Source organism: Apodemus sylvaticus, chromosome 8 (assembly GCF_947179515.1).
Source record: "Apodemus sylvaticus chromosome 8, mApoSyl1.1, whole genome shotgun sequence".
In the NCBI taxonomy this organism is placed as follows: domain Eukaryota; kingdom Metazoa; phylum Chordata; class Mammalia; order Rodentia; family Muridae; genus Apodemus; species Apodemus sylvaticus.
In genome coordinates, this window is record NC_067479.1 from 101,822,813 (window position 1) to 101,894,901 (window position 72,089).

Genomic DNA, 72,089 nt, shown 5'->3' on the forward strand with positions numbered 1-72,089 from the left:
ATTCTTTGTTTACATTTCAAATGATTTCCCCTTTCCTAGTCCCCCCCTCTTCATAAATCCCATAAGCCTCCTTCCCTCTGCCCATTCCCCAATCAACTCCCTCCCACTTCTCTGTCCTGGTAATCTGCATCAAGCTTTTCCAGGACCAGGGACCTCTCCTTCCTTCTGCTTGGGAATCATTTGATATGCGAATTGTGTCTCGAGTATTCAGAGCCTCTGGGCTAATATCCACTTATCAGTGACTACATTTCATGTGTGTTCTTTTGTGATTGGGTTACCTCACTTAGGATATTTTCCAGATCCAACCATTTGCCTAAGAATTTAATGAATTCATTGTTTTTAATTGCTGAGTAGTATTCTATTGTGTAAATATACCACATTTTCTATATCCATTCCTCCATTGAGGGACATCTGGGTTCTTTCCAGCTTCTGGCTGGAAAAAATAAATAAAGCTGCTATGAACATAGTGGAACATGTGTCCTTATTGCATGCTGGGGAATCCTCTGGGTATATATGCTCAGGAGTGGTATAACAGGGTCCTCTGGAAATGTCATGTCCAGTTTTCTGAGGAACCGCCAGACTGATTTCCAAAGTGATTGTACCATCTTACAACCCCACCAGCAGTCGAGGAGTGTTCCTCTTTCTCCACATCCTGGCCAACACCTGCTGTCTCCTGAGCTTTTAATCTTAGCCATTCTGACTGGTATGAGGTGAAATCTCAGGGTCGTTTTGATTTGCATGTCCCTAATGACTAATGATGTTGAACAATCATTAAAGTGATTCTCAGCCATTCAAAATTCTGCAGGTGAAAATTCTTTGCTTAGCTCTGTACCCCATTTTTAAAAGGGTTATTTTGCTCTCTGGAGTCTAACATCTTGAGTTCTTTGCATATATTGGATACTAGCCCTCTGTTGGATGTAGGGTTGATGAAGATCTTTTCTCAATTTGTTGGTTGCCATTTTGTCTGATTGACAGTGTCCTTTGCCTTACAGAAACGTTGTAATTTTATGAGGTCCCATTTGTCAGTTCTTGATCTTAGAGCATAAGCTATTGGTATTTCTGTTTAGGAAAATTTCCCCTGTGCCCATGTACTCAAGCTCTTCCCACTTTTTTTTCTATTAGTTTCAGTGTGTCTGGTTTTATGTGGAGGTCCTTGATCCACTTAGAGTTGGACTCAATTCCTCTAATGTTCTAATGGGCATCTAATATGTACCTAAATGGAACCAGTCTGAGGTGAATCTTCCTCCAAACAGCACATGTGTGGTCATTTTACAGAGATTAGATGGCTGAACTTATTCTGCATGTTACAGGTGACAAAGAAAGAGGCAAGAATATGGTTCTCTAACTTTAATGATCCAATAGCCTACAGACATTATTACAACCTGTATCAGAAACTCAGTATAATCTCTATCCCTAATGTGTGAGTATATAACATGTTTCCACAAGAACCTGTAGGCTGGAGAAAGCTGGTACACAGGATGGAGATATTGAGGACAGGAAAGCAACACTGAGTTAGAGAAGTGAAGACATCTGATTTGCATGAACATATACCAATGAGAAAGGAACCTCTGTCTGAAGTGGGCAGTAGTTGTATGTTGTGAATTTCCACAGGAACATGAGGAGTGTGAACGTGGATTGATTATCCAGCTTTGTTTAGCTCAATTTATTTGGGAAGTGAACCCAGAGGTTGCTTTAGAGCATGAGAAAATTTTAGACCCCATCCTTAAAATGTGTGCACGCGTAAGAGTATAACTTCTGGTTCATGACCCCAAGCTCTCTTTGTCCATTAATTTCTCACTCTGAAATATTTTTTCCTATTCAACTTTTATTTCCTACTGTGGCCTGTGCTATGCCTGTCATATGTAAATCTGGTCATGTCCCAAGAGATGAAGGGGGAGGGCATACATTTTACCTCTTCTGTATGGTGATGTGAGACTTAGATAATTAATTCTCTCACTTTGAAATCAGACAATATGTGCGTAAATCTGTCTGCCCATAATGTTCCTCTGAACTAAAGAGCAGTAGAGGGAAATATTGAGTTTTTTTCTAGAAGGCACTATTTCCCTTACTTCTTCTCTTGCTTTTTAATGAATGTCAAAGCTCATTTAGCTCATGCTCCAAACATGTGTACTCTCGGTCCTTCCTCTTTACCAATTTTGTCTCTGTCTCTCTGACTTTTTCTTATCTCTTTCTGTTGTGTGTGTCTCTTTCACTGTGTCAGTCTCTGATTCTTCCTCTCCTCCTTCTGTCTCTTGCAGCCCTCTCTTCATCCCTCTTCCTCCACCTTTCTCTGTATGTGGTGCATATGTCCTATCATATATTAATATGAGAGTATGGCTCATTCTGAGGGTATAGACATTTGTTATAGAGTCAGAATGTTTGAAAATGCAGCAGTTCCTACCACCCATGTCTCTGTTTTCCTCAAGTTTTTCCTCGTGGGAGGGAGAATTGAACGGTTCTGCTTCGTAAGAATATCCTAAATCTAGTTTTATTTTAGAAGAAAACACTCAGAGAAACTAATATGTGTGTGCTCGTGCATGTGCATGTTTGTGTGTGTGTGCCCATGTATATATTTGTGTTTGTGATATGCAGACATGTGTGAGCACACACATGCACACATGTACCCACACATTATCACAAAGCATATATCAGCCGGTGCAAAGAGAGAGGATGGTAGAGAGTTGTTTTGTACTTTTAAGTTTGAGAAACTAGTAAACTTTCCACATGGAGATATTGTATGTCCAGATTGCTAAATGTGGATCATGGGAGAGAAGTCTGAGTTGCTGCTGTGTATTTGTAAATTGCTAGTGCATATGTGCTAATTAAGCTAAAGAAATGATATTGAAAGAGGACACAGGAGGAGAGGAAGACCCAGGATAGAGAAGTTTGTGTTGCTGCTTTGTATTTGTTAGGTTTTAGTGAATAGGTACTAATCAAGCCAAAGAAATAGCAGAAATTCTCCACTGGGTGAGGACACAGGAAAAGATGAAGACCTAGGATAGAGAAGGGCACCTCTTTTACCTCAAGTAGAAAGTGATAGGAGAGAAGAATAAAATGAAGATGCCCAAGAAATAAACAAATCAAGGAAAACAAAGGGAGTGTTGTGAGAGACACAAAGATAGAAGGGGAAACTCTTATGCCATACAATAGACACCACCAGCCTTATTAAAGCAGGATGGACATGATTGACTTGTGGTTTGCTCAGACACAGATAGCTGTAATTCCCTCATCTATAGAATGATTGGAAATCCAAGGCAGTGAGAAAGAATGCTATTCATTTGATGTAGCCACAACAAAATCATTGTTACCATTACTAAGTTTATTTTTAATCACTGGTAGATGCAGAAGCCCTCATGTATGTGTTGAAAGCTTAATTGTGAAGAGGAGATAATTGCAACATTAATAGATGTGTTATTTGATGGGGTAAATTTTCTTTGCTTGTCCCTTATAGAAACTAGAATGAACACAATAATACAGAAGTTTTTCATAGAATGTCCTTTGTGGGAAAAGGAAAAATTCTTAGAGTAGAATGGAGCATTTTGGCTTTAGATATTTCTTACTTTCAAATGGGATGAAAGGTAAGACAGACTATTAATGTAGCAAACATTTAGTTTGAGGAGAAGGTAGGGATATTTGTTTTGATGATTTACATTTTTATTTATGGAAGATCATAAAAATTTTACTTAGTAGCATGGCGGTGGAGAAGGAAGGAGAAGGGAAATCAGAGATGAAAAAATATTTTGCATGTACCATGCCCTTCTGAATTACGCTTCAAATCTTGCTCATTTAGTATATTCATTGGCTTATTCTACTTGAAAATGACTTACTGAACATGTCTGGGAAAGAGTAATTACTCTGTTTATGGTTCTAGCCTTTGGATGTAGTTTTGAAGTTAGAAAGGAATCCTGTTTTTAAGCTTTTTTAGTCTTTGATGATTACTTTTACTTTCTAAAAGTCCTCTTTTCACAGGATAAAGCTAAATCAGTAGAGATTGTTGGGACTTCTGGGTAAGATGGCAGGTTAGACATGATATCTGGGGTCAGATCCTATCAGGGAATGAACAAAAGAAAAAATCAGAAAGAAGCCCAGGAGGAGTTGTCTCTTGAAAGAAGCCATAAAGACAGCATCCTAGTTGCAACCCACTGCTCATGCCACATTGGGTTCAGCTGCAGGTGGCAGGAAAGTATATTCTTTGGTTCTGGGTTTGTGAGAGCTGGATAGAGATGGTGTAGACTCATAAACCCAAATACCAGCTCTGGTATGTTCATAGACAGTGCTAAACATAGCAGCTGCCTGTGAGGACAGAAGTAGAGATGGATGTGAGAGCTGGAAGGTGACACATTCTCAGTCTCTCCTTCCACATTCTCTGTATGGATTGTGGGAAGTGTGCTGTGTTCTGACAGGTGCAACAAAGATAAACAGATATAGGTGGGTCTTCCACACCCCATCAGAACCTTAGCCAAGGAAGGCACTGTGAGAAAAGAATGGTTTCTTCAACCAAGTTTGTTATCAACAGTCAAGGTTCCCAGGCTGGGTGATAATGGAAACGATTTCAGCTAGGTGAAATCCTTCTCATTTGCAAGGGCACACTGGTTTACTTGCTTGAGTTACTAACACTAGCAGCTCCTACCTTAATCCCAGTGGACAGTACAGACTGATATTAAAGGTAATTCAAGGAGAGGAAGAACCATATTTGCAACTGCAGACTACAGCTACCTCAAGCCATAATACTGTTACAAGATAATGTTCATTTTTGTTCTTTTTCATTTTATTTAAGTATTTTATCATGTTTTTATGTTTTGGTTTTTTTAATTTGTATCTTGGCAAAATAGGCTCTTCTGACTTTTTCCTCTCTGTATTTTCTATAGCATTTTCTGAAGTACTTTTCATATCCCTAATTCATTTTATTTTATTTCATACCCTCTTTCCCCTTTTCTGTTCTCTCCTAATTTAACTGCTTAGATATTGATACCTGTATTGGCTAGTCTTATCAACTTGACACAAGCTAGAATTACCTGAAATGGGGGAAACTCAATTAAGAAATACCTCCATAAGATCCAGCCAAAGGATATTTTCTTAATTGGTGATTGATGAGGGAAGTCCATGCCCATTGTGAATGGTGCCATCTTTGGGCTGGTGGTCCTTGGTTTTATAAAAATGGAGGCTGATCAAGATATAAGGGGCAAGCCAGTAAGTAGCATCCCTCCATTGCCGATGCATTAGTTCCCACCTCCAGGTTCCTACTCCTGCAGGTCCTGTCCTGACTTCCTTCAGAATGAACAGCAATATGGAAGTGTATGCCAAATGAACCCTTTCCTTCCCCACTTGCTTTTTGGTGATGGTGTTTTATCCTGGCAATGGAAACTTTAAATAAGACAGTACCCTTAGCTGTGAGCTGCTATAAATTCCATTGTTTTCTAACCTATATTCTCTTACACTTTTTCCCTGAAGGGAGTACATGAAACACATAACTGTCTTCTGCTGCCAGTTGACATTTGAGATTACTGTCAGATCTTTATATCTACCACCATAGTCAGCTTCTCTTATGAACAGCATAAAGGAACAAAAATACAGGTAAAGACAACTAACCGGGAGAACACATGTAAAATAAAACCAAAAAATAAATGGAAAAGTGGGGAATGAAATAAAAACACCTTCATCCCAACAGATGCACAGAGTATAAAGAAAAGTCAACAAGCTTACTGCTACAACAGCTGTATAACCATAACTCCTAAACACTGGAGGCCAAAGACCATGAGTTAACTGAGATGGTTGTTGAAGAGTTCAGAGTCTTTTCTTAAAGTATCAATGATCATTTAGAGCCCTAAAATGGGTGAATGAGGGAAAGGAAAAATTAAGGACCCAGGCAGAAGAGTCACTAACATGGACATAAATGCCAGTATGTTTGAGGGGAAATTGAAAAGACATGAAAGGAAACTTTAGCAAAGGAATTGAGGCTCTGAAAAAGCAGAAATTCTGGAAATGAAAGAAACAATAGGGCAGCTTTTAAAAGACAGTTGAAAGTGGTATAAATGAGCAGGATCAAGCAGAAGGATGAATTTTAGGAATAGAGGACAAAATAAAGGCAGGAAGGCATACAGGCAAATGTAAATAAAAACAATCAACACAAGCACAAAGCTCAGGAACTCAGAGATATGGTCAAAAGACCAAACCCCAAACTAACTTGGGGCTTGGGGGCAGAGTTGAGATAAAGCTTAAGCTCAGACTTTAAAAAAAAAAAAAACATACCAAGAAATTTCCTAATCGTAGGAAAAAGAAACAAACATTTAGATACATGATGGTTTTAAAGGCCCAAATTAATGTTAACAGAGAAAAACTTCCCATAATCTATTATAATTGAGATATTGGAAGTACATAGAAAAGAAACAGTCTTAAAGCTGTAATAAAAAACAAGTCACATGCAAAGACAAAAATATAAATATAGAATCATATCTTTTGCCAGCAAACTTAAACACCAGGAAAATAAGGAATGCTTTATTTAAACACTTGAGAGTAATAACTGTCAACAAAGATAGCTATCCTTGCCACAATTATCTCTTAAAAGTAATGAAGAAATAAGAAGTTATCAAATAAGGACAAATTAAGGATATTCATGCCATTCAAGATGACATTATAGAAAACACTTTTACAATACACACAGGAAAATGAAATAGTCTCATCAAATATCCCAGAAAAAATACAAATCATGAGAGGAATAAGTAAATGAAAGACAACTAAGAAGACATCCAACGTAATAAACCACCAAAGTTAATGGGAAGAACCAAAGAACTACAAATAATCTAACCAACATAAAACAAATAAATGTCCCCTCGAAAGAGAAAATCCCTTAAAAAAAAAAAACCCCAACTGAATTAACCAATTAAAAGATTTAGACTGATAAAAACCAACTCAACTTTCTGCTGTCTCCTAGAAATATACTTTATTTGCAAAAACACCCCCTCCTAGTGGGTCAAAAAAACCAACCAAACTTGCTAAAAAGGGAGCATAATCAGGGGGTGCAGAACTATCCTGCTTTCTGATAAATTAGACATCCTCCAAAACTACTCATAGAAACAAGGAAGCCCACTATATATTAATAAAGGTAACAATTCATGAGGAAAGACATAATAATGCAAATCTTTTTACTGAAGATTAAGGCTCCCAGTTGTATGAAACAAACACTAAAGACAGTGAAAGATCAGATAGGCTGTGAGGCATTGATGGTAAATTTCATTATCCCATTCTCCTCTTTAGGTTACTCTCACATGCTAAAAATCAACAAACAAATATTAGAGCTACCTATAGAACAATTATATTTAAAAGACACCTATACAATATCCCATACAACAGACAGAAGATACATTATCTTGTCAGTGGTACAGGAATACTTTTGTAAAACTGCTCCCATTATAGATCACAAAACAAATCTTAACTAATACCAATAAGATAAGCAGTTCCTTCTATCTTATTCTCCTGTAATGGAGTAAAGCTAGAAATGAATAGCAAGACAAACCACATAAAACCTCACAAATACTGTAAGACTAAATAATGTAAGTTTGAATGACCATTGAGACGTTAATGAAATAAAAGAGAAATCATAAAGTTTCTAGTATAAAATGAAAATGATAGCACAGCTTACTAGAATCTCCCCAGTACTCTAAGGCAGTTCATGAGTTCTTACACTAAAAGACAGAGGTCTTAAGTAATGGCACACACACACACACACACACACACACACACACACACACACCACCACCACCACCAACAACAACACCAACAACTACAAACAAACATATAACCATGAATCCAACTCCAAACTCAAATGCAATACATAAAAATAAGTAATAAAGATTAGGGCAGGAATTAATAGAATAGAGACTGGAAAATCAACATATAGCCTCAAGGGAGAAAAAAGTTGGTCCTTTCAAGAGAAAAAAAGACTGAAAATCTTTGAGAGAGAAAGAGAGAGAGAGACAGAGAGAGAGAGAGACAGAGAGAGAGAGACAGAGAGAAAGAGAGAGAGAGAGAGAGACAGAGAGAGAGAGAGAGAGAGAGAGAGAGAGAGAGAGAGAGAGAGAGAGAGAGAGAGAGAGAGAGAGAGAGAACATTTCCACTACCGGTTTTTCTGATTTTTTTTTTGTGTGTTATTATTTATTTTGTGACCTATAATGGGATCAATTTTACATAAGTGCTCACTTGTGTAAAATTGATCCCATTTACACGGACCACTGAGAAGACGATGCATTTTCCATCTGTTGAATAGGATATTCTTTAGAAGTCTTTTAAATATAATTGTTATAGAATGTGAGGACTATTTAGGTAATACTTGGAAAACACATCTCTAAATTTATATATCAATATATTCCTAAACATAGTTTACCAGCAAAGATTAAATGAAGTATATATAAACATAGCAAGTAGTTATCACATATTAGATGATCAATATTGAAAACATACATATAAGTAACATTATATAGAAGGAGCAGGTTGTATTTATGTACTAAGGAATTTATGTACATACACATGAACAATCATAAAGATATCATGAATCTGAAAATGAGCAAGAAGTGGTATATTGGAGAGTTTGTAGGAAAAAGCATGAAGGAGGAAATAATGTATTTAAATTATAATCTCAAAAATAAAAGAAATAATTTAAAAATAAACTGTAGGTCCAAAAGAATATTCAAAAAAGTTAAATAGACCTATAATGAACAATTATTTCTATTGAAACAGTATCCAACAATCTCTCTTCAAAGTGAGGCTTAGGGCTAGATATATTCTGTGACAAATTATATCAGGCTTTTGAGGAAAACATCTTGCTTTTCTACAAAATAGAGAAATGACACCAAACTCTTACTACAAAGTATTATTCTTATATTCCAAACCAAATTAAGACACCACAAATGAAAAAAACTGTAGACCTGCTAAATATATATGCAAAGATTCTTTTCAAAATTTTGCAAACTGAATCTAGAAATACATTAGTAATACCCAGAATTTTATATGTCATGACCAAGTTGGTTGCACTCTAGGATCAACACACACATGCAAATAAATATAGACTTAAGAACAAAAATCACACTATTATCTCAGTAAATGGCAAAAGCATTGGACAGAGTCCAACATGCCTTCACTACGAAAGTTTGAAGGAAGTAAGACTAGAAGGATTATAGTAGCTAAATGCAACACCATATAGAAAAAGAGTTATAAGCCAGGTGGTGGTGGAGCACGCCTGTAATCCCAGCACTCTGGGAGGCAGAGGCAGGCGGATTTCTGAGTTCGAGGCCAGCCTGGTCTACAGAGTGAGTTCCAGGACAGCCGGGGCTATACAGAGAAACCCTGTCTTGAATAACCAAAAAAAAAAAAAAAAAAAAGACTTATAGCTATCACTGTACTGGAAGGGAAAAATATGAGATAATTTTGTTCTGAACTCTAGAATGAGACAATAGTGCCTAGTCCTTCCCAATTTTATTCAATGTAGAGCTCAAAGTCTTAACTAGAGAAATAAGACAAGAGGAAGAAATAAATTACAAAAAATAAGAAAAGAATAAATAACATTATTATTTGCAGATCACATGGTTCAATATATAAAATGCCCATGTAATTTATAAGAAAACTCCTAGGCAGGATATATTTCTCACTAAACTTTCCAGATACAAAATCAGTGTATGAGAGGATCACATCCGGAACCATCAGGCAGGAGCCTTCAGGTTTCTGTCTCCAGCTAGGGATCATCCTGTGCCACATGGTGCCATATCCAGGTGGCACAAGGAAGTAGCTGACCCCCAGCAGTGCAGAGAAGCCTGACAGCACAGATAGAACCACCCCTGCTGCTCAGAGGATCAAGGCCAAACTCCTCAGGTGGGAGTCTTTTGGTTTCTGTCTCCAGTTCCAGACCATCTTCTGCCACAGTGTGCCATATCCAGGTGGCACAAGGAGGTATCTGACCCACCAGGAGTGTGGAGAGGACAGACAGCACAGTTTGGATCACCCCCAGAGCTCAGAGGAAGCAGCCTGAAAGCCCTGAGGACACAAGAGCCCAGGAGCAGCCTGGGACAAGAGTCTTCCGATTTTTGTCCACACCCAGAAATTAAATTAAAAGTACATTGACATTCCATGTCACAGCAGTCCCAGTGAATATTACCAGGAAAATATTCACCAACAAACATAAGCAAGGGTGTGGGACAAGAGGTATTTTATTCACTGTTGCTGAGAGTGTAAATTGGTATAATAAATATAGAAATGAAGACAGAGATTTCTCAAAAACAAAGTCAACCCCCCTAAAACAGTAGAAATACAAGATCATGCAGCTGTATGATTCTTTGGAATATACTCAAAGGACTATGCCACAGATCCATGCTTGTTGCTGCACTAGTCACAGTAGCTAAGAAATGGAATCAGCCCAGACCGTGCATCAGTCGATGCTTCAGTCAATGGATGTATAAAGAAAATAGAATTTTTTAAAACTAGAAAGGAAAATGAAGCATAGGGCTGAAGAGGTAGCTTAGGGAAGCAGAACATTTGCTACTCCTGCAGGGTACCTGGCTTAGTTCTTAGTAACCACTTAGAGGCTCCTAACCATTTTAAGTCTGGGTAGACATACTGGGTAGACACACACACACACACACACACACACACACACACACACACAAACACACACAAACACACATACATATGTATAAATTAAGAAAGATGAAATCACAACATTTTCTCAGAGGAACAGAAAATGAGTCATATATGAAAATTCTGTAAGGAAACCCACTTCTTTATATTGTATCTAATAAAAGCCGTTAAATTAGTAGAGAAAAGCATAATTTTCTGCTAAGACTAATGCCATTTACTGGATATACTGTATTTTGTAAATTATTGTTATGATGATGGTGGTGACTTTTTTGACTCAGGGTTTTCTTTGTAGCCATGATTATCTTGGAACTCTTCCTATATCTCAGGAAGACTTCCAACTCAGAGATCTACCTGCCTCTGCCTCCTGAGTGTTGGAATTAAAGGCATGTATCACCATGTTGAGCTATAGACTGACTTGTGTTTTCTATACACATAACATCTGTCCATCTCTGGATAAAACTGAATTGAGGAGACACCTCTTATGGAATGAACACTGTCTCAGCCTGAAATAATTTTAAGTAGAAGCAGTGTTGGATTAATCTTTGTTACATGGATTTTTGGATTGATGAAATTTGGATAAGTACCTTGGATCTTTGGGGATTGTCTTCATTAATGTCATTAATAAAGATGTCAGTAGGAAAATTGGAAGGTAAGATTTGGTGACTTGCTCTACAAATAATTAGTATTTTTATTTCTAGAAAATATTAATCTAAAAATGTTTATAATTTTTGCAGATTAAATCAATCAGGTTTGATGATTTAATCTATATTAATCCAATCTACATATTCATTAATTAAAGAATAAAGCAGATTGTGAGTATATATATTTTACCCATCAAGATGAACACATTCAGTCTTTTAGTCATGCATTCAGCTTATGTAGGCTAAACCTGTATCATGTGTGGAGGGCCCTGTGATCATCCATGTTAGAAACACATAGGGGTAAAATTCCTCTTGTTCAGATGCTCTAAATTTGAGGATGATAAATGCATATAGACACCATTATGTTTTGTGAATTGGCAGAACTATGATCATGATATCATGGAAGCTCAGCTGAGGGAGTTTAGGAGAGAATGGACTAGAGAGCTTCCACAAATACAGAGATGTGGGTACCTTCACACAGCTAAGCAGGCATTCATGGGCTGAGAAGTGCCACTGACACTTGTATATGAACCACTGGTTTGTCTTGAGTCCAAAATTCTTGTTGATGAAACATATTCATCTAGATTTATTTAATGTCTTTCTGAGTCAGAACAGAATCGATTGCCAGAAAGCACCACATAGATGAAGAGTGAGTTTTCTGGCCACCTAAACTTCGTGATATTTGCAACTTGATCTTCATTCATGTCAATATTTACTACTTTATTGGAGTCAAAAACAAAAAAGCTTAACAATGTCTTCTCTCAACTAAGCCTCTTCAAACATAGGTAATGACGCCTTAGGACATTTCATAGAGTTTCAGACTTTGCTTCCCTATTCAATGACTGCAACCAACTTTACCCCGGCTTCTAACATCTAATTTGGGGAGTGGATGAAGTATGTGATTAGATTTCTAAGCTAGTTTTTCTCACAGAGTTCCTGTTTTAGTTCTTTAGACTCACAAATCTTTCTAAACCAAATCCACTGAACAGGAGTATTGTTTGTCAATGTATGTGGTCAGCAGAGACTTCCTTCTGCATTCGGAATGCCTGAGGAATGAGAGGCAGAAAATCCATGTTCTTATTGCTAGTCTCTGTCTTCTGTCCATCCTGTCCGTTCCAGGATTGAAGAATGTTTTACTATATATTAAAAATACTTTATATATCAATGGAAGTTTGTAGTAATGCAATTTCAAGTTTCTCATACCCTAGAGGAATAAGACATTGAGAAAGACAGGTCCTTGTAACAGTGACATAAAGTCACTTAAACTCAAGTGCATTTTGATTTTGTCATTTCTACAGTTGGGCTAGTAATAATTGACTTCCTTTGCAGGGAAACTTTGAGAATGAAATGAACAAGAAAGAGGCTTGAGAGTTGCGAAAGTAGATAAAGCAGAAATTATTTATGTGTGTATCACCCCACAAAATGTACCTGTCCTGCCATATGCCATTTTATGTCTTAATGCCTGTGCTTATTAAATGTCCACAGTTAATGAAAAGAAACATTTGTTCCGAAAAATATTGTTTTTCTGTAAATACCAAATGTGTGAGATGTGATATGTTTGCATAACTTTTCATTATTGTAGTCCTCATTGGTAATTTTTCTTTTTCTTCAAGTGGGATTATGGGTATTTGCCAACATAATATAATATCTGGTTTGCCAATGTTTTTTTAGTGTGTTTATTATTTTTTATCTTTGGAAAGTATAAAGGAATATATTTCCATGACTTGGATTTCTCCTGTATGTTATTTTTTCTGACTGTTGATTTGGGATTCTGAAGCACCTTGGTATGGTTTTATGGATTACATAGGGCTCTCATATGACCAAAGGTGCTTCTTAATTACCTGGCTTGTGCATAATCAAGTCATTAGAGGAGCAAAGTAGCACCGTGATGCAAAGTCATTGGCTATTTTATTGTTCTTGAACTTAATTTGGCTTCTAGTCATTTGGCAAGGAGACATGGACATTGGTTGGAAAGGAATCACTGTTTTCTGAAGCTGCCAGACAATGTGGACCAGGAAAATAGAAGTGCTAAGAAAAGGAATGGGACCTCCTTGGGGTGGAAAGGTAAGATCTGGGATGGTTCCTGTTGGCAAAATGGGCCCTGTGGCGTTCGAAAGGAGTTAAATGCAGAGGCTGAGAATAGAATACTGAACAAAATGTGTCTGCCAGTCTAGCTGAGATGGAGGAAGAAGAGATAATGTGTGTGTCTGGGAGGAAGGAGCAAAGCTCCTGGTCCTCTTTGGGTTTCAGCTCTTCATGTACTTCCTGGTTTGTGAGCTTAGCTATATCAGTTGAACAATCATAACAAATTGATGCCATTGAGTGTCTAAGCATTTGGATGATGAGAGAGGTGGTGATGAGGTGGCAGTCTGGGTCCTATCACAAGGTAAAAGCATTGTTCTTAGAGAAAACATACTTTTTACCTCCATAGAAATTTTGCAAATTCTGGATTTAGATAAAAAATATCCTTGTTGGTATCATATGGCAATTTACAATATGATTTGCCACTGAAAGTACTTAAAGAATAAGGCATTTTTATAAAAAGTTTATTTGTTTTAATTATATGAGTACACGATAGCTGTCTTCACATATACCAGAAGAGGGCATCAGATCTTATTACAGAAGGTTGTGAGTGGTTCTTGGGAATTGAACTCAGGACCTCTAGCAAAGCAGTCTGTGCTCTTAACTACTGAGTAATCTCTCCAGACCCAAGAATAATGATTTTTAAAAGTTACTGTTACTTAAGAAATAATGAAGAAATTTTTTTTCCTGTTCTATGAAGATCTGAGCATTGGTTTCCCCCACAACCTCCTGAGGAAATACTTTTAACAATTACTTTATATTTGTATTTGCTAAATATTTTTTGAGTGGTAATATGTAATAATTTCCTTCAAACTGAAACACTCCATTCTGGAGTGTCTTGGTCAGTGTTAAATCCTGTGTAGAGAAACTATGGCCATGGCAACTTTTGTTTTTTTTTTGGATTTTGTTTTTTTCAAGACAGGGTTTCTCTGTATAGCCCTGGCTGTCCTGGAGCTCACTCTGTAGACCAGGCTGACCTCGAACTCAGAAATCCGCCTGCCTCTGCCTCCCAGAGTGCTGGGATTACAGGTGTGCGTCACCACCGCCCGGCGACCATGGCAACTTTTATAAAAGAAAGTATTTTGTTAGGGCTTGCTTGCAGTTTTAGATTACATTTTCATCATAGTGACATGAAGACAAACAAGGTGCTGAAGGAGTATCTAAGCATTCTATATCTGAATTTGTAGGCAGCAGGAACATAGAGCCACTAAACCTGGCCTGGGTTTTTGAGATCTCAAAGCATATCCATAGTAATGGATTCTTCCAAAAAGGCCACACCTTCTTCAATAAGGCCACATCTAATCCTGCTCAAGTAGTGCCACTTGCTATTGACTAAGCATTCACATATATGAGTCCATAAGAGACATTTTTATTCAAACTACCACATTCCATTCATTGACCCCCCATAGGCTTATAGCCACATCAAAACCCCCAAATGCATTCAGGCCAGTTTCAAAATTCCCATAGTCAGCCACAGTCTCAACACTGTTTAATAGTTCATGTTCTGAGACTCAAGGCAATCTCATAACTGTAACCACCTGTAAAATCAAAAAAGTAGACCACATTATTCCAAAATACAATGGCTTAGAATATACATTACCATTCTCAAAAGGAGGAAATGGAGAAAATACTGGGCCAAAACAAGACCTAAAACCAGAAGGGAACTCCCAATCTCTGTATCTCCATGTCATATGTCAAAGCAGTCATCAGATCTCCAACTCCTATAAGATTTATTGCAACAAATTTTTTTTCTTGTACTGTTTTCACACCCTGTTAGCAACTCTCTGAGGCAAGTATCCCAGTGCTCTGGTATCCCCAACATCTTGGGGTATCCACCATGATCCAGACTACACTTTCATAGCTTCATATGATGCCCTCTCTGGGCCTCCATGTCCATACATGCCTGCCACACACTTGGCCTCTGCAGCTTTTCTTATCTACAGAGGGAGATTACACAACTCTTTTCTTGTATCCTTGATTTCAAAATCATAATCACCCGGTCAAAGCTGCTAATTTCCCCTGATTGCTGGGGATAGAACATCGCCCCCTTGAATCAGCTTTTGTTTTTGTTGTTCAGGGTTTCCTTAGGTGGTTAAGCTTTTCTTAACCAGTGTTTCCCTGGGTAGTATTTTGCGCCAAAATCACTACTACCTTTATTCCATTTAGCATCAGGCTTTTTCTGTTTCCTTTTTAAAAAATCCTTTAATACCCTTGCGTGTGCATTTGGCTCTGTCTTACCTGATAGTGGTTTTTTTTTCTTTTCTGACTATAGATTTAGTGTTTCTCCTTGCCTTACTTGTTTCTTCTTGTTTTTTTTATAAGTGTGCATAAGAATGAGCATTTATAACTACACATTGCAGTCAATAGTACATTGTCTTGAAATCTCCTCTGCTAATGTCAATAACTAATTTAGGCCCTGGCAAAATTTTTAGGACAAGGGCCAAAAGCAGCCACATTATTTGCTAAAATATGTCAAGAAGAGTTTCTAGGCTACATACTAATATTCTTCTCCTATGAAACTTCTTAAACTGGGTCTCCACACATTCAATAGCCACACATTAAATAGCATTGTTCCTACTTGGATGGTCCTTTAAGCCTTCTTTTAAAGTAATGAACCACTTTTATATTCCGAAGTTCCAAAGACCACATTTTGCCAACAAGCAGCATGTTCAAGCCTGCCACAACAAATCCCCACTCCTGATACCAAGTTCTGAAGTGGTCACTGTTTTGTTGCTGCGAAGAGATGCTAGGACTGTTGCAACTCTTATAAAAGAAAGTATTTAATTGGGGCTTTCTTGTAATTTTAGAAGTTTAGTCCATAATCATAATGGTATGGAATATGGTAACATTCGAGAAGACATGGTGCTGGGAGTTGCACATCTGAATATACAGAAAGAAGGAACAAAGCCACTATGGTGGACAGTTGTTTCATCAACTTGACACAAGCTAAAGGCATCTGAGAGGAAGGACCCTCAATTAAGAAATTGACTTCATAAGATTGTAGGGCATTTCTCAATTAGTTGATAGGGGAGGGCTCAGCTTATTCTGGGTGGTGGCATCTCTGGGTTGGTGGTCCTGGGCTCTGTAAGAAAGCAGCCTGAGAAAGTCATCAGGATCAAGGCTGTACGCAGCATCCCATCATGGCTTCTGCACCAGCTCCTGCCTCCAGGTTCCTGCTCTGTTTGAAAGTGGCAAGACTCCTGTCCTGACTTCTTTCCATGATGAATAGTGCTGGGCAAGTATAAGACAAATAAATCCCTTTCTCTCCAATTGATTTTTGGTCATGGTATTTCATCACAGTAATAGAAACTCTACTAAGACCACTCCTGAGCCTTGCTTGGGCTTTTGAAATCTCCAAGCCCACCTTTATGACATACTTCCTCTAAGAAGTAGACCACACCTATACTAAAAAAAGCCACACCTCCACATCCTTTACTCTGGTGACTGAGCATTCAGATATATGAGTCCATGGGGGGCATTCTTATTTAAACTATTACATGAAAGGAAGCTTCTTGAAACTCAGGAAGAAAACATAACTTTCAAGTCTCAGGAAATCTCTGAAGATATTCACAAGACCCTTTCCCCAATATTCTATAAGCAGTAAACAGTTGCTGGGGAAGAGAGACTGACTCATTGACCTGTCTTCATATCTTCAAGAAAGTTCCAGAGATGAAATGTCCATGAATTACAACTCAGGTTTGGGAGAGCTTTTCATTGATGTAGCTGCTTTTGAATTAGGCATGTTTCTGTTTGCTGGTGGTTCTCAATCTTCATAGTGCTGCAACTCTTTAATACAGTTGCTCATGTAGAGGTGACCCCAAACATACAATTATTTTAGTTGCTACTTCATAGCTATAATTTTGCTATTGCTATGGATCATAATATAAATATCTCTGTTTTCTGATCATCTTAGGAGATCCTTGTGAAAGGGTCCTTCAACCTCCAAAGGGATTGCTACTCACAGATTGAGAACCACTATTGTGCAACCCCTTATGTATACTCTAGTAAATGACCTCAATAAACTCACTGCTTTGCCAAGTTGGACTTGGAAGTTTGAATTCTCTAAATGAAAGCACAGAAAAAGAGTGACATTAAGATATTAGAAACATAAAACCTTTAAAAACAGATTTTGTTATACTAAAAGTAGCAGTGGTACTTTGTAGCATTATGAAGTTAGAATTTGTAAAAAAAAAAAAAAAAAAAAAAAAAAAAAAAAACCCAACCAGTTATTTAGCTTCATGTATTAATGTAGGGTAATAAAAAAGAATTCTAATGCTATCTTAGTCAATCATATTTATTTTGTCCTCTTTTCAGACATTTCAATTATTAGTTTGTCAACATTTACAATAGTTCAGTCAATAGAACTGAAAACAGAACCATCTACTCTTAGCAAATATAAGATTGCAGCTAGGTTTTAATGGTGCAATCATTACTGGGGCTGAGAAGAAGGAGATTTTGTAGATTGTGGCTACACCAGGACTATTTCTGACCAATCAGAACATTAAGTTTAGCATAACCATAGTCACTTCTCATGGAGCAGTTTTTGTAAAAGGTTGATTTTTGTAAACGTCAGAATTTCATTTTAAATCTAAATTTGTACGAGACATTTTCATGTCTCCTCTGACATTTTCTGTATTATATTGAGGTTTAACAAGAAATTGAAAATGAGTTGATTCTTTGTATATAATTAAAGATGACTGCCTATTTAGTCTTTTGTGGTATCTTCAATTAAAAGGGAAATAACTTAGAATTTTTCTTTTTCACTAATAATAATTCATTTTAAGACATTGGAGGATATATTTTTCTGTGGAATTCTACTCTCTTTATTTCAATTTATATTTGCCTTGAAATGTCATAGCTTTTCTCAAGATGGGAGAATATAAACTCTTTGAAGAAATCATGTGACTCTATATTACTTTACGATATCAAAAGTTATGCATGTATTCTGTAATGATTTCCTGATTAAAAAATGTTCTCTGTCTGAGCACTGGTGTTTCTGTCCTGTTGAAGAGAGTAAACTAATAGAGGAAGCATAGAGGGGGATTCAGGGACAGAATGGCAAGCTGGCTGGCTATCATGCCCCAGGCACTGTCCTTTAGCCAAGCCAGCTCTCTTTTGTTGTTGCTGCTATAGCCCAGGACTTGGCTCCTCTCTCTGAGTGCCCTCTGGTGCCCCTGACAGCTGAAAGCACATGTACCAGGACACTAGAACAGGTGGTAGATAGCTGTATTGTCTGCTTTGTTTGCTGAATGTCAGTGGGAGTATAGCCTACACATCACCAAGCTCCACTGTACCCTTAGACTTTGCTTATAAAACAAATGTAAAATACAGGTACTAGATGTTCTGAAACTGAAGCAGCAAAGCATTAAATGGAGGGTGCAGGGTGAGATAAGACCCTAAACCCCTAGGGCTATTTAGCTGTACAGTTAGTTATAAGTCATATCAAGTGTCTGGAATATTGTCATTTTTTTATCAGGAGGATAAACATGTTTTCACCTGTTGCTATGCATACCTAATGTGTTGCCATCCAAGGTGTCACAGGACCTCCTTCAATGCAAGGCATTCTGAGAGATTGATACTTTCTTTAGCTGGTTTAGTAAAGGCTAACAAAGAAGAAAGAACTTTTGCTAGCCAGTCAAGATTCTTCAAAGAGAAGTACAGAAATATCTTTCAAGTGTACTAGGCTGAGTTACCAGGGTGTGTGACATCCTTAGATGGAAACAAAGTTGTGTGTAGTGTGGCCTTGGAGGACAGACACATTTGCATGAAAGGCTGTAAATACAAGGTAGTTGTAGCAAAATGAAGAATATAAGTCATAAGAGAAAGACTAGGTTTTACTCAAATTAGAATCACTAATGCCTCCAGAAAGGCATACATTTCTACTTCTTCATGTAATTAGTGTTTTATTTCCAGTCCAAGGTACAATTGTTGTCTGTGTAGAGGACATGCTCATGTTCTAATGAAAGCAAGCCTAATTGGAATATTTTCTTCCAGTTCTATTCTTCTTGAAGAGGACTCTATTCCTGGCCAAACTCTGTCTGGTGTTTATATGCAATCATAGTTATTCATCCAAATAGTCTTTAATTTTTCCCATGTGATAAGCTATATAATGTCCACATATATATTTCCTAATTAATTTAAGGTTACTTAGTGACATTGATGTTTACCACGTTCTCTAGCACAGGCAATGCCACATAATACTGTTGGTATCAAGATCTGTTACCCTATTCTCCTCCACTTCTGTATATTTCAATAGAGATATGATGCAACCTGGAAGTTAAACTGTAAAGTTAACATCTACCACCTACTTATTTGATGTATAAAGAGTGGTTGTTAGAAGTGAAGTAGAGAGGATTATTTTTGTTTTCACAAGACAGAGTTTCAGTATGTATCCTAGATTGTTCTTGAACTTGTAATTCTCCCATCTTCACTGCAATTGCAGATATGTTAATACAAATAGGGGATTCTTTTAACCACAGTAAATTACATAGGAGGAAAAGTGATTACACAAAAGAAATTTCATGGTGATAGGACACCAGGTTGTGTTCATGAATCCTTTTAATTGTTTCTCATTATTTTTTAATTCAGTCTTTCAGCTGGTCAAACTGAAAAATATACCTAAAATGTTGATTCCTGAGGTATCTGGTCCTTAGCACCCTTAGCATATTTGGCCACAGGAATTTTATATGAAATTTTACTAAGAACATGGTAGCATCCGTTCCTTCATCCTCACCAAAGATCTTTGAAATTTATCAAGTTCAGTCTTGGCAAATTGACTGGAATCAGAATCACCTTGTAAACATATGCCTGCATATATCCATGAAGGCATTTCCATAATATTTTATCTTATAGGCAAGCATCACCTGGTATGCAAGTAGCATCATCCATTGGGCTGGGATCCCAAAAGATTGAAGGGGGAAATGCTAGGTAAGCACCAGCATTCATAACTCTGTTTTCAGAAAAATAAAAACTCTTCTGTTGCCGTGCAGCCCTTGTCAGGATGGGCTGTATCCTCAAACCATGAGTAATATGAAATTCTTCCTTCAGATAAGCCAGAAGTAAAGATACTCCTATAGACTTCATGCATGCTTATACATCTATCTCCCATCACTATACAAATGACTACCACTGATTATCCTTACTGAAGACATAAATGATTACTTTACAATATTACCAGTGGCCTGAACAGTCAGAAGTTAGTTACTTATCATTTTCAAATTCTGATTTAATGAAAATAACTTTATGTTCTCTAGAGAAAGCTATCTTCTATGGAACATCAAACTTCTAATAAGAGCATAATACACAGAAAATAATAGGAGTGGGGAAATAGTTATGAGTACTATTTCAAATACCTTGCCTTGTTTCTGCATTTGTTAATTTAGGCTCCTGGTGAAAACATAACCTTTATCAATTAGGAGAGTATTCACTCTTTAGTTTACTAAAGAATACAATTCAAGTTATTGTGAGAGAGATCAACAATTCAAGTTACTATGTCTTGAATTATGTCCTACATTAGTCTTGTGTCAAGACATATCACAGAGTCAAGAGGCATACACTAGCATCAATAGACAAATGGATTTTCAAGAAATACTTCTTTAAGCCCCAAATCAGTACATTGAAATACCATTTAGTATATAGAACACTAAACACTAACTTCTGTGGCTTGTGTGAAATCCTTGGTATATATAAGCCCGCTTTACTCTAAATTTTGCTGTAAGGCAAGATTCTTTTTTGTCTAGTAATTTCATCAACATGGCTTACTCAAACAAGTTTATGTTTCCTCAGAAATTAAAATTGGATCACTATTTTTTTGTGACAGAAAATGAAGTATGTGTGCATGAGTGTGTGTGTATGTGTATGCGACCTTGTTGTTTGTTCTGGAAACATTATTCTGCTAGGTGTCCATTCAAGACACACTATGGTAAGGCAGCCACTTCTGCTAAATTATGTAGTTCTGTTTTAGCCAGCTAGCATGTATAAATATTACCATGTGATATGGATCCTGAGTTTCTCAATGTTTAAATGGAGATACAAAGTTCTGGTGTTCCCTGAGCATATGGCCTTGGATTTGTATATTATAGTAAGATGCTAGGTCCTTAGCCTAACTCTGTTTTTTTTCCCTTCCTTTGAGTTAATTTTGTATCCAGTAATTTTGCTGAAGGTGTTCATCAGTTGTAGTTCTTTTGTAGAGTTTTCACATCTGTAGAGAGCAATACTTTGACATCTTCCTTTCCAATTTGTATCCCCTTGATCTCCTGTAGTTGTCTTATTGCTCTAGGTAGAACTTCAAGTACTATATTGAATAGATAGTGAAAGACTCTTGCCTTCTCATTGATTTTAGTGGAATTACTTACGTTTCTCTCCACTTAATTTGATGTTAGCTATTGGATTGCTGGATATTGCCTTATCATGTTTAGATTTGTGCCTGGAATCCCTGATCTCTCTGAGATTTTCAACAAGAAGGGGGTTGGATTTTGTCAAAGGCTTTTCAGTGTCTAATAAGAAGACTGTGTTTTTTGCTTTCAATTTATTTATATGGTAAATTGCATTGATGGATTTTCATATATTGAATCACCCCTGCATTCCTGGGATGAACCATACTTGGTTATGGTGGATGATATTTTTGATGTATCTTGGATTTGGTCTGTATTATATCAACAATGTTAATAAAGAAGATCGGCCTGAAATTCTTTTTCTTTTGAGTCTATGGTTTAGGTATCAGGGTGACTATGGGCTAATAGAATAAGTTTAGTAATTTCTTTCTGTTTCTATTTTCTGGAATAATTTGAGGAATATTGATATTAGCTTTTCTTTAAAAGACTGGTAAAATTCTGTGCTGAATTCTGGCCCTGTTTTGGTTTTTTTTTGTTTGTTTGTTTTTGTTTTGTTTGTTTTGTTTTGTTTTTGGTTGGGAGATTTTTAATGGATGATTATATTTCTTTAGGGGTTACAGGACTATTTAAATAGTTTACCTGATCTTGATTTAATGTTGGTAAGTGTTATCTATTTAGAAAATCAACCATTGCATTTAGATTTTGCAATTTTGTGGAAAACAGGCTTTAGAAGGAAGATGTAACACTCTTCACAATTGCCACAAATAATATAAAATATCTTGATGCATCTCTAACAAACAAGTGAAATACCTGTATGACAAGAACTTTAAGTCTCCGAAGAAATAAATTGAAGAAGACATCAATCAGAAGATGCAACAATCTCCTGTAGTCAAGGATTGGTAGATCAACAGAAAAAATGACCATCTTACCAAAAGCAATCTATAGATTCAATGCAATTCCCATAAAAATTCCAATACAATTTACAGACCTTGAGAGAACAAATCTCGACTTCAAATGGAAGAATGACTGGACATTGGTGACTGGTGGGAGTGGGAAAGTAGGAGCATCTCTAGAATGTGTCAGAGACTTAAGATAGGGGAGACTCTTGGGTATCTATGGGGGTAACTTCAGGTGAGACTCCTAGCAGTGAAAATATGAAAGGTGAAATTGACAACTCTTGGATCCAGGCAGGAATCCAAGGGGAGGGATAAGAACACCATCCCATCCACAAAATGTTCAACCCCCAAATTGTCGTGTCTACAGTAAATGCAGGGACAAAGATGGAGCAGACTGAGGGAATAGCCAATCAATAACTGGCCCAACTTGATACCCATCCCATGGTCAAGCACCAGGCTCTGACACAACTAATGGTATATTTTTATGCTTGCAGACAAGAGCCTTGCATAACTGTCTTCTGAGAGGACCCACTCAGCAGGTGAGAGAAACAGATGCAGAGACCCAAATCCAAATGTTGGACAGAGTTCAAGGTATCTTATGAAAGAGTTGCAGGAAGATTGATGGCCCTGGAGGAGATAGGAATTCCACAGGAAGACCAACAAAGTCATTTTACCTGGAGCTTTGATGATTCTTGGATATTGAAGCACCAATCAAAGAGCATTCATGCATGGGCTGGACTTAGGCATCTCACACTTATTTACCAGATGTGCAGCTTGCTCTTCATGTAAGTCCACCAACAACTGGAGTTGGGGCTTATCCTAACTTTGTAGCTTGTTTGTGAATCCAATTCCCCTAACTGGGCTACATTTTCTGGCCTCAGTGGGAGATGATGTGCCTAACCCTGCAGGAACTTGATGTGAATATCCAGGGATGGCCACCCTCTCAGATCCCAGGAGAGTGGGAGAGGAGTATGGTGGGAGGGACTGTATGAAGAGGGGACTGGTAGGAAGGGAGGAAGTGATCAGGATGTGAAGTGAATAAATAAACCAATTAATGGAAAAAAGACATTATGTGGTTTTGACTTTTCATTGAAGATCACCATTTTTAGTAAGTGCTCTGGACTTGAAACATTCACAGGTTCTTACTGGCTTTCTGATACAGTAAATATATAGAATAATAGACAAAAATAAAAATAGGTTCTTACCCTCAGTGGTAGGATAGAATGGTATTAAGGGGTTCAATGAACAAGTTTTAGCCTAGGAGCAGAAATCTTGGTTCCCTTTTCCCTCTGCCCCACTATTCTAGAAAATGGCCACAGGCACTTTCATGAGATCTTTGTAGTAACCTCAGGGTTCTTGCAGTTGCTGCTGTTAACAATCCTTTGGAAAGGTTATCCAGTCTCCATTTCATTCACTAAATGCTGGCCTCTTTGAACCAGCTCAGACTAGGGTATTAAGGAAAGACAGAGATTATGACTTTTTTGGTTTCCCTCTGGTCATAATACTCTTTGTTTGCCTTTTTCTGCCCTACTGATAGCAGGGATGCCCAGGTTTTTCTTAATTATCCCTCACAGTTATTACTTCATAGTAGCTCATTTCTGATTCTTCACTGATTCTTGTAGGCACTGACCTCAGCTCCTTGTGATTTTGCTATTCCCATTGTAATTAAAGAAACTATTTGAGCCACAGTAGTACCAACTGGCATCTGTGACCTTCAGAAAAGAGTTTACTTTGTTTGGAGGACTGCCCCCTTTAAATCTACTCCAATAATAACATAGCTTCAGATCTCTGGAGCTCTTCAATTGCACATTAAGGAGGTCCTGGCATTTTACTGCTACAGCATTCAAGATCCCAAGACAAGGTATGTCTCTGGCTCCAGTGAAAACCTACCACTATTAGCAAAAAGAACATAGATATTTAAAGACTCTTAATGACCTATTGCTATTTCCACAAATCAGTGTATTGCTCAACTCGCATCAAAACATCTCCTTGTTCCAGTAGATGGTAATTAACACAGAGACCCACACTGGACAGTGTACAGAGAATGAGAGACTTTGGAGCTTACATTTATAAAAGGGATGTCTTTCTCAAACTCCTCCCCACTAGGATTCATGGTTTGGTGGGAGTTGAAAGATTTCAAGAGCCAAAGGTGGAAGATACTGTCAAGGAAGCAGTACTGCCCAGACACAACAGGCAGACACAACTATGAGGTCACAGATACTGTGACAACATGCACAAGACTAGCAAGTTCAGACCAGACAAAAATCTCAGTGCTCAGACGAAGCTGATATGAACCCTACCTCTAAGCAAAAATCTATTTGAGATTAATAGCTTTTGGGAAAGCAAAAAAGAAAAACCAGGTGTTTTTGCTTTTCTTTTTAGTGGAGTGTCACTGGCTTTAAGTACCATAGGTCCCATGCCCAGGAGTAGTGTTGAACAACACAAAATGGACTCCATGTTTATTTCTTATGCTTTTGCTTTTCTTAGATTTTCTTTTTTCAATTGGTTTTTGCTTGTCTTGAGTTTTGATTTATAGTTTTTTTTTCAAAGGGGGAACAAAGTTGTATGAGTAGGGAGTGGGAGTATCCAGGAGAAGTTGAGGGAGGGGGAAGAATATAATAAAATATACTATGTGAATTTTTTTAAAAAATAATTAATTAAAAATCTTGAAATGCTAAGTTGATTTACTGTGGGCCTTTGCTGAACTCATGATTCAGTTAGCCAACTAATGAACTGAAGATCCACTCACTATAGTCTATGCTAAGACAGTAAATCCGGGAAAATCTCCAAAGTAAGTTACAGACACATTAACTAGAATTTAAAGTTATGTTGTCTGTTTTTTGGGCTGGCACGTTCAGAATCTACTCCCACATATATTTCCCAAACACTTCAGGAAGAGATAAATAAAGTCTCTGGACTCTTAAAGTATCTTAGTTTATATACAGTAAGGGATCCTAGAGCATTTGTAACAAGAAGATAAGACCATACAAGGAAAAACAATAAAATTAATCTAAATGAAAATATTCACAAGCTTTCAATAATATTATGAATAACAATATTATGGGGTGTTTGATCCATGTTAAATGTTAGGACGTTCTGGATCACCTCATGCTACTCCACTTCCACATTCTGACTATCAGAACATCATGCCTTTCCAGTCAAAATAACTAAATAGCAGGCTAGCCCTGATAAGACTGTATGCCTATGTGAAATTATAATCTATAGTTTATTTTTCAAACAGCAGTTAGATTTAGCCCAGGGTATAAGTATCACTTTGGATATACACATTTAAGTTACAAATTTATAGTACATACCTCAAGTTAAGAATTCTTAAAAATTATTTATTTCCTGTGTATGGGTATTTTATCTGCAAGTACATCTTTGCATTGTACTTGTGTCTGGTGCTTATGGAGGCCCATAGAGGTAGTCAATTCTCTGAGACTGTAATTAAAGACAGTTGCGAGGCACCTCACAACCTGTTGGGAATCAAGCCCAGGTTCTTTGGAAGAAAAGCCAGTGCTCTTAACTACTGAACCATCTCTCCAGCCCCTCAGGTTAAGAATTTCTTTGAAGGGGCTGGAGAGTTGGACCACTGGTTAAGAGTGCTTGCTGTTCATTCAGACAACTGAGCTCAGTTTCCAGCATGCACTCAAGATGTCTCACAACCACTTGTAATTTCAGCTACCATGGATCTGAAATCCTCTTTTGTCCTTTTCAGGTACCCACATGCATGTGTATTTACACAGACACAAAGACACACAGAGAAACACACAAAAACACAAACAGAACAAAAAGGGAGAGACAGAGACACAGAGAGACAGAGATAGACAAAGATAGGGAGAGGGAGAGAGTAAGAGTGAGTGAGAGAGAGAGAGAGAGAGAGAGAGAGAGAGAAGAGAGAAGAGAGAAGAGAGAAGAGAGAAGAGAGAAGAGAGAAGAGAGAGAAGAGAGAAGAGAGAAGGAAAGAATTGTTTTTCTTCTGACTAGGGCAATGACTCAGCAGTTAAGAGAACTAACTGTTCTTACAGAGGAACTGGGTTTGATTCTCAGACCCCACACGATGGCTAAAAACCACCTGTAACTTCAGTACCAGAAGACCTAATATACCCTTCTGGTCTCCTTTAGTACCATTCATATACATGATACATAATCATAGATAAGATCACCCATCTATACTCACAAAATAATAATAAATAAATATGTAAAGAAATAACAATAAGAATTATTTTACTTAAAAACTGCTATTTTTCTATATCTCTCCTACTGTTTCATGGGCATGGCTAGTTACTCTGAGATTTTTGTTGTTGTGTTTTGTTTTTCTCAATTGCTTGTCAAACTAATTCAAATGGTTAGAGACTGTATTTCAAACAATTGTTTCACACATTTTCTGTCAGATTAGAGAAGTATTTATTTTCATTCCTATCTATATTTTCATAATATTATGTGCAAATGAGGTCATATAATTTAGATAAGCTTTGGATCTATAATCTGACCTTACCAGAAGAATAATTAATTAGAAGTTGGGTGGCTTCACTAAGAGAGGGCTAGTTTTTCTAATAATGGGACAGCTAACAGAGATTTTTGTAATTTCTTTGTTTGAGACTATGCTTCCAGTCATATGACAGGGTTATTATCATTTTGGCTGAGGAAAAGAGGCTTCTGAAGATACTGTTGAGGATGCTAATAAAGCATGGTTGTGTTCAAAGATATAGGAGCATGGTAAACTTTTCCAAGACAAAATGAGGCAGATGTTTTTGAGATATTTTGAAATAATAATCTTTGGTTGCAATGATTAATAATCAGGGTCCTAACAAAATTGGTGCTGGTCAAATATTCCTGAAGAAATTTTTCTAATTTAATTTAATTTTGTTTTCACTTTACATCCCAGTCATGGAACTCCTTCAAGTCACCCAGTCCCACCTTCCTTCTCATATCTCCTATCTCCCCATCCTCCCATTTCCCCCATCCTCTTCTTCTCTGATCCTGTGAGAGCCACCTTAGATATCTCCCGTCTTTGCACTTCAAGTCTCTGAAAGACTAGACAATTCTAGGCAACCTGCTAGAAGAACATATCCCCTATACAGGCAACAGGTGTTCATATAGACCCTGCTCCAGTTGTTTGGGACCCACATAAAGACCAAGCTGCACATCTGCTACATTTGTGCAGGGAGACTCAGGTCCAGCCTGTGTATGTTCTTTTGTTAGTGGCTCAGTCTCTGAGAACTTCAAGTGTCTAGGTTAGTTGACTCTGTTGGTCTGCCTATGGAATTGCTATCCCCTTTGGTGCCTGAATCCTTTTTCCTATTTTTTCCATAAGAGTCCCTGAGCTCCATCCACTGTTTAGACATGGGTGTGTGTATCTGTGCTGCTAGGTGAAGCCTCTCAGGGGACATCATATTTCTGTCTTCAAGCATAACAGGGTACTATTAATACTGTTAGAGACTGTTGCTTGTTATTGGGATGGGTCTTAAGTTGAGCCATTTATTGGTCGGCCATTCCCCGAGTATCTGCTCCATCCTCCAGGCCTTCGTTTTTTGTAGAGAGGATAAATTTTGGGTTGAAAGTTTTGTGGTAGGTTGGTGACTATCACTCCACTGGCTTCTGGCCTGGCTACAGGATGCTATCTCTTCAGGTTCCATATTTCCAGTGTGTTGTGAGTCACAGATAAGGTCATTCCCATTGATTCTTGGGTGCCTCTTTTATCCCCAGGTCTCTGTCTCATCTTGGAGATGAACCCCACTGCCTCAACCCTTTTAGGTTTGGTTTTGCTTTTTATTGTAATGCTAAGTGTGTGTGCCCCCAAGACCTGGAGTCTGCATGGAGACTCAATAGACCATGCCCCACTCAAGTTAGTTCTGAGTAAATAAAGATGCCAACAGCCAATACCTGAGCAGAAGAGACAAAGATGGGGTTCAGGTTTCCTGGGCTTAGAGTTGGGGGTGGGGGAGATAGACAAGGAAAAGTAGGTGCAGGAGGGAAAAGAAGTCACCATGGATTAGGTAAGCCATAAAATCATGGCCCTGAATGTTTACCAATGGGAATTAAGAACAGTCCAGATGAAACATAGAAAGTAGTAAGTAATAATTTAGGGTTGTCAACAGGAAAGTTGATTCTAATAGTTTGGAAGGTGGGTATCTGCCCAACTCTTGTGCTGTTTAAGGCTTATTGTAAATATAAAGGCTGTGTGTATCTTTTATCTGGGAAGTAAAGATCAAAGGTAGGGTAGAACTCTGGGTCAGGATTAAATAATGTATACAACACACTGTTGGAGATTTCCATTCATTTTCATGGCCATCTAGCTATCTCTCCTGTCATTCCCCACACCTGATTCTGAACTCCCCATTCCCCTTCCCATCCTTCCTCCCTACCAGTTCTCTCCCTCCATCTGCCTCTTAACACTATTATATTCCCCTTTCTAAGTGAGATTTAAGCTTCCTCACTTTGATCTTGCTTCTTCTTTAGCTTCTTTGGCTCTGTATTTTATGGCTAATATCTACATATAAGTGAGTACATACATGTATTTTCCTTTGGTTTTATGTTACCTCACTCAGGATGATATTCTCAAGTTCCATCAATTTGCCTGCAAAATTTATTAGGTATTATTTTTTAATAGCTGAATAGTGACCAGCTTGCCTTCTAGTTCCCACCTGTGTTGGGAGCACCACCTGGGCACAGGACCCAATCCCTCACAGCCCACACCCCAGTTGCAGCTCTATTCCCCAGGTATTTTGACACATCCAAGGTCAAAGCATCACAGGATAGCAGGCTCACAGGCTCACAGGCTCTCAGGAAGGACAGGCTCCAGTCAGAGACAGGGAGGCCAGATAACACCAGAGATAACCAGATGGTGAGAAGTAAGTATAAGAACTTAAGCAATAGAAAACAATTTAACTTGGCAACATCAGAGCCCAATTCTCCCACCACAGCAAGTCCTGCATACCCCAACACACCTATAAAACAAGATGCAGATCTAATCTCTCATTTCATGAAGTTGATAGAGGACTTTAAGAAAGACATTTTTATAACTACCTTAAAGAAATACCAGAGAACACAATCTAACAGGTGAAGGAATTGAACAAAAGCATCCAGGATCAAAAAATGGACATGGGTCATTAAAGAAAACTCAAAGGGAGACAGTCCTGGAGATAGAAAACATACAAAAGAGAAGCAACATAGGACTCACAGATGCAAGCATCGCCAACAGAATATAAGAGATAGAAGAGAAAATCTGAGTGGCAAAAGATATAGTACAAGACATGGAAACAACAGTCAAGGAAATTACAAAAAGCTCATATCTCAAAACATTCAAAAAAATCCAAGATACAATGAAAAGACTGAACCTGAGAATAATAGGTATTTCTATTCCAGAGTGAAGATTCCTAACTCAAAGGGACAGCAAACATCTTCAACAAATTTATAGTAGAAAACTTGCCTAACCTAAAGAAAGAAATGCCCATAATCATACAAGAATCCTAGAGAAAAGAAATTCCTCTTGTCACATAATAATTAAACCAGAAAATAAACAGAACAAAGAAAGAATATTGAAAGCAGTAAGGGAAAAATGTCAAGTCACATAGAAACTGAAACTAGCAGAAATATACCAGACTTCTTTTCTCATCAGAGACTCTAAAAGCCAGACAATCCTGGTCAGACATCATATAGACCATAAGAGAACAAAAATGAAAGCACAAGCTACTATACCTAGCAAAAATTTCAATTACCATAGATGGAGAAGCCAGGGTATTCCAAGACAAAACCAAATTTATACAATATCTTTTCACTAATCCAGCCCTACAGAGATTAATAGAAGGAAAAGTCTCGCACAAGGTGGAAAACTACACCTAGGAAAAAGCAAGAAATTAATCTTTTCACAACACACCCAAAAGAAGAGAAACACACAAACATAATTTTACCTCTAACAACAACAACAAAAATAAGCAACAATCATTGGTCCCAAATATCACTCAGCATCAATGGACTCAATACCTGCCAAAAAAAGACAGGCTAACAGACTAGACACAAAAACAGGATCCAGCATTTTGCTGTATCCAGGAAACACACCTGAGAGACAAAGACAGACAATAACTCATAGTAAAAGAATGGGAAAAAATTTTTTCCAAGCAAATGGTCCCAAGAAACAAGTTGAAGTAGCCATTCTAATAGCCAACAAAATAGACTTTCAATCAAAAGTTATCAAAAGTGTTGGGGAAGGACACTGTGTACTCATCAAAGAAAAAATCCACTAAGTTGAGCTCTCAATTCTGAACATCTATGCCCCAGTTGTAAGGGTACCCACATTTGTAAAAAAAAATGCTACTAAAGTTCAAAGCACATATTGAACCTCTCATATGTGCTTTGAACATAATAATATTAGGAGATTTCAACAACCCACTCTCACCAATGGACAGAATATAGAAACAGAAACTAAATAGAGACACAGGGAAACTAAAAGAAGTTATGAACCAAGTGGATTTAACAGATATCTACAGAACATTTCACCCTAACACAAAAGAATATACCTTCTTCTTAGCGTCTCATGGTATCTTCTCAAAAATTGATCATATAGTTGGACATGTAACAAACCTCTACAGATACAAGAACATTGAATTAATCACATGTATTATATTGGACTACCATTGACTAAGGGTGGCAACTTCAATAGCAACAAAAACAATGGAAAGCCCACAAATATCTGGAAGCTGAACAACTCTCTACTCAATAATAACTTGATCATGGAAGAAATAAAGAAATTTAAGACGTTTTAGAATTCAATGAAAATGAAGTACAACATATACAAACTTATAGGACACAATGAAAACAGTGCTAAGAGGAAAACTGATAGATCACTCTGGGTGCCTACATAAACAAATTTGACAGAGCATACAATAGCAGCTTAACAGCACACATGAAAGCTCTAGAACAAAAAAAAAAAGCAAATACACCCAAGAGGAATAGACTGCAGGAAATAATCAAACTCCGGTCTGAAATTAGCAAGTAGAAACAAAAATTACTCTACGAAGAATCAACAAAACAAGGAGCTGGTTCTTTGAGAAAATCAACAAAATAGATAGATAAACCCTTAGCTGGACTAATAAGAAAGCACAGAAACAGAATCAAAATTAACAAAAAACAGGAATGAAAAGGGAGACATAACAACAGAAACTGAGGAAATTAAAAAAGTAATCAGATCCTACGACAAAAGTCTATACTCAACAAAACTAGAAAACCTGGATGAGGCCACCATCTTTGCTCCCAGATGGACAGGACAGGCAACACCAGGTACACAGCAATATCCCTAGTTTAACATCGCTTCTGCCTGCGCCCAAGATGTGGGCAGCTCTGTGGGTCTTCTGTGTGTCAGTCCTGTCATGGGTTGTTTGCCATGCAGAGTAATCGGCACTTGGCGGGAGTCCCTGCAACATCCACCATCTTCGCTCCTAGACAGACAGGACAGGCAACACTAGGTACACAGAGATATCCCAAGTTTAACATCACTTGGGACACAGACCGCCAGGCTTCTGCCTGCGCCCAAGACCTAGGCAACTTTGCAGGTCACCTGTGTGCCAGCCCTGTCGTGGGTCATTTGCCCTGCAGAGTGACCAGCACCTGGAAGGGTTCCTCTCAGCCTACGCCATCTTAGCTCCTGGATGGACCAGATGGGTAACACCAGGTACACAGAGACAACCGTGAGTATAACATTGCTTGGGGCAAGGCACACCAGGGCTCCAATGGCAACCGACAGTAGGGCAGCCCATAAGCAATCTGTGCCAGGGGAAACCTAGTCATCAAGACAAGAAGAAATAGCCTTACAGGCTCACAGGAGGTTTAAGCACCAGACAGTGACAACAGGACCCACTAACACCAGAGATAAGCAGATGGCAAAAGGCAAATGTAGAAATTTTACGAACAGAAATCAAGGCAATATGGTAGCATCTGAACCCAATTCTCCTACAATAGCAAGTCCTGGATACCCCAACACACCAGAAAAACAAGATCTGGATTTAAAATCACTGGTCATGATGCTGTGAGAGGAACACAAGAAGGACATAAATAAATCTCTTAAAGACATATAGGAGAACATGAATCAAAAGGTAGAAGTACTAACAAGGGAAACACAAAATCATTTAAAGAAATTCAGGAGAATATGGGTCAACAGATAGAAGTCAATAAAGAGAAAATGCAAAACTCACTCAAATAAATACAGGAGAATTTGGGTCAACAGGCAGAAGTCATGAAAGAGGAAACACAAAATCTCTTTAAAAAATTACAGGAAAATATAAACTAAGAAGTAAAGGAACTGAGCAAAGCCATCTGGGATCCAAAACAGAAGTAGAACCAACTAAGAAATCACAAAGGGAGATGACTTTGGAGATAGAAACCCTTGGGAAGAAATCAGGGGTCATAGATGCAAATATCAACAACAGAATACAAGAGATAGAAGAAAGAATCTCAGATGCCAAAGATACCATAGAAAGCATTGACTCAACTGTCAAGAAAATGAAAAATGCAAAAAGCTTGTAACCCAAAACATCCAGGAAATCCAGGACACAATGAGAAGACCAAACCTAAGGAATATATATATTCCTGAAATATAAAATATCATCAAAAATATAAAACTGAAATATAAAATATCATCAAAAATATAAAACTGAAATATAAAAATATCATACATACATATATATATATAGTGTATGTGTGTGTGTATGTGCGTGTGTGTGTGTGTGCGTGCGGTGTGTGTGTGTGTGTGTGTGTGTGTGTTATTTTTGATGATATTTTTATATTTCAGTGGTTATCTTCCTTTGGGTTTGATGAAAGAAGGTTACTATCTTGCTTTTTCTAGGGTTTCCCTCCTTGTATTGGTGTTTTCCACCTATTATCCTTTGTTGAAAGATATGTAAATTTGGTTTAATAACGGAATATCTTGGTTTCTCCATCTATGGTGACTGAAAGTTTTGCTGGGTAAAGTAACCTTGACTGGCATTTGTGTTCTCTTAGAGTCTGCATGAGATCTGCCCAGGATCTTCTAGCTTTCATGGTCTCTGGTGAGAAGTCTGGTGTAATTCTGATAGGCCTTCCTTTATATGTTACTTTGCCTTTTTCTTTTACTGCCTTTACTATTCATTCTTTGTTTAGTACATTTGGGGTTTTGACTAATATGTCATGGGAGGTATTATCTGGAGTTTGGAGTTCTATAGGCTTCTTGTATGTTCATGGGCATCTCTCACTTTAGGTTAGGAAGGTTTTCTTCCATAATTTTGTTGAAGATTTTTGCTGACCCTTTAAGTTATAAATCTTCACTCTCATCTATACCTACAATCCTTAGGTTTGGTCTTCTCATTGTGTCCTCGGTTTCCTGGATGTTTTGGGTTACAAGTTTTTTGCATTTTTCATTTTCTTGACAGTTGAGTCAATGCTTTCTATGGTATCTTTGGCATCTGAGATTCTTTCTTCTATCTCTTGTATTCTGTTGTTGATATTTGCATCTATGACCCCTGATTTCTTCCCAAGGGTTTCTATCTCCCAAGTTGTCTCCCTTTGTGATTTCTTAGTTTCTTCTACTTTTGTTTTTAGATCTTGGGTGGCTTTGCTCACTTCCTTCACTTATTTGTGTTTTCCTGTAATTCTTTAAGAGATTTTTTTTGTTGTTGTTTCCTCTTTCATGGCTTCTGCATGTTGACCCAAGTTCTCCTGTATTCCTTTAAGAGATTTATTTATGTCCTTCTTGTAATTCTCTAATAGCATCATGATATGTGATTTTAAAGCCAGATCTTGTTTTTCTGGTGTGTTGGGGTATCCAGGACTTGCTGTTGTCAGAGAATTGCATTTGGATGCTGACATATTGCCTTGATTTCTGTTGGTAGCATTCCTACATTTGCCTTTTGCCATCTGGTTATCTCTGATGTTAGTTGGTCCTGTTGTCACTGTCTGGTGCTTGAACCTCCCTGTGAGCCTGTAAGGCTATTTCAGCATCTCTGGATGATTGGATTTCCCCTGACACAGATTGCTTATGGGCTGTCCTACTGTTGGGTGCTGTTGGAGACCTGGTGTGCTCTTGCCCCAAGCAATGTTATATTCAGGTTGTCTCTGTGTACCTGGTGTTGCTTTTCTGGCCTGTCTGGGAATGAAGATGGCAGATGCTGTGGGGACCCCTTCCAGGTGCTGATCACTCTGCAGGACAACAGTACCAGGACAGGGCTGGCCCACAGATGGCCCACAGAGCTGCTCAGGCCTTGGGTGCATGTACAAGTCTGGCAGGTTGTGTCCTGAGTAAACTCGGGATACCTCTGTGTACCTGGTGTTGCCTGTCTGGTTCATCCAGGAGCGAAGATCAACACTTTTATTTTGATTTTTGACAACTCTAACATCCCTTCCCAATGGGCTCCTGTCAATTTATGAAAGGGATAGATAACTTAAAAGACCTCCTTTAATGAAGTTGTGGGTCAGAAAGCAAGGTGTGTTCATTGACCTTCTTTTGTTCTGTGCAGGATGCAAAAAGCTGTGCCTTTGTGTGCTCCTAGGATGTTAAAGATCCCTGAATCTCATTTTCTTTTTAAGTAGCAGTCACAACTCTACTTCATTTTCTATTTAGTGGTTCCAGATCTTATAATTGCACATAGCAGGGAAGACTGATGGGTTCATACCATATTTTCTATACCTAGACTCCAGGGAGTCAATTTATTAAACTAGAGTTAAAACCTATGTAATCACCCAAGGCTACTCAGGTATTGACAGACTAAGAATTGACAGAGTGAGTTTCCAAGCTCAAATCATATACCCTGTCTGCTTTTTTAAACCTTAAAGTTTAGAGAGATATCAAAGGAAAACCTACACTAACCATTCAAGTTTCACAGCACTAATTTTATTTAAATGGCTGCTATGCCAATTGTCCTACCCTGAGCAGGAAAAGAAACAGAAGGATAGACACAGCCACTCACAGAGGAAAGAGAACTGTTGTTGTCTTGGACACCATTTTTAGATATAAATGCTCTCTGGTTTTCCAAGGTTTGGCTTTTTGCTTTTTCTCTTCCTTCCTTCCTTCCTTCCTTCCTTCCTTCCTTCCTTCCTTCCTTCCTTCCTTCCTTCCTTCCTTCCTCCCTCCCTCCCTCCCTCCCTCCCTCCCTCCCTCCCTCCCTCCCTCCCTCCCTCCCTCCCTTCCTTCCTTCCTTCCTTCCTTCCTTCCTTCCTTCCTTCCTTCCTTCCTTCCTTCTTTTCTTCCCTTCTTTCTTCTCTTTCTTTCTTTCTTTCTTTCTTTCTTTCTTTCTTTTTTTCTTTCTTTCTTTCTTTCTTTCTTTCTTTCTTTCTTTCTTTCTGTCTCTCTCTTTCTTTCTTTCTTTCTTTCCTTGCTTTCTTTTTTTTCTTTTTCTTTCTCTTTCCCTCTCTCACTTTTTTCTTTTTTTTTCTTTTCTTTTTGGTCTGTACTTCGTGATATGTATTTGTTCTGTTCAGCTAACATCCTTTTTTATTATTACTAAATAAAATATTTTTAATATTTTAAAATTGAATCATGAGTGACTTTTGAAATGATAATTATTTTATTTTTAGACTTTATCAGTGCTTTTTATAAATCAATATTCTTACTTCTCTAATACAATATCTTATCCTTTGATTAACTGATGGTTGCTGACTATTTCTTTCTCTTTATGATTCAATTTCCCCTTTCTCTTTATGATTCAATTTTTATCATTTTTATATTCTATGGTCAGATCCAATTAGTTAGCATGAATGAGTGTTACTGGAGGATTATAAGATGAAGTTTATCACACTGCATTGACCCTATTCATTTTTATCTTACTTCTAGACAGTGTTTTCACTAAAGGAAGCATCAATTTCAAAGTTTTTCTTTTCTTTTCTTTTCTTTTCTTTTTAAAAGGGCTTTTTTATTGATATATTTTTATTTACATTTCAAATGATTTCCCCTTTTCTGGGTCCCCACTCCCCACAAGTCCCATAAGCCCTCTTCCCTCTCCCTGTTCCTACATCTCCCCCTTCCCACTTCCCTGCTCTGGTACTCCCCTATACTGTTGCACTGAGTCTTTCCAGAACCAGGGGCCACTCCTCCATTCTTTTTACACGTCATTTAATATGTGGATTATGTCTTGGGTATTCAAAGTTTCTAGGCTAATATCCACTTATCAGTGAGTGCATACCATGATTGGTCTTTTGAGACTGGGTTACCTCACTTAGTATGATGTTCTCCAGCTCCATCCATTTGTCTAAGAATTTCATGAATTCATTGTTTCTAATGGTGGAATAGTACTCCATTGTGTAAATATGCCACATTTTTTGTATCCATTCCTCTGTTGAAGGACACCTGGGTTCTTTCCAGCTTCTGGCTACTACAAATAGGGCTGCTATGAACATAGTGGATCATGTGTCCTTATTGCATGCTGAAGAATCCTCTGGGTATATGCCCACGAGTGGTATAACAGGGTCCTCAGGAAGTGTCATGCCCAGTTTTCTGAGGAACCGCCAGACTGATTTCCAAAGTGGTTGCACCATCTTACAGTCCCACCAACAGTGGAGGAGTGTTCCTCTTTCTCCACATCCTCGCCAACACCTGCTATCTCCTGCATTTTTGACCTTAGCCATTCTGACTGGTGTGAGGTGAAATCTCAGGTTGTTTTGATTTGCATTTCCCTAATGATTAATGTTGTTGAACATTTCTTAAGGTGTTTCTCAGTCCTCCAAAGTTCTTCATGTGAAAATTCTTTGTTTAGCTCCATACCCCACTTTTTAATGGGGTTATTTGGTTCTCTGGGTTCTGCCTTCTTGAGTTCTTTGTATATATTGGATATTAGCCCTCTGTCAGATTTAGGGTTGGTGAAAATCCTTTCCCAATCTGTTGGTTGATGGTTCGTCCTTTTGACAGTGTCCTTTGCCTTACAGAAACTTTGTAGTTTTATAAGGTCCCATTTGTCAATTTTTGATCTTAGAACGTAAGCTATTGGTGTTCTATTCAGGAACTTTTCCCCTGTGCCCATGTCCTCAAGGGTCTTCCCCAGTTTCTTTTGATTAGTTTCAGTGTGTCAGGTTTTATGTGGAGGTCCTAAAATCTCTAGTAGAGAACTCCTGCAGCTGATAAACAACTTCAGCAAAGTGCCTGGCTACAAAATCAATGCAAGCAAATCAGTAGCCTTTATATATTCAAAGGATAAGCAGACTGAGAAAGAAATTAGGGAAATGACTCCCTTCACAATAGCTACAAACAGCATAAAGTATATTGGGCATACTCTAACCAAACAAGTGAAAGACCTATATGACAAGAACTTCAGATCTCTGAAGAAGGAAATCGAAGATCTCAGAAAATGGAAAAATCTTCCATGCTTCTGGATTGGCAGGATTAATGTAGTTAAAATGGCCATCTTGCCAAAGGCAATCTACAGATTCAATGCAATCCCCATAAAAATCCCAACCCAGTTCTTCATAGAGCTAGAAAGAGCAATTCTCAAATTCATCTGGAATAACAAAAAACCCAGGATAGCTAAAACTATTCTCAACAGTAAAAGAACTTCAGGGGGATTCAGTATCCCAGACTTTTTAAACTTTACTACAGAGCAATAGTGATAAAAACTGCATGGTATTGGTACAGTGTCAGGCAAGCAGATCAATGGAATAGGATTGAAGACCCAGAAATGAACCAACACACCTATGGTAACTTGATCTTCGACAAAGGAGCTGAAAGCATCCAGTGGAAAAAAGATAGTCTTTTCAACAAATGGTGTTGGTTCAATTGGAGGTCAGCATGCAGAAGAATGCGAATCGATCCATTTTTACCTCCTTGTACTAAGCTCAACTCCAACTAACATCTTTTAAGCCAAATAGTTCTAGGTAAGTCTGACTTCTCAGTCTGGTACAGAGGCAGAATCATAGATTTTTCACATGTAACCTTAGATGAAAGAAGCCTTAGAGCCACCTAGGTAATTAAAGTCCCAACTTGGCTATTCATACAGAACCTTACACAGAACTGCCTCTATGAATATTAAATTTATAAAAAAAATTCTTTTAATGTATTTGCATGTGAATTCTGTGTTGTATTTAGTACAGAAAGATGGCTTTCTTTACCAAGAGTTATTCTTAGTTCATTCATAGCTCCCAGCATCAGGCTATGAAAATTAACAGGAAAATGGATTAGGATTAAGAAAGCCTTCAAACACAGTCCTTTGTTAGGGCTCAGTTCATCCTGGAGTTAAAACTCTTTATATAGCTCCATGGGATACACATCTGGCTCCCTCACTAATAACTGAAAAGAAATGGAAGCTAAAACTAAAGCCTCTGAACAATGGGGGACTCTGTAGATAAAAGCAGGTCTGTGATAATCCTACTCCTGTGAAAACTCTAATCTTTGGTGGGGGTGGGCAGTGATGGATCCTGATATTGTAGTCTGAGTACCGCAGTTGGCCAAGAGAACAGGCTACTCTGCGGTGTCTTTTTTGCTTGTTTCCATGAAAGGCAGGCTAAAAGCATCATAGTTTAAGCACAAAGCACACAGCTGAGTGAGTCTTGACCTTGGCTGTATCCCAAGCAGGCAGTTTAAGTGCACAGTTTGCCTAGTTCAGAGAGGATTCTTGGAATCAGTTCATAAGTATTATAGTGATAGTTTTTTTCTGATAGGAGCCAGATGTCTGCCTCTGTGTGATTCTTCTTCATCTTTTTTTTTTTTTTTTTTTTTTTGTATTCTACAAAATACCATGTTGAAATCAGAAAAACCATACCTCTGCATCTTACATTGCAATAGCCTTTCTTAGCTCCATGTGTGACTATGAGTTCTAGAACCTAGCACTCCAGGCACATAGCAATGCCTCCTCCTCTGGGCATAAAGTCAGGAGTCTGACCAGTTGTCTACAGGGAACCTTGTGATTTGTGCACTATTCATCTGGGTGGTCATGCCTGGCTCTCCTAAGCAGGCAGTCTTTTTCCACTGTCGGCAGTGCTGTGTTCTCTAAGGACATGCTTTCATGGCTGTGTCATTTGGTTCTCTCTCACATAATAAGTTTTAAAGTTCATCTATTTTATTTTCAGAAAAAAAAATCATATTGCCTGGAAAATCTTTTACAGGCAAAGCATGCAAACAAACATTTGTTGAATATCCCACCAGTGTGTTTTTTGAATTAAACTGACTTAACTAGTAGATCTTCAGCAACAGTTCTTTTTTTATTGCCAACTATGTTGTAGATATAATTGAATAAGTGGCTGGGGGGTACTAATAAGAACTCATGTGAATCAAAGCATTTATAGTACTGCAGTTGTCATTGCCAGATATAATATCTTTGGACCTAAGATTCTGGAGGAAACAAAACCATAACTATAAACAGTATGAATGTTCAAAACATGTAAAAGGAGAGCTATCGTACAGGGTTAAAGTACATGCTGCATAAGAGTGAGGACTTGAGGTTTAGTGAGGATTCAGAATTCACATAGTGGTATCCCTTCTATAACCCTAGCACTCCTATAAGGAATAGGACAGGAGAACTCCAGGAAGCTTGTGGGCCTGAAACACACAGCAAAAATCAGCCAGCCAACTGGCCAACAAAAACAACAGGAGACTGTCATTCTTTTAATTTGCTATTTTGTTTATTTACATTTCAAATGTTTTCCCTCTTCCTGGTTTCCTCTTAAAGAATTCCCCATCCAACCTCTCTTCCTCTGCCTTCACTAGGGTGCACCTCCACCCACATTCCCACTCCTGCCCCACTGCCCTAGCATTCCCCTATACTTGGGTATCAAGCCTTCACAGGACCAAGGGCCTTTGATGCCAGACAAGGCCATCCTCTGCTACATGTGCAGATGGAGCCATGGGTCCCTCCATGTGTACTCTTTTTCAGGGGGTTAGTCCCTAGGAGCTTCATGGGATTTGGTTGGTTGATACTGTTGTTCTTTTGTATGGGGGTTCAAACCCCCTCTGCTACTTCAGTTCTTCCACTAACTCCTCCATTGAGGTCCCCCTGCTCAGTCTGATGGTTGGTTGCAAGCATCTGCATCTGCATAAGTAAGGCTCTAGCAGGGCAGAGCCTCTCAGGAGACATACCTTTTAGGCTCCTGTCAGCAAGTAGTTGTTGGCATCAGCAGTAGTGTCTGGATTTGGTGGCTGCATATGGGATGGATCCCCAGGTGGGGCAGTCTCTGGATGGCCTTTCCTTCAGTCTCTGCTCAACTTTATGAGTCCATCTCTGTATTTCCTTTAGACAGGAGCAATTCTGGGTTAAAATTTTGAGAAGGGTTGGAGGCCCCATCCCTCAACTGGGGGCCATGCCTAACCTCTTCATATGGTCTCTACAGGTTCTCCTTCCTTTTTAAATACAGAAGAAAACAAGGACATACACACAATGATGTCTTCTGACTTGAATACATACAATATTACATGTCCACACTTACAATCACACACAAGAATGAGCACATATGTATATGCATATATATGTACTTACTGTGCACACACACAAAGATGAAAAGGAGAATTGACAGCTTTTGTGTTCAAAATGACAGCAAAGACTATTTATTCATTTACAATGAAATCTACAAACACCTATGTGTTGCTAAGGTTTGTGGCTACTGTTTCCTAAATCATGATGCTTTTGCTTCCTCAAATAAAGTTTTGTGTTCTTGATTTAGTAAAAACAATGCTTGCAACAAAACCAAGGGTTGTCAGTTAGGTTGTTGAATCTATGGACCCTGGGATAACCATGGAGGCTGGGAGGGATTTGGAGAGGATGCTCATAGTTCTCTTTTTCCTGAACTCATGAGTTTTCTTATTGGGACTTTTTGGAAACAGCTGTATATTAAGAAGAATTATTAGATAATCAATCATCAATTTATTATCATTTCACTTAATACTTTTATAGCTTAACATACTACTTTTAAATTTGGTATCATTTATATTTTGGCAAACAAACTGTTATAGTAATTGGTGGCTTTCATATTTATCTTTACTAGTCCTCATTTGTATATTTATAATTTCAGTATTATAAATAGAGGGAATAGAGTTGGAAGCAAAGAAAAAGGTATCTAGGGCCAATTTGACTACTTTATTTTTAAAACTATGTATTTTTTTTGAATGTAACATAACTGGAATTTTTGTATGTTTTGAGATGAATTGTACAAATAGTATTTTATTCTTTGGTATCCACATCTTTAAAGCTTTTTTGAAGCCAGCTGGGCATAGTAGTACATGCCTTTAATCCATCCCAGAACTCAGGAGACAGAGATAGGCAGAACTTAGCATCTGTGGCCAGCCTGATCTTCATATGAGTTACAGGATAGCCAGAAGCACAAAGAGAGACTATGTCTGGAAAAAACAAAAAACAAAAAAAATAAAATAAAATAACCTTTTTTCTAGAAGCCTATGGTTTTAGAAAAAAATAAAATGTAAAAATTCATCTATGTAAACTAATTTTGAACTGATCAGTTTAATGAGCAAATATTCATTGCTATCACTTTTCTGCCCAAACTATTTACTTCAAGTGAGATGGCCCAGTGAGTAGAGATGTCTGCCACCAAGTCTGATGACATGAGTTCTGTCCCTGGAGTTCATGTGGTGGAAGGAGAGAACTGACACCTGTTAAATTGCCTTCTGACTACCACATGCATGTAGGTACACATGATAACTTTTCCCAACAATAACCATACAACCACACAGCAACCACAACCACCACCACCACCACCACAACGACAACAACAATAATAAACCTCTTATGTAATTTACGGGGATTGAATATGATAATATATCCTAAACCACCGTGTAAGCTCAAAGTGCTTGTTAATCAGAGTTTTCAACAATTGCTTATGAATGTGCAAATGGATGCACTCATTGTACTGAAAATATTACTCATTATGCATTTTCTTTATTGAGAAAACAAAAAGATATAACTAATGGCCAACCATGAAGGAGGTAAAATAAAAGGATTGAGTTTGTTGAGCAACTGCAGAGCTACTGGGTTGGAAATATTTTAATTTTTTTTCCTGTCATAAATCTCAGCCATTATACCAGAGGCTAAATATTGTCAGACCTTATCAAACCTAGGAAGTGGGTAAAATTTGTCTCCAAGTGTCTTTCCTTGATATAAGACCCTAGTAAATTCACCTCTGGGGAGTTTTTTTGTCCTCCAAACAGAAAGACTAGATTTGTTTTGTTTTCTTATTTGTAGTTGTGGTCAATAGAAATCAGCAGTGTTTGGCTGAAGAAAAATACTAGAAGTTATGTTGTGATATTAATTAGAGCAGAGAGAAATACAGAGAAGTGCAGGGATGCCTAGAAGTGGCAGGGACAGAATCTTGAGGACCATTCTTCTCATCTGGTGTTGCCACAAATGTGACCCATCTTTGTTGGTGTCAAGTCTCAGGCTTCTGAAAGAACTTGTAAAGCTAGCAGACTTGACTCAGGCAGGACAAAGTCACCTGGGGCCTCGCTTGCAATGAGTGCCCTTTTCATAGGGAACAAGTCTGCAGGTGCTTCAAGATTATCTTTTCCATGGCATAAATGGGAGCAGTGAGAGTAACTATTTCTGGTCACAGGTTATATGTGGAAGGTGCTTTGTCATTTCTTAAAATACATTCACGTTCAAAATGATAAGTTCAGAAGTACAATGAAATGACAATGTTAGCCAGAACATTGTTGGCTCTCATAGTCACAGAACAGGGTAGAGAGCAACAAGGCCACAGGAACTTGGGAGCCACTAGACTGTCCTTCCTTGGGATGTGAGGGCATTTTTCTGCTCCTAGAGTTCTTATGTAAAAAAGAGAGGCAGTGTTGCTTGATACTTGAACATATTCTTCTCCTGAGTCATGTGAATGTGTTAAGGATGAACTATTCCCGGCAGCTCACTGCAGCTGAGACCATTTCAGCCCTTGTCTAACTTCAGACTTAACCATTGTTCTGGGGCAATATTTCCCAGTTGCCTTAGGACAGCACCTACCTACCATAGGTAGGTCAATTATATTCACTTACAAGTTCTTTCAAGTTCCAAGAGTCATGAACAAGGGAAGAGCTCGCACCAGGCTTGAGCTGCTTCCAAGGTTCCTGAATCAGGACTTGTTTCCTTTTCCACTATTACTCTGGAATGCTCAGGACCTAGGAACAGTCCAATAAAATATAACAGAATGCCTTTCACCCTAGTGATGCATCTTTCCCCAATTATATTCAAGAGTGTTATAGGTATTTTAGGGCTAAAGAAAGTGGAAGAATTTGGAACTAAGCAATATTTTACAGCATAATTACACTCCCATCCACCCACTCAGTGCCTTAGTATTCCCCTTCTCTGCCTCCACAGGACCAAGGGGCTTCCTTTCCATTGTTGCCAGGTAATCCTTTGCTACATAAGCAGCTGCAACCATGGGTCTCTCCCTGTGTACTCTTTGGTTGGTGGTTTAGTCCTTGGGAGCTCTGTGGGGTCTGGTTGGTTGATATTGTTGTTCTTCCTGTGGGGTTGATAACCCCTTCAGCTCCTTCAGTCTTTCCCCTAACTCCTCCATTGGGGTCCCAGCACTTAGTGCGATGGTTGGCAATAACAATAGTGTTTGGTTTTGGTGTCTGCAGATGTGATGGATCCCTAGGTGGGGCAGACTCTGGATGGCCTTTCCTTCAGTCTTTGTTCCATTCTTTGTCCCCGCATTTTTGTTTGACAGTAGCAATTCTGGATTAACCTTTTTGAGATGGTTGGGTGACCCCATCCCTCAACCTGGGGCTGTGCCTATCCACTGAATATGGTCTATATAAGAGGTTCTTTCTCCCTTTCGCTGGGTATTTCAGCTAATGTCAGCCCTGTTATGTCCTGGGAACCTCTTAGGTTCCTGGTATCCAGGACTTTCTAGTAGCTACCCCCAGTTCCCCATCCCCCATGGCTATACATATCCCTTCAATATCCTGACCCTCTGTGCTTCTCCTGTCTCCTCCCACACCTGATTCTTCCCCTTTCCCCTTTCTCTCCTTGTTTTATTGATTTTTTCTCATTTTTTTATTCGATATATTTTTTATTTACATTTCAAATGATTTCCCCTTTTCTAGCCCCCCACTCCCCGAAAGTTCAGTAAGCCCCCTTCTCTCCCCCTGTCCTCTCACCCAGTGTTTTCCATGACATTTTTTTAAGTGCATATGGCATTGTACTTTGCTCATATTTTCTTCTTTGTTATGTTCTCTTGTCCATCTTCCTCTTCATTGCTGGACACATCACATCTCACATATCTCTCTCCCCCCTCTCTCTCTCTGCTACTTAACTATCTGCACCCAAGTGTTACAATTAAAGACTGGGCTTTGGTCTGCAAGAGAGAGCTACTTGGAGAACTAACATAGCTCTTTTAGAATTTTTCTACCAAGTTTTCTGACTTTGGTTGGAAAATCTAAGAGTTAGCTAAAGAGTTATTACATATCTCTTAGAATTTTTTTAGCAAGTTTTCTGATTTTAGTTAGAAAACTTAAGAGCTATCTAAAGATCTATCTTGAGCAGAGAACTATCTGTCTCAAACAGAGAGCTATCTTGGGCAAAAAGCTGTTTCAAACAAAGAACTGTCTGGAGCAGAGACCTGTCTAGAGCCCCATCGCAAGCAGACTACAGAGCTGTCAGATGGTACCCCTTGATTGATTTTGAGTTGTTTCTTCTACTGCTCTCAGATTCTTTCTCCTCAGGGGTTAGCCTTATCTAAAGCTGGTCCTTGATATCCTATATGTACACATATTCTATAAACTCCATTACACTGACAAGAGAAAACACAGTATCCAGTTTTGGCTTAATTTCATAATATTATGATCTCCAGTTTCATTTGTTTTTCAGCAGAAGACAGAATTTAATTCTCTACTGATGAATGAAAGCCTATTGTGAATATAATTATTATCCTTTCATCTAAAGAGGGACATCTATGCTGGTTTTCAACATCATGAAAAGTGCTGTAGTAAACCAAATGTACAGGTATCTCTATGTTATGTTGATTTAAATTCCTTTGGGGAATATTCTCAGTATTAGTAGTATTACTCAATCATATGTTAGATCTATCTATCTTCTGCCTGTCTATCTATCTATCTATCTATCTATCTATCTATCTATCTATCTATCTATCTATCTATCTATCTATCTATCATCTGTCTGTCCATCCATCCATATACCTACCTATATTAGCTCTCTGAGTAATCACCCTATAAGTATCTGTAGCACTGAGCTACTTTATAATGCCACTCATGATGTAGCAGGGTTACCTTTTTACTTTACAACTTTGCCAGCTTTTGTTGTTTTCTTATTTACTACTTTATTGATTGTGATGATTTGGAATCTCAGTGAAGAACTAGACAATGGATCTTGTGTCACCCAGACTACACCATTTATCAATTGGATACTATTTTGGTGTTTACTTTGTTGAAGATTTTTATACATTCGAAATATTAATTCCTTTTCAGACATATATTTGGGAAGACTTTCTGTAGGTTGTCTCTTTATTGATTGTTTCCTTTGCCTTTTAAATTCCATGTAACCTAATTTTTAATTCTTTCATTATTTTCTGAGGTATTGGAATCACTTCCAGAAAAACTCTTTCTTATGCCTATATTCTGTTGTTTCATCTAGATATTACTGTAAGAGCTTCATGGTCTTTTGTGAAGTTCTTTGGTCCATTTTAATTGAAGAGATATAAATTTGTTTTTCATGTTTCTCATGCGAACAAGACATCTGGTTTTCCCAGCACCATTGGTTACAAACCTTTTCTTCAGTTAATTTTGTGAATTCAGTGTATTTTGTGTGTTTGTTTCTCTCTTCTATTCCTTTTTTCTACCTTTCCCTCTGTCTGTCTGTCTCTCTCTGTCTCTATCTCCCTCTCTGTGTGTGTGTGTGCGTGTGTGTGTGCGTGCATGCACATGTATGTTTGCATGTGTTTTTACTATGCCATTTTTTTTTGCAATGGCTGTGCAACATAATGTGAAATCAGGTATTGTGGCTCCTTCAATTTATTTTGCTGAGCATTGATTTGCTCACTTAAAGCATTTTGTATTTCTATATAGATTTTAGAATTTTTTCTTTTAGTTCTGTGAAGGGTTATATTGGGATTTTGATAGAGATTAAGTTTAGGCTTTATATTGTTTTTGTCAATATAGTGATTATCATGATGGCAATTCTGCTAATTCATGATCATGAGTGGCTTTTTAATGTTAGTGTTTTATATTATAGAGGCTCTTCTGTTCCTTGGGATTTTTCCTGAGTTGTTTTAGTTGTCTTATTTAGTTTTTTGAACATCCTGAAAACGAGAATGTGTTCTTGACTTCTCAGAAAGGTCATTATCATTGCTTTAAAGAAGTGAGTTTTTAAATGTTCATTCTTCATTGTCGATTTTGCATCTTGTTAAAACTGATTATTAGATCTAAAATTTCGGGTAGAATTTCTTATTTCTTTAAAGTATTGAATCATGTCATCTGCAGACGGGAGTAATTGACTTCTTTCTTTTTAAGAACCAGACAATGAACAGATCTCCCATATTATTGATTTTAAGAGGCCTTTAAGTTTTCAGCTATCTTTAAGCTGGTTTATTTAATGTTAAAACAAAACTGTCCAAATATACCATAAAAATTTAAATATAAAATATACAATATAAATATTACAAATTCTAGAGATATGTTAGGAGATTCATTAAAAAGTAGATCTGCTTTGTACTTAGCAAAACATTTATATTTTGTGTTAGTTTTGTTGGTTCCTTCCTTCCTTCCTTTCTTTCTTTGTTCCTTCGTTCCTTCGTTCCTTCGTTCCTTCCTTCCTTCCTTCCTTCTTTACTTCCTTCCTTCCTTCCTTCCTATCTATCTTCTTCTTCATCATCTGTGTTTGTATATGCATTATGTGTAGGAAAATGTGTGTGTGTGTGCATATGTGTGTGTGTTGTGGATACTTCTCCATGAATGTATATGTGCATATGTCACACTTCTAATGAAATATAACCTCATATCAGCTTATGATGTTAGGGACACTCCTATCATTATGCCATTAAATATCCACCTCCAGAACAGTCTTATTTTTCTCCCTCTGAAACTCTCTGTCTATTAACCAGTAAGTCCCAATTCGCCCAATCATGGAATGTTTCCTCATTTGACATACTATCATGTCAAGCTTGCTGATAACTGTATCATTTAAATTTTCACATTGGCAATAGAAACACTCAGAAAATTTTTGTTTCTGGTTGCTGCTTGCTGCCATTTACATGTGACCTTATCACAATGAAAACAGAAAATGTAGTTTCTGGTCACTCTATGACTCACTTAACATAATGTGGTTAAGTGAGGCAATTGGTCTGATTATTTTGAGACAATATGACAAATGTTTTGAAGATTATATTTGCAGGTTGATTCTATTTGGGAATATTCTTCATTTTTATTAGTAGTTATTGTATTCTGCTCTGAGATATGATCAGGGCACTGGGGCTGTTCATTTAAAATATCTTATTTTATTGTTTAATTTTATGTCCAAGTGCTTTTCCTGTATACAAAACACTGTATGCTTATGTCTGAGTATTTTGTGCATATACCTGGTACCCACAGAGGCCAGAGGAGGGTATCATATTTCCCAGAACTAGAGTTATAGAAAGCTATGAGCTGCTCTGTAGGTGCTGAAAATTGAACATGGGTAATCTGGAAGAGGTACTCTTAACAGTAAAACCGTCTCTCAAGCCCCAAGATTCATATAATTTAAATCTAAATCTTGTGTGCTTATGGACTGCATTAGTATAGAGGAGTTCTTAAGGTAGAGTTGTTAGTTAATAATGCAAGAACCCAGTTTTGTCCATTAATCTTCGTAAACATCGCTTCTTGCTTTTTTAATGTGATGGAGTCTACATTTGTCCTAAAAGTATTCCTGTATTCTTTGCCAGAACATCCCAAGTTATGAAAATATTAATAGAGTATGTTCTACTTAATTTCTACAATTTTCTTGGTAAAAGGTATTTTTTAAGCCAACACTAGAAATTACAACAAACCTTTTCTGTATTAGAATGTTTCAGATCTTGACATTTTACCATCCCATAGATTCTGGTTACACTTTTACTATAGGCTATATTTTTAAGATGAATTTGAGGTTTACAGAAAAATGCAAGAAATAGCACTGGGAATTCTGATGTACCTTGTAGACAGACACCATTATGGCCAACCTCCAAAGCCAGAATAGCAAATAAACAAATATCTATAAATTATTCATAGCAAATTCATAATTTATTCAAATTTTCTTAGAGTTTTTCTTCTAGGATTTGGTCCAGGGTACCACATTCCATTTTAGTTTTATATTCCCCTTGCTTCTTCTTGGCTATGAATTTTGTCAAATGTTCCCTGTTCTTCATGATCTTGAAACATTGAGGGCTTTAGGTTCATTACCTTGTGGGACTATTCACTATTAGACTTCATGTGATATGCTTTTATCATGAACACTTACAAGTACATTTTTAATTTATCTTGTGTGTGTGTGTGTGTGCATGCATGTGCATGTGCATGTCTGTCTGTCTGTCAGTCTGTGCTTCTGAGTACCACCATAGTATTTTTATTACTATGGCATGCATGCCTCCCATCACTCATGTGTAGTGTTAGGGGACAGCTTGTAATAATCACTTCTCTTTTTTCACCATGTGAGTCCTGGGGATCACACTGTGGTTAAGTGAAATGCTTAAGGAGGTTTGACGAGACTCAGGATGGCTGCTTGAAAACTAGGGAAGCAGGAAAACTGGTGGCATAGGTTAATCTAAATCTGATGATATTTTGTATTCCAGAGTCTCGTTAACTATAATTGTGTTCTACCTCCAAAACACAAGCAATGCTCCTTGCCACTCAATTTTTGTTTTTTCTTTATTTACATTTCAAATGTTAACCCCTTTCCCTGTTTGCCCCTGAAAGACCCATCTCCTCCTTCTCCTGCTGTTTCTCTGAAGGTGTTCCCCCATGCACTGACCCACTCCTGGCTTCCTGCCCTAGCATTCCCCTACACTGGGGTATCAAGCCTCTGAATGCTCAAAGGCCACTCCTCCCATTGATGCCCAACAAGGCCATTCTCTGCAACATATGCGGCTGGAGTCATTGGTCCTTCCATGTGTACTCTTTGCTTGATGTTTTAGTCCCTGGGAGCTCTCAGGGTGGGGGAGGAGGTTGGTCTTCTTGGTTGATATTGTTGTTCTTCCTATGTAGTTGCAATCCCTTTCAGCTCCTTCAGTCCTTTCCCTAACTCCTCCATTGGAGAGCCTGTGCTCAGTCCAATGGTGGGCTGTGAGCATCTGCCTCTATACTTGTCAGGCTCTGGCAGAACCACTCAGGAGACAGCTATATCAGGCTCCTGTCAGCAAGCACTCCTTGGCATCCATAATAATGTCTGGGTTTGGTGACTATATATGGTATGGGTCCCCAGGTGGTCAATCCCAGTGGAAGAATCTTCACAGAAATACCAACCCGAGAGATGTTTCCTTAGCTATTTGAGTATCTCTTGGCCCAATACGTTGATACAATTAGAATGTGATTTGAAAATATTTTCAATATGTATTATATCTTTTGTTTGCCATGTATATTATATAAGTGTATACATATTATATATAATTCTTTACAGACATTATAACCCAACCACAGTTTCCCTATACCCATCCTAGTCCCCAACCACACCTCCTTTTTCTTCCAGATCCCCATGTTTAAAAGGAAAAAAAAAGCAGGTGTTCCAGGTATATTAACTGAACATAACATAACAAATAACTATAAAATTAGGCACAAACCTTCATGTGAAGGCTGGATGATGCGATCCAGTAGAGGGAAAGGGATTTCAACCAAGATCGGGCAAGGGTCAGAGGCACCTCATGCCCATTGCTAGGAATCCCACAAGAATACTAATTTATACAACCATACCATAAATTCAGAGCCAGACAGGGTCTGTGATTTGTCATTTCAGTGTCTCTGAGCCATTATAAGCCCTGCTGAGTTGATTCTGTGGGTCATGTTTTCATGGTGTACTTGACCAGGCTGGTTCCAAAAATCCTTCCTTGCCCTTTTTTGTAGGGGTCCCCTGGTTTTGCTACAATGTTTGACTTGTGCTTCTTGACATATGCTCCCATCAGTTTCTGGAAAATTCCCTACCGATGACAATTGGGTTAGGCACAAATCTATGATTATAGCAGAGTGTCATTAGAAATCATTCTATTGACTTTTTCCCCCACAGATATATTTGGTTCTATCCTGAGTCTCTGAGCTGTACAACCTCTGGTTTCTTGGCAGTCACCCAGTGTCAGGCATGGGATCCTTCTCATGATGTGGTCTTTAAGTTGGAACAATCCTTTTTGGCCCCTCCCACAAGTTCTGTACCACCACTACACCAGCACATTTTTTAGGCAGGTCAGATTGTAGGTCTTAGGTTTTCTGGCTGGCACACTTCTGGGAGCCTTGCATGGTTATAGAAGATTGTCCATTCCAGTTTTGTATCCTCCATTACTAGGAGACTTTAGGGTCACACTCATAGACTCCAGTGATTTCTACTGCAATACATTTCTATATTGCCTTTCAGATGTCCCCTAAGTCCAATGGGTTCTCCCAGTACTCTTGCTCTCTCCTCATCCATTCACCACATGTAGTTTACCCACACCAACTATGTACCCTCCTGTACCCATCCTACCTGACCCCATCCACCTACAAAATGTATTCTATTTCCGTTTCTAGGAAGACTCAATCATTCCCCCTTGAGCCCTCCTTGTTACTCAGCCTCTGTGGGTATATGGATTGTAGCATGATTACCTTTCACCTTACAGCTAATGTCCACTTATAAGTGAGTATGAAGAGGTCAGCTCAGAAACTTTAGAAAATTCCACCAGATCCCTCCCCTCCTGGAAGAGAAAGGTCATAAAGAACATAGGCACCCCACCTCCAGAAGGTAAGGGCTAATTATGTTCCTCAGCCCACAGGGAGGTCCCTGTGGGTAGGGGAGGCTCAGAGTTATTCTGAGACCATTGGCCACTTGCCTCATTCCCTAATGACCAATCAGTTTAAAAGTCACTATGTTCTGCCAATCACGTTGTGCCTAATGGCAGCTGCCCTGAGGACTGTATAAAGTCCTGCTGGATGGGCTGTGAGTGGTTGTTCTCTCTCCATGTGCAGGGTGACCCCAACATGTTGGAACAATAATCTCTTCCTGCTTTTTGCATTGATTCCCAACTCCGCATTGTTCACTCAGGAGGTCCCCAGTAAGCTAAGGCTCCCCATAATCTTACAAGTACATATCATGTTTGTCTTTCTGAGTCTTGATTACCTCACTCAATGATTTTTTTAAATTCCATCCATTTAACTTAAAATTTAATGATGGCATTGTTTGTAATTATTGAGCAATACCCAAATTTTGTAACTGTATCACGGTTATATATATATATATATATATATATATGTGTGTGTGTGTATATATATATATATATATATATATATATATATATATATATATATCCAGTCAACAGTTGAGAGACATCCAGGCTATTTACAGTTTCTGGCTATGAAGAATAAAGCTGCTATAGATATAGTTGAGGAATATGTAGATTGCTTTTGGTATGATGATCAATTTTACTATATTAATCCTACCTATCTGTGAGCACAGAAGATGTTTCCATCTTCTGTTATATTCTTCAATTACTTTATTTAAAGAGTTTAAGTTTTTCTCAAACTAGTCTTTCACTTGCTTGGTTAGAGTTACTTCAAGATATTATTATATTATTTGTGGCTATTATGAAGGGTGCTGTTTCTCTGATTTCTTTCTCAGCCCATTTGTCATCTGTGTACAGAAGGGCTACTTATTTTTTTAAATCTTGTATCTAGCCACTTCACTAAAACTGTTGAAGTTTAGCTATAGGATTTCCATGGTAAAATTGGGATACTTATATATAAAATTCTATCATCTGTAAATAACAGTAGTTTAAATTTTTCCTTTTCAATTTTTATTCCCTTGATATCCTTCAATTGTCTTATTGCTCCAGCTATAACTTCAATTACTATATTAAACAGATATGAAGAGAGTGTGAAGCTCTGTCTTGTTCCTGATTATAGTGGAAATGCATTGAATTTCTCTCCATTTAATTTGATGTTGGCTATTAGCTTGGTGTAAATTATCTTCATTATATTTAAGTGCGTTCTTTTTGTCCCTAATCTAGCAAAAACTTTTATCGTGAAGAGATATTGAACTTTGTGAAAGGTTTTTTATAGCATCTAATGAGATGATCATGTGATTTTTTTTCTTTCAGTTTGTTTATGTGGTAGGTTGTGGAAAGCTCTTGGTGGCTCTTATAGAAATTTGGCAAGTGCTTGTCAGTAGGTTCAAGGAAGTAGGCTCAGATAAGAATAGTCACATTTGGGCTAATACAAAGCTCAAGGTAAACTCAGTCTAGGAATGTGTGACTTTCCTTTTATCTTGGTCACCATGACAAGACCCTAGAAACAGTGACCAGAGGGCATTGTTTATTACCTTGTTTGATTATTTTATCTTTGATCCAAGATCTGAACCTCTTCTCTGCAAGTACCTACAATGACATAAAAGCTGACAGTGTGTGTGTGTGTGTGGGGCGGGGGATAAACGCACTTCAGCCTCAGCGCTGGCTGGCATGTTGTTACAATATTGTCTAATTGTCTTTTCTTTTCAGTCCTTACTACCTCCCTTGAAACCCTGTTGACTGACTGAGCTGGTTTGATTAAAAGATTATATTGACAGATTTTTCATATGTTAAAACATCTCTAAGTCTCTGGGAAGATGAAGCCTATTTGATCATGGTGTATGAATTTTTTGTTTCAGTTTGTGAGAATTTTATTGAGTATTTTTGCATATATGCTCATTAGGGAAACTTATCTGTAATACTCTTTCTTTGTTAATTCTTTGTGTCTGTTGTAGCCTTGTAAAATGAATTTGGGACTATTCATTCTCTTTCAATTTTGTAGAATAATTTGATGAGTATTAGTAGTAACTCTTCTTTGAAAGTATAGTGGAATTCTGTACTAAAATTATTTGGGCTTGGGCTTTTATTGGTTGGGAGACTTTTACTGACTACTTCTTTTTCCTTATGGGTTAAATGTGTAGTTAATGATTATCTGATCTTGATTTAATGTTGGCAAATTGCATCTATCAGGAGAATTATTCTCACTTACAGGTTCACAGGAGTCTCCTGGACAGGAAGAACAGACCAAATAGAGTCTGTCTTAGCCCATGAGTAGAGGATTTGACCCACATTTGCTACATAAGAGAATTATTCATTTGTTTTATAGTGTGGATGTCAGGTTTTTAAAGTATGGCCTAATGATTCTTTGGCTTTCCTTGATGTCTGTTGTTGCTCCCCCTTTTCTTTTTTCTTTCCTTCTTTCCTTCCCTCTTTCTTTCTTTCTTTCTTTCTTTCTTTCTTTCTTTCTTTCTTTCTTTCTTTCTTTCTTTCTTTCTTTCTTTCTTTCTTTCTTACTTTCTCTCTCTCTTTCTTTCTTTCTTTTTCTTTCTTGTTTCTTTTTTTCTTGTTTCTTTCCTGTTTCTTGTTTCTTTCTTTCTTTTATGTTTGTTTGGATGATCTGTTCGTTGGTAAGAGTCTAGAATTGAAGTTTCCCATTATCATCGTATGAGGATCAATGTGTGATTTAAGCTTCATAATATTTCTTTTACAAATGTGGGTGTCCTTATGTTTGTAATATATGATAACAATAGACAAATCATCTTGGTTGATATTTCCTTTGATAAATTTGAAATGTTCTTGCCATCTCTTTTCATTAACTTTTGTTTGAAATCCATTTTGTTAACTATTAGAATTGCTATACCCACTTGTTTTTCAGGTCCTTTTGCTTGAAAAATCTTTTCCCAATCTGAGGTAATGGCTTCCCTTGGTTTTGAGGTGAGTTTTTTTGCATGTAGCAGAAGGATGTATTCTGTTTTTATATTCATGATAGTCTGTGTCTTTTTGGGGGGGATTGAGTGCATTAATATTGAGAGGTATCAGTGAACAATGATTGTTAATTCCTGTTATTTTGTTGTTGGTGATAGTGTATGTTTCCTTTCTTTAGACTTTGCTGGTGTGAGATTATTTATTGTCTATGTTTTCCTGGGTGTTGTTAACCTCTTTGGCTTGAAGTTTTCTCTCAAGTACCATCTGTAGGGCTGAATTTGTGGACAGATACTGTTTAATGTTTACTTTTTCACAAAATATCTTGTATTCTCCATTCATGGTGTTTAAAAGTTTTGCTGAGTATAGTAGTTGGGTTGGCATCTGTGGTTTCGTGGAATCTGAAAAACATCTGTCCAGATTTTCTGGCTTTTAGAGTCTCTGATGGAGAAGTTGGGTGTAATTCTAATAAGTTTGCCTTTACATGTTACTTGGCATTTTCTCCATTGCAGATTTTAAGATTATTCCTTTTTTTTTCTGTGTGTTTAGTGTCTTGCGTATTATGCGGCAAGAGGATTGTTGTTTCTCATCCAATTTATTTAGTGTTCTATAAGCTTCTTGTTTCTTTATAGATATCTTCTTCTGTGGCTAGGAAATCTTTCTTCTATGATTGTGTTAAAAATATCTTCTGGAACATTGAACTGTGATTCTTCTCTTTCTTCTATTCCTATTATTCATAAGTTTGGTCTTTTCATAATGTCCCGGATTTACTCAATATTTTGTACCAGGAATTTTTGAGATTTAATGTTTTCTTTGGCGGATGTATCTATTTCTTCCATCACATTGTGAATAATAAGAGTCTGTAACCCATCTCTTCTATACTGTTGGTGATGCTTACATAGATTATCTCTGGGATTCTCTCAGTTTGTGTTTTTTTTAATTGCTTTTATTTTCTTTTTCTGATTTTGAACAGTCTTATATTTTTCCTTCAATTGTTTTTTTTTCTTGGTTTTCTTAAAGAGAGTTTTTATTTTCCTCCAATTTTTTGTTTGTCTTTTCTTTAATTTCTTTAAGTGACTTATTAATTTCCTCTTTAAGGTCCTCTATTATCTTTGTAAATTTGGTTTTAAGGTTGTTTTCTTGTCCTTCACCTGTGTTGAATATTCAGGGTTTTCTGTAGCAGGGTTTGCTGAGCTCTGGTAGCAATATATTGCTCTTACTGTTGTTGATTGTGCATCTAAGCATCTGGGGTTGGGGTAATTATAGGTCTACTTGCTGATTTCTGTTTTTGTTTAAACATTTTTTATTAGATATTTTCTTTATTTATATTTCAAAGGCTATCCTCTTTCCCTGTTTCCCCTCTGAACCCCCCCATCTCATGGCCCCTACCCCTGCTCACTAACCCATCCACTCCTGCTTCCTAGTCCTGGCCTTCCCCTACACTGGGCATCAAGCCTTCACTGGACCAAGGGCCTCTCCTCTCATTGATGTATGACAAGACCATCCTCTGATACATATCCGGCTGGAGCCATAGGTCCCTCCATATGTGTGCTCTTTGGTTGGTGGTTTAGTCCCTGGGAGCTCTGGGGGTAATGGTTGGTTCATATTGTTGTTCCTCCTTTGGGGCTGCAAACCCTTTCAGCTCCTTCAGTCCTTTCTCTAGCTCTTCCATTGGGGACCCTGTGCTCAGTCCAATGGTTGGCTGAGAACATTTTTTTTGTTTCTTTGGTTTCTGTTTCCTCTCTGGTCTTCAAGGCAGTATGGCCTTTGGTTGAGTAGGGCTCTCACCAAGTTAGGGGCTGGACTTCTGATTGCTGGACGCCTTCTGGTCAATCAGGGAGGTTCCATCTGAGTTTGGGGTTAGAGTTCTGGCAACTGGTATGACCTTTGTTTTAGTCAGTGGTATTGGCATTCTGGGTGCTCCTCTGGCCTCTGGTGGTGTGTATGTGGGGGTATGCCTGAGGTGTGGACCACATAGGGTGATGAGGAGAGGAAGGCCTGATAGGGTAGATTGTATAAGCACTGGGGAGTGTTATCCCCAGTCCATGAGTAGGATCTTAGCTGAAGATTTGGGAGCCAATGTGGCCTCTGGTAGGAGAGGGTCCAAATTTTTTTAATAGTTCAGATTTTTTTTAAATAAAATTGAATTCAACATTTTGTTCCTTCATGAAATTTTCTTTTGAATGTCCGTCTCACTGTTTACATTTGCTATTTGTTTTATATGCATGATACTATCTTAACTTATTAATCACAGGCATTTTAAATTGTTTACCTGATAAAAACAAATTTTCTTCTATATTTAAACCTTCTGATAACTGCTTTGCATTTTCAGAGTTTTTTTTTCTTAGTTTATAGGTTACTTTACAACATTTATTTGTTGAAAGTGAATATTTTACTTTTATTTTATATATTTATAGTTCAAATATCAGAATATGTATATAATATGTATATACCTGAATATATATATAAAACACATACACGTAAGCATAATAAAATCTTTAATATAATTTATAGTTATGCTTGGCCTAGGAAAAGTGATATTCTGAACAGTTGAACTTCATAAATATTGTATCCAGGTGTGTGAAATTATTTCAAAATATTACTGGGATATTATATATTTAAGAGTTATTCCTTTGGATATAAAGGGTTAGCTTATTCTATAAACTTATTCATTTTTACAGGACTTTTGTGTGTGTGTTAGAACATCTCCATATGTAAGAGAATAGAGTTATTTTTTATTCTCTGCTTTATCTTATTTCCATGACTTTTTTATTAAATATTTTCTTATTTACATTTCAAATGTTATCCCCTTTCCTGGTTTCCTCTCAAAAAACCACACTATCCCATCCCCCCTCCCCCTACTCACCAATTCACCCACTCCCTCTTCCCTGTCCTGGCATTCCCCTACACTGGTGCATCCAGCCTTTTCAGGATCAAGGGCCTCTCCTCTGTTTGATGACCAACAAGGCCATCCTCTGCTTGAGCTTTGTTTTGTATGTGAATTGCATCTTGGGTATTCTAATCTTCTGGCTTAATATCAGCTAATAAAAACAATGCATTCATGATATTCTTAGACAAATTGATGGAACTAGTAAATATCATCCTGAGTGAGGTAACCCAATCACAAAAGAACACACATGGTGTGCACTCACTTCCATGACTTTTACTGTAGATCTTTCTGGGTTAGAGTTTATAGGACGTGCTTGCTAAGAAAATGAAACTCTTTACCCAGGGAGCAATCAAACCATTTATCATCATCATTTTTTCATCCCCTTCCCCCACTATGCTTTTCAGATGGGAGGCTTCATTCAGCTGATCTCTTTTTGTATCTGTTGATTTCTCTGGCTGTTGAGATCCATTATACCTCTCTAGTGATTTTTTTCACTTGTTTATTATAATTTTAAACTCCAGCATTCCTATTTGGATAGTATTTTTTAAAAACAATTCCAATCTAACTGTTATGGATTTGCACCCTATAAAAATGTGGTCCTATCTTTCCATGTAATTTTCTTTATCTCTCAGAGTATATTTAAAGTGACTGAGTTATAGTTTTTGTCTGTTAATGTCAGAACTTCCTGTGGGACAGAGTTTACTAAGTTGCCCTTTTATATTCATGGGGAACATTTTCTTGTAGATGAATTTTAATTCAACAACGTGGCTACTCCAGCAAGGGATTATATCCAACACCCTTTAAATCTATATGATCTGGCTGGAATATAGACATGCCCTTAATATACACCTTTAATTTATAACAATGAAGATAAGGTTAGTTTGTCAAAGGAGACAGCCATGTTTGAAAGTGTTGTCTAATTCAGAGGCAAAGTAATGAATCAGAAAAAGAATTGACAGAATAAATCAAATATGCCAAACTCTCTCCAAGAACAGCACAGGAAAATAAGGCTACTTAAAGGCAGTTAGAGAAATGGTGTGTGTGTGTGTGTGTGTGTGTGTGTGTGTGTGTGTTTGTGTGTGCACAATAGTTTTACTGGGACAGTTTTCTGGAACAGTTTTTCAGAAACATGTTGCAGAGAGAATAAGTTAGACACAGGTGAAGACAGAATGAGTCAGAAAATGAGAAAGAGCCAGAAGATTAGAATAGATTGCTAAAGTTAGTTTGTGGCCAAGCAGAGCAATTCTGTCAGAAGCTGAGACAGGCATGACTGACTCAGTTAGCTTGGAAGATTATACTGTATGGAGGCTAGGAGTTTTCAGCCCTAGGGCTAAGGATAGTTAGAACAGATCAAAACTGCTCTGGTCTTAGTCCAAGCCATATATTTGCACAGCTTGAGTACAGTTCTCATCTCATCCCTTCATTTGATGAAGTAAAAGTGACATTTACAGTTCCTATGTTAGTGAATGACTTATAATTACGGTAATTATATGCAATGTTGAAAATCAGATTCTCTCTAATTTCTTTATGATTGTTTACCTGCATTGTTTGTTATTGATGTTACTGAACAAATTATGTTAAATCTGTGTTCATCATTGAGTAGTATAGAAATTTGTGCCTTGTAGTCTAGTGACCATCTAGTTATGCAACAGAGAAGTCGTAAACAAATGGAACAAGATAAAAATATTTAACTATTTTGAAAATAAACATTCTTCAGAACCATACTGGGGAGAGCTTCAGCTCAATGTCAAATACCTCATGATTCTGGGCAAGCAGAAACTGAAGGTGATTCAAAGATGAAGCCGAGTGTTTTCTTAGGCCTTTTCTGAGCATGTGCACAACTGCAAGCATGGAAGTGATCCAGATCCTGGGATTGCATACAATCCAGTGCACACCAGTCCCTAAATTATTTTTCTTCTCTTTCTAATTAGTTAATTAATTATATGGTGACCATAGTTTCCTTTTCTTCCTGTCCTTCCAGTCATCCCAACCCTGCACTCAGTTCTCTGTTTCCTCTTCTGAAAAGTGCAGGCCTCCCATGGATAATAAACTGCCATGGTATATCAAGTTTCAGTAAGAGTTGGTACCTCTTCTCCTTTTAAGACTGGACAAGGAAGGGAACATTGTCAGCATTTTGTTGACTTTATTTTCCCTAGCTGTTATTTGTTGCTCCAAGTAGTCACAAAAAATACATTTCTCTCATACATACATACATACATACATACATACATACATACATACATACACACACATATACATACACACATTTTGATGAATGATCTGTAGGTTGGTATCTTAGTCTTGATAGTGCAAGAAAGAGAGAGAGAGAGAGAGAGAGAGAGAGAGAGAGAGAGAGAGAGAGATTCTTTCTAATGAGTTTTCAAGGTTACAGGAAACACACAAAAGCCCAGTAGCGGTCAGTTTTGCTATACTACTTTGTGCTCCCATCAAGTCACAGGTGCACATCTGCCTAGTAACTATCTGCATTTGCAAATGAAACACACACACACACACACACACACACACACACACACACACCATATAATTTTTGACATACAGTGACTAACTAGTTTAAAGGCTGGGCAGTTTTCATCCTCCCTGTAGCTAGCAAATATTTTGCTTTTGTAATCCTGGCTTAACACCCTCTAACCTTCTAATTCTATATTTTATCTTTGTTGCTTTGGCTCCTCCTGGGTGACTCCCTGGCCTTTAATGCCCAAAACGCTTCTGAGCAGTCTTTCGGGGGCCAGGGTGTGGTGGGGAGGCAAATTCCTTCTTACTTACGTTTTGGACGATTTCCCTTCTGCAGCTCTAAATCTGATCTGTCCACCTCTGAATCATGGCTATTCCTCTCTCCATTTCTAGCCCACACAAATCTCAAGGTCCCACATTAATCTACCTGCCCAGGCACTGGCCATTGGCTCTTTGTTGATTGATCAAAAACCAACTGGAAACAAGGCCCTTCAGCATTTGGATACATAGATTCCTAGTTTTGGAGGCCAGATTAATTCAAAGCATTAGAACAAATTCCCAACATAATCCACTGCATGCAGAATAGTTTCTGTTCCCTTTGCTAGAACAGCTTTCTGTATGAGAAATGGGAAGGGTTGTGAAAGGCTCCATAGGAAGTGTGTAAGGTTAAAGCTACAATGAGTCTGAGAAATAATCATTGCTTCTTTGTTAAGCTTTCCCTGGCAAGCTTTAGGTAACTCTAAATTTTGTAGTTTTGAGAAAAGGTTAACTCTGACCTTTTTGTGTGACTTCATTCTTTATTTTTTTTTTTTTTGGTATGAGAGGAGGGGGACTTTCAGAATCTCAACATCACCATTTTCTTACCATGCCCTTAGTTTATACATCAATTGCTGAGAGAAACATCAGCTTTTCTGTTTATAGACTTGTTGGCTTTTTACATTGTCCTTAGTAATTTTTGGAATGCATAGTTATTTACTTTTACTAGCCAAGACAAGATATGTCATGCTGGTATAGCTGACCATCATGAAATTCTTATCTTTCCTATAAGAGTGTTTTGTGCCTTAAACTCAGCTTTCTTTGCTGTCAGGGTATACATAGCTGCTAAAAATTCTTTAGACTTCCTTTTGTTGTCTAATTGCTCTAGCTAGAAATTCAAGTACTATATTGAATAGTTAGGGAGAGAGTAGGCAGCCTTGTCTAGTCCCTGATTTTAGTGGGATTGCTTCAAGTTTCTCTCCATTTACTTTGATTTTGGCTACTGATTTGCTGTATATTACTTTCACCATGTTTAGGTATTGGCCCTCAATTCCTAATCTTTCCAATGTGTTTATCATGAAAGGGTGTTGAATTTTATCAAATGCTTTTAAGCATCTAATGAAATGGCCATGTGCTTTTTTTCCCCGAGTTTGTTTATGTAGTGGATTACATTGATGGATTTCTGTATATTGAACCATCCCTACATCCTTGAGATGAAGCCTACTTGATCATCGTGAATGATTGTCTTGATGTGTTCTTGAATTCCACCTCACACCAGTGAGAATGGCTAAGATCAAAAACTCAGGTGATAGCAGATGCTAGAGAGAATGCGGAGAAAGGAACCATTACTAGCAGGAATGCAAGCTGGTGCAAGCACTCTGGGAATCAGTCTGGCAGTTCCCCAGACATATGTCCATAAAATTGGACATAATATTCCTGAGGACACAGCTATACCACTCCTGGGCATATACCCAGCAGATGCTCCAACATGTAATAAGGACACATGCACCACTATGTTCACAAAAGACATATTTATAATAGCCAGTAGCTGTATACAACCCAGATGTCCCTGAACAGAGGAATGGATACAGAAAATATATATTTACACAATGGAATAGTACTCAGCTATTAAAAACAATGACTTCTCGAAATTTGCAGGCAAATGGATGGAACTTGAAAATATCCTGAGTGAGGTAACTCAGTCTCAAAAGAATACAGATGGTATGCACTCACTGATAAGTAGATGCTAGCCCAAAAGTTCGGAACACACAGGATATAATTCCCCGACCATATGAGTCTCAAGAAGAAGGAAGACTAAAGTATGGGTGCGTCAGTGTTTCTTAGAAAAGGGAACAAAATACTCAAAGGAGGAAATTTAGAGACAAAGTGTGGAGCAGAGACTTAAGGAAAGGCCATCCAGAGACTGCACCACCTGGAGGATCCATCCTATTTACAGTAGCCAAACCCAGACACTATTGAGGATGCCAGGAAGTACTTGCTGAAGTGAGGCTGATATGGCTGTCTCCTGAGAGCCTTTTCCAGAGCCTGAGAATACAGACACAGATGCTTGCAGCCAACCATTGTACTGAGCACGGGGTCCCAGATGGAATAATGGGAAAAGGGACTGAAGGAGCTAAGGGTGTTTTCAGCCCCATGGTGGGGGGGGGGGGAGCAACAGTGTTAATTGGCCAGACCCCCCGGAGTTCCCTGGAACTGGACCACCAACCAGAAAATATACATGGAGGGACCCATGTCTTTGGCTGCTTATGTGGCAGATGATGGCCTATTGGACATCAGTGGGAGGAGTGGCCCTTGGGCCTGAGGGGATTTGCTACCCCAGTGTAGGGGGATGCCATGATGAGAAGGCAGGAGTGGACAGGGAGAGGAGGGAGGAGATAGGAAGTTTGGGGAGGTGGGGAGACATAAAAAGGGTGTAACATTTGAAACGTAAATAAAGAAAATATTTAATTATATTTATAATTTCTTAGACACATATATTTTTTAAATCTTTTCAAATTCCTAAAAATTTCATTAATGGCTGTTAACGATTTTACTATAGCAAACATATCATTATAACTTGTAATCAACTTACTGTTGATTTTGAAATGTCTGCTTTGCTTTTATATGTAATTTTTTTGCTTATATTCTCACATATACATCATGTGCGTACAGTGCCTCTAACATATCCTTGGAACTGCAAACATCATGGATGTTTGCAAGCAGCTATATGTGTGTTGGGAACCAAAGGTATTTCCTCTACAGCAGCTGAAATGTTGTTGATCCCTGAATCATCTCTTCAGACTCACCACTTTCTCATTTTAAGGAGGTTAAACTTTTCTATTATATATGGCATGTGTAGCTGACTTAAGTATACTTACATTTTTTAATTTATTTTATTTGTCTCCTGATATTTCTTTTAATTTAGTTTTCTGTTATTTTAAGGTTTTCTGTTATTTTTCCTATTTTCTCTCTGTAAGTATGCTCATCAATATTCATTTGCTGATTAGTAGTTTTATCAGCAGTTAAATACACTTGTCTTATTAATTTCTGGTACATAATTCAAGTACTCTCTGAAAAAACTTTAAAAATATTTAAATCACTTAGCTTTTGCATTATTGTTTTCGATGACAATCTTAATCTTCATCATCATCACCACCATCATCTTATTACTTCAGTAAATGTAAAGTATTTTAGATTTAGTGATCAATTAACTTCCATTACAGATTTTTATTTCCTTACTAAACTATCATGTGTGATTGCTAATCTTGGTTGTAGCTAGAAACTCCCAGGACAGGAGAACTTCAGTTAAAGAGTTGTCTTTAATACATTGGCCTGTGGGAATGTCTGTGGGGCATTGTGTTGATTGATGATAAATGTGGAACTACCCACTGTGAGTGTTACATCTCTAGACAGCTGGGCCTGGACTATATAAAAAAGCCTGCTGAGCAAGCCAGAGTAAACTTGCTGGTTAGGAAGTTTACTCCGAACATTGCTCTGTAGTTTCTGCCTTACTTTCTGTGTCTAGGTTTGTATATAAAGAAACCTAAAATATTCACATTTATTATAGTAAAGATGTTACTTCTCTTAAGCCTAAATAGAAATTCATTGTAATTCTTAACAAACTGTAAAATACTATTTTAATATAGACAAAGCATATCTAAAATTAATCTATAAAACTAAAGGACCTAAATTAGATAAAAATGATATTCAAATTAAAAAACAAAACCAAATAAAAAGATAAAGTTTGGTAGAATAAATATTTAACTAAGAGTAATACCTGATATGTTAGTTAGCTTACTTCTGCTCTGATAAACATTATGAACAAAAGCAACTGTGAAGGTTTGAAGATGCTTGGTCCATGTGAAGTGCCACTGTTAGGAGGTGTGGCCTTATTGGAGAAGATGTAGTCTTGTTAGAGGAAGTGTGTCACTGTGGGGGCAGACCTTTTAGTTCATATGGATATATATACAAAATATAAAATTATATATATATGTGTATATGTATATATATATATATATATATATATATATATATATATATATATATATATATATATATATATATATGCCAAGTCTGGCCAGTGTGATCCAGACCCTTTTCCTGGCTCCCTATGGAATATAGTCTCCTTCTGATTTTCTTCAGATCAAGATATAGACTTTTCAGCTCTCTCTGTAGCACCATATTCTCCTCAGCACTGCCATACTTCTTGTTGTGATGACAATGGAATGAGTCTCTGAACCTGTAAGCTAGATCCAATTAAATGTTTTCTTTTAAAGAGCTGCCATGATCATAGTGTCTCTTCATAGCAATGAAACCCTGAGACAGCAACCTAAAGAGGAAAGGTGTGTGTGTGTGTGTGTGTGTGTGTGTGTGTGTGTGTGTTATAGGTTACAGCTCATCATCAAGGGAAGTCAAAGCAGGAACTTCAGGCAGAGACCTAGACAACTGAAATGAAAACAGAAATGCAGAAGGCAAAGGATAAAAATGACCTTAGACAGTTTTTTGATTTCTTAAATATTTTTAAATATTTTTATTAAATATTTGAGAATTTTTCATTTTTTAGAATGTTTTTATCAAAATCAGTCTTCCCCTAATTCCTGTCAGATACACCCTCAAATTTTTACCAACTCAGTTCTATTTTCAACTTAATCTCCCTTATTTCTCCCCACTTCTCTCTCTAATATCCATTATGTCTAGTGTCTAGTTTTTTCTGGCCCACTTACTGTATTCTGTAGCTGCCTGAAGCTACTACAAACTGTTCTGGAAGAGAAACTTAGGGATGGATGGAGGAAACGGCGAAGAAAATGAGGCCAGGATGATAGTTTACTGATTGAGGCCCCAACTTTAATGGTGGTCAGACCATTTAACAGTTTGGGCAAGCCCCTTCCACCAGACTCTGGGCTGAGTTCCAGGGAAATAGTCTGGCAGTCCTTGGCTCCACTGCTCAGGAAGCTGGGTGGGTCACCTGCTTAATTCAGGAATTTGTAGACCTGGAGGAACAATGAACTTTACCTTCACTCTGAGCACTCCACCCTAGGTGGAGCAGGATCCTGACTAGCATGGGAATCCATGCTCAACTTAGGCTGGGAGAAGTTCACCTTGACTAATGTCAAGTACACTCTGAGCACTCCACCCTAGGATAAAAATTCCTGCTGTAACCTACTTCCCTATTATGCCCTAACATCAGATTCCTGCCCAAAGCCCTTGTCCTTGGCCAATGTCAAGTTCCTACCTTGTGGCATGACACCCCATTATGTCTCTGTATACCCACTAATATTGGGTATGGGTCTGCCACCGTGGTCAATATACCAGAGGTCATACCACTAAAGAAAATTGACACTACCTTTACCAACAATTATCAAATACAAATAACTCCTCATTTAAGTGTAGGATTATGTCAATACTTCCCATCTTCCATGCTGTGAAGGGTAGAGGAATGAAGTGGGTAAGGCTACCTAACAGGAAACACCCTTTTAAAAGTTATATGGTAACCTACTGTAGAAGGTTCTTAAAAGTTAGACATAATATAAGTATTCATATACAAATATAAATATTCATATACATATATACAAAAAGTGTTTTAATGGAGTTATGTTCAATGGGTGACAACACTTTAACTGAATACCACAAATTATAAAATAAAAACCCCAGTAGTTAGAATGGGTTTCTTCTTTTTAAGTTGTTGGTCAATGGGGATTTTATGGCTCACAAACATTGTAAGCTGTTACAGTGTTCTCAGTTGCCCTCTGGGATTTCATAGTGAGACACTATTGTAGAAGGTACCACATGTAGAAGTCGAATCATAAACACAGAGAAATCAAGTACTGATCTAAAGCTTTATCTCCATTGGCTATATTTCATGGTTTTGAGAGATACTGGGGGAGAAGAATCGTTGCTCATTTCATCTTACCATGAACCTTATAAGCTATAATAACCTCTGCCTAGTAAGACATGCCCACTGATACAATGATGGAACCATGTCTTGATGAATTTACAGCTAGGTTCTTTCATCAATATGCTTGTTTCTTCTTGGGAATTCTAAAAAAATTCTCTGATAGCACTATAAAGCATCACCTGTTTTTTAATTAGCATTTTATGACATATTTTTCATTTTCCATTATTTTAAGTCTGACTTACTTATATCATTCATATTGAAATTGAATTATCTTCAGCAAAGGTTGGCTAGGCCATTTAAAACCCATCAATTTTGCGAATCTCTATTAATGGTATCTGTACACTGAAAGTCACATACCTCTTTTTATGTTTCAATTTCCATCTGCCATGCTATTATTTTTCTTGCGCTTTTTTGGTCAAATCCAGTAATACCTATGTGGAGAAATGTTCATGTTCTCCCTTTTTTAAAGGTGAGAACATTTCGGGTCTTAGGTTTATGTCTGACCAAACTTCCTGCTTGAGCTCTGTTCTTCTGTGGCTTGTTCACTGGATACCATAGGACATCAGGATCTGAATAACCCAGATCTCAGCTGGGTTAGTCAGTAACTCAGCTAGCTGTAAAGCTTGCTTACTCCCATAAAGTTTTAATGTTATTCCTCATTTTAACACATTCCCTCAGGGGGAGTCAAGATTATTAAATATATACAATTTAAAAAATTTTGGCATCTACCTTGAGGCTCCAAAATGTATTGCATGAATCATACTGCCTTTTGAAACAATTATATGAGGTAGATATCAATATCTCTTCCTAACAGAAGAGAAAACAGATTTGGCTCCTGTAGTAAAGTGCATCCCGAGGATTCAAAGGCAGTTGATAACATAGAGTCTGTCAGGAAGAAGGCAGTAAGTATTCAGAAGGCTGAAAACCATAAAAAATAGATATTTCAGAGGGCCCTGGCACTGGTCATTTAAACTTGTCAGAATGAGGGCTAGGGGACTGAGAATTTTAGTTTCCAATTAAGCTTGTGCACCTGGAATGAATGTGCCCATCAATCTTCTACCCCATGTTTATATTTCTCAGCTTATTTTAACAAAGCTGTGGCAAAATTTCTAGCTGCACAGAATGCCAACCATTTTGTTAGCTTAGAGGAAGTAGTTCTAACATATAGTCAATGAAAGGGACCAGAAACCAGAGGATATGAAAACATCCATTATAAATAAATGAGAAAACTTTAAATATTGTAGATAGTTAAGGGAGAGGATGTAAAAATTCAGAAATGATTTCTGATGCTCCTAGAATAAAGAAGTATTATTTAATATGATAACAGTTTTACACTAATCATTTAAATATTATTTTATTCCTAATTTAAATACAAGGACATTGTTTTCCCTTCCTGTCCCTCCAGTACAATATATATTCTCCCCAGCTTCTTCTCAAATTCCTAGCCTTTAAAAATATCATTGTTATATGCACATAAATACAATGTATAAATTGTTTTAGTCACAGTTCTATTGCTATGAAGAAACACCATGACCAAGGCAACTCTTACAAAAGAAAGCATTTAACTGGGCAATTGCTTATAGTTCCAGAGAGTTAATTCATTATCACCATGACAGGGGGAGTTTGGCAGAGAGAGAGAGAGAGAAAGAGAGAGGGGGGGAGGGAGAGGGAGGGAGAGAGAGAGAGAAGAGGGGAAGGCAGGAGAGAGAGGAGGCAGGGGTGAGTTGGGCCTTGTGAGGGATTTTTTTAAACCTCAAAGAGCACTCCAAGTAAAATGCTTCCCCCAGAAAAGCAACACAACTTCAATAAGATCATACCTTCTTAATTCTCTCATTGCTAATCCATGATGACAAAGAATTTAAATATTGGAGCCTATGCAAGGGGAGCATTCTTACTCAAATCAACCAACCAACCAACCACCCCACCCCCCACACACACAACTTGTGCAGTCTGGTTAGTGTTGCTTGCATGTATGCTTTTAATGAAGACCACCTGGGATTAGATAACCAGTTAGGACACTCACTTTGAGAGTATTTCTCCCTCTCTAAGCAGTTATTAATTGCCTATAGTTCTTCATCTGGGGAGCAAGCACTGTGAGATTTCTTCCATCCATATGGCATTTCAAATGTTTTCTATTCAGATATTGTTTAGACAATCCTATTGCTAAGTTTTCATGGAGACAGCTTCTCTGTTACATCTATAAGACAATCTTGAAGCCAACTTCCTGGTCCTCTCAGACTTTTCCACCCTCTTATGTTCCCTAAGAGTTAAGTGTAGGGCTTATGTTATAAATGTATGCTACTGGGCAATCTATAGCCATAGTCACTTGATCTCATTTGATCAGGTGTGGCTTTCTGTAATGGTCTCTTGTCTGCTGCAAGAAGAATTATTTTGGCAGGTGTATGGATGAGTATGTAGGGATTGTATTGGCTTAAGAAAATTTCAGCCCTAGAGTCTCTTCAACAATCCACTACCATACCATCCTTGGATACAGTTTCAGGCATGGGTTACTGCCTCTTGGGTAGGACTGAAGTCTAATTAGACAGCTGTTGGAGAAGATGGCACACATCTTCAGACATCCTTCTCTGAAGGCATGTCATCCATGTCACTTGTGAAAACTCAATAGTATCTTTGTTACATTAGTAATTACTCTTTGCCTGGATTAAATTTTGTCCTCAGGCACCTCTAAAAATTGGAAACAAAGGATGTTTTCATGCTACATTAATGTTCAGAGGCTTATGAAAACAAACAAAATGCCAGTAAGAGCATTGGATTTTGCAGGCATTCCTTCACAGACATAGCACAAAAACTTGTAGCATAGCCATAGCCTGTGCAGTTTTTGGAAGCAGCCATTTCTAGAGATATTAACCTTTAAGAAATTTAATCTTTGTAAAATTCAGTTTTGTTGTTAATAAAATGTATGTAAATGAGGACAGTTTTGTAGTGTCTTTGTGAGGAATACATAAGGCTGTAAATGAATGTTTTTAGCATTAAGATTGGCTACAAGTAAGAGATGAAGGGATGTGAATTCTGTTTTCTGATTATCTGAGAACAATTCCATTGCAGATCCCAGCATGGACATATAAAGCTAGGGAAGCAGCAGTAAGTTCCTACAATCCCTGGGCTTGAAGACAAACAGAAGGACCCATTATTGGCCAATCAGTATAGTAGAAAGGTAACTTCCAGGTCCAATGAGAGACAGGATCTCAAAACACATGGTGGAAAGTGATTGAAGAGGACACATGATCTCAATTCCTGGCCTCCTTATGCATGCACACACATGTATGTGCACACAAGAGTAAAGGACAAACACAAATACATAAAAGAGAAATTTAATGCACAGAAATATCATGTTGAAAATTATGCTTGATATACTGTTATTAAATTCTATTTCTATATAATAATATGAAATATGGTTTTTGTTGGCCTGGACTTGATACTGTTAGCAGTTTCTCTCAGAATGTCTCTATTTATTTCTGACTAGTTCTCATTTGTATGATGTTCTTATATATGGTAGAAACCACAATACATTTACATCTCATATAGTCTACTTAACTGTTGCCTCTTACTTTTTATAGGCTTTTGTTTCAAATTTTATTCTTAATATTCTTCATATTTTGCATAGCCTTTGTCCAGGTATTTCCCTTAGTAGCCCATGGCACATATCTTCTAATAAAGATGTTCCAACTTGAAGCCACATATGTTACTTGTTAAACAGTTTGGAATAAGCTAATCTTGGTTCTGACTTTTAGTAGACCATGGTCTGGAAGCTATATCTAAAGTCTCTAGTTTGCAGTTTCCAGGAAATTATCATACTTTCAACTTAAGGTTGTTTTAAGGATAAAATGAGCTAACACATAAAATGCTTGTCATAATGTAAGTAAGGTACAGGGAAAATATTCATCAGATGGCTTTTATTTGTTATGAAGTTGCAAAAGCAAATTTTTTTCTTAGAAAACTGAAAGTGGAGCAAAGTCTAGAGATAAATCTTTATTTTCAGATTATGCCTTTTAAATATGCTTTCACTTCTGTGGTGCTCAACGTGGAGGAGAGAAGTACCTGTTAGAGTGCAAATCTATTTTACATAGCGTTTTCCAGATTGGTAAGGTACTTTACATTGCCCTCCAGGTAATTCCCGTTCCCCAGAAGTCTACTTTACTCTGTTTCCACAAAGGATTGCAGAGAGCTTTCCTGTCACCAAACACAAATCCACCTCAGATAGGAAGAGGCTGTTGTTGGTGCATATTCCTTTTGGAAGCCTCTTTGTCACAGATCTGACTCAACACTTATTTCTAGCAGAACGAGTTGTTCAGGCAGGAAATCTATTTCCACAGCTCAAGTGGAAGCTTTATTTAAAGAGTGCAATTGGCATAAATCACGCAAGAGAATGTGGTTAAAGTGCACAGCTGTCGATTTCAAATTTAACACGATTTGAGTATGAAAAAGCAGTTGGAAAAGTTTTTCTTTTACTTTTGGACTGATGGGTAGCCACAGGGCACATGAAACTGTCTCTCCTGCCCCCAACACTCCTCAGCACATGGGAGCAGAAGCTTTGTGGCTTTCCAAAGGATAAGCAACCATCAAGACATGAACACTCATGGTGCTTCTTGGCTTGGGATTTTAATATTTGGCTATGGAAGGTTTTTAAGGAAATTGTGGGAGCTGATTCTATATTAGACATGAATAATTAGGCATTAGTAATGCAAAATGAATGCTTATCTAAATTATTTGCCAAGATTAAGGTATTAGTATAAGAGTTTGTACTCAGGGTCATGGCCCAGGGCACAGGCCATCTTATTAGGTATTTTTTGATGTTCAGGTCTTTCCCTCTATCTCATTCTTTTGTCCTGTAATCATGTTCATTCATTTTTTCCATCCATTCTTTCTTTTCCCTATCTTCCCATTTTACCTGTCCCTGTTTATTCTACAAAGCCTAGCTTCTAGGATTTATCCCCATGTTTTCTGAAACCCCTTTCTCATTATTATAGTTTCCCACTTTTCAGCTGTCTCTCCTATAGCTACTTTAAAACATTTCCCATTGAGTTCTTCTTGTCACCAAACAAATGAAGTTTAGGAAGGATTCCTGACTGGAACTGTTCAGATACTTTATGAGTATCTGAGTCTGTGGTTGCTGGTGTCTTGCTGCTAACCTGGAATTCCATATATTTCTGATTTGATTTTACCTCCCTCTTAGAAATCTTAGCAACCTGAGGATGGTCCTCTGTAACAGTGGATACTCCTGCCACAAAAATACAGTATGTGTCCCTCATCATAGCTTCCTGTAAGAAATGGCATACCTGTTTGTAGATATTAGAAGCATTTACTCATTAAACATTCTGAATACATATAAAATGGACCCTGTGACAATTAAACATGCTATAAGAGGTTATATGCCTTTGTGCACTGTGAAAATACAAATGGCTATCTATAGTCTCTAGAGATCTGCATTATGGTTGCATTCTCAAGAAGAGGTGATTTCAGAAAGTATATCTTATCTATAATAAACACAGAGCCAGAGAATCACTAGGCTTCCCTTTTAACATATTACAGCCTAGGAAAGTATCCTGAGTTGAGTGAGAGAGGACTGAGTTGGACAAAGATATTTACCCAAGCTCAGAGAAGTCCAAAATAATAGAAGCCACGAAGTACATATAATAACACCCAACAAACCCTGAAGAATCCACTACATTGTTTGATTGTCAATTTCTCAAGAGGAGCTCAATCAATATCTTTCCTCATTTTCTTTCAAGGTCAAGACAGAAGATAAATTAGTAGGCCTTGATGAAAAGGCTTTTAGCGTTTATTGTGATAAACAAAGTTGTAAACTTCCTCTGGATTTGTAGGATTCTGTGAGAACTCATCCACAGTAAAAGCCAAAGTCCTTAATCGACAACCTAAGACATCTTACACCTTCCCCTCCTTTCCCCTGTAAATCATCTGCCTCCTGGGTTTTTGTTCTGTTTTCTTCCCTGTCTGTGTACCTGCTACTGTTTTTTTTCAGTAGGCTGGACATAAAGATAGTTTTTACTGGGGCTTCCACATTTTCTGTCAAGAATGTTATCACCCAGATGGCCCCTCTCTTGTTATTTTTCCAAAAGATAAATGAGAAACCTTTCCCCACACAGAGACTGCCCTGATTGACTCTCTGAACATTGTACTCTTCTTACCTTATCACCCCTCTCTGCTTTGTCTTTTGTGATTGTGCAC

At 37.7% G+C, this 72,089-nt stretch overlaps 2 non-coding genes across 2 annotated transcripts; both read left to right on the forward strand.

Moving 5' to 3' along the window:
* Positions 1-44,843: 44,843 nt before the first annotated feature.
* LOC127691725 (U7 small nuclear RNA) lies at positions 44,844-44,905 on the forward strand. The gene has a single exon (XR_007979324.1). It is a non-coding gene; the product is annotated as a U7 small nuclear RNA (small nuclear RNA).
* A 12-nt stretch (positions 44,906-44,917) lies between these two features.
* Positions 44,918-44,980, forward strand: LOC127691721 (U7 small nuclear RNA). The gene has a single exon (XR_007979321.1). It is a non-coding gene; the product is annotated as a U7 small nuclear RNA (small nuclear RNA).
* The last annotated feature ends 27,109 nt before the right edge of the window (positions 44,981-72,089 follow it).